The following is a 72089-nucleotide window of genomic DNA, read 5'->3' on the forward strand; positions in this document are numbered from 1 at the left end:
GTATTAAATTCCTTAGATGTGAATTCACGTCCTTGATTTGATCTCAAACATTTGATTTTCTTATCGGTTTCATTCTCTACCATCACTTTGAATAATTTGAATTTCCCAAAAGCTTATGATTTCTCCTTGAGAAAAGTAACCCAACACATTCTAGAATAATCATCAATGATTAACATAAAATATCTATCTCCTTGTAGACTTCTTGTTCTTGCTGGACCACATAAATTAGTATGAATTAAGTCAAGAACTGATTATTAGATTTCTCTGGAATACTCTTAAAAGTTGTTCTAACTTGCTTTCCAAATTGACATTCCTTACATATCGAATTGTGAGGTTTAACAATCTTAGGTAAATCCCTTACTGCCTTAGTTGTACTAATATTCACAATGCAATCAAAATTTACATGACAAAGTCTCTTATACCATAACCAACTTTATCAACATGTACAATCAAACATGCTTTCTCATTGTTATTCAAATGGAAGATATTACCTATAGTCTGATTACCGGTTGCAATTTCCAAACCAGTTTTGTTCATGATTTTGCATTTACCATTCTTGAATTTTAACTGAAATCCTTTTTCAACTAATTGACCAACACTCAAAAGATTATGCTTCAAACCTTCGACATAGTAAACATTATCAGTGTTGTGCTTACCATCAAAAGATATAGTGACTTTTCCTTTAATCAAACAAGCTTTATCATCCCCAAATCTTACTAGACCTCCATTGTACTCCTGAAAAGTTAAGAATTTACTTTTATCACCAGTCATATGATGTGAACATCTGGAATCAATGATCCATTCATCCTTTTCTTAAATTTTAGCTGCCAGGGCCTGCTCTACTGGTTGAATAGTAGGTGTCAGTTGATCTTCTGTTATAGCAACAAAAGCCCATCCATTGTCTGTCGATTCCTCATCAAAATCATCATTTACTCCTTCATCAACATAATAACATGATTTATCTCTATCCTTCTCAAATCCGTATCTCTAATATTCAGGGTTAGGCTTATATGTTCTTTTAGCTTCTTCTTTGAATCTTGCATGTCTATCAGGACACCTAGATGCCATATGACCAATTTTATTGCAGTTAAAACATTTAAATGGTGCTTTACCTTCATACTTACTTCCAACTGGACCTTTAGGCATTTTCCTTGCAAATAGTGCTTCAAGCTCTTCAAGTTCTTCATTCTCCCTTCTAATGTCTTCGAGTTCTCTAGCATAGAGTGCTTTCCAATCAGATTTCTCAGATGATGATGATGATTTTGCAGATGATGATGACGCCTTCAAATCTAAATCTGTCTTAATTGTAGCAACAAGACCAAATTCCTCAAGTTCAAAAGATGAAAGTTTTTCAACTAAAGTATCTCTAGATACTGATGCATTAGGCATTCTTCTCAATTCATTGATAGCAGTTACTTTCATTTTATATGTCAGTGGCAATGCTCTTAAAACTTTAGAAACAATTTCATCTTCACTTAAGGATCTTCCACAACATTGTATACCCAAAACAATTTCATTTACTCTTTCCATAAAAGTAGAAATCCTTTCATCTTCTTCCATTTTCAGGTTTTCATACCTGATCCGAAAGCATTCTAGTTTTGCAATTTTGACTATGGTATCACCTTCATTCAATGTCTCCAATTTGTCCCAAATAGCTTTAGTAGTAGATCAGTCTGATAATCCCATGATTTGCTGATCTGACAATGCGCTCAAAAGTGCTTCTCTTGCTTTGCAATCATTCTCATGATCTTTAGCCAAGGTTGGTGGATTAGGTTGACTTTGAGTAGGACCAACATAACCATTCTTTGTAACATCCCATATGTCTTTTCCAATGCAATTCAGATGTGTCTCTATTCTGATCTTCCATATACCTAAAATAGTTAGATGCCATAGAATCTCCTCAAGCTGTTAAACTTCTGCAAAAAGAGGACTAGGCTCTGATACCAATTGTTAGGACCCAGAGGCAACTGAGAGAAAGGGGGGGGGGTGAATCAGTTGTCTATTGATTTCAACCCAGATATAACTTAACCAAACTTAATGCATAATACCGGTAAACCAAACTTCATGACGGTTAACAATTTAATAGTTAATTGCAATACCGGTAAAGTTTAATGCATGAAACAGAAAGACAAAACCAAAGTTGGAAACCTTACCCACAATCAGATGATACTACTGTAGATAGTATGTGTGTACAATATGGGGTCTGCACATGCAGAAAGGCCAACTGCCTAGAGCTCACTACTCAATCACAAAATGGAAGTCACACTGACTACAATTGGATGATTAAATCCAATGATAATGTACTGCTCAAAATAACATCTTCAAATGCTGGATTCAGTACTGATTAAGCTTTGATTGCTTTCTCCAAACCTTCCTTGAATCTTCAAATGATGTCTGTGTGTATAGCTCTGTTTATATTCGCATATACCTTATTACAATCCTCTTCCACACCTTCATTAGATAATCTCACAAACGAGATCTTACATATATACCAAAGCCTAAGACCAAATGTGTAGGTCAACTTACAAAGAATATTACAATTAAATCAATTACAAATGAATCAATATGTGATGCATCATGTCGGCTCAATGCATTTATAATAATAACAAATCATCTCCATAACGTGTCGTGCTGATCTGGAATAGATAATGCTTTTCGGTCCATTACCTAGACCTATTTGCCAGTAACAACAAATATGCAAACTTGATTAGAGCAATAATCAAATCACCAAAATAAAGTGTCCAAACAATGTCTTCGACATAACCAAGTAATCTCCAGATGATAACATATCATCCTTAGTGCCGGTGAACAATATAACCTACCAGTGAACCAGATATCAGTGACTATGCATAAGTCGCTGAACATGTCGGTGAACATAACCAAAGATCTCAAAGTGCTAATAGGCGTTGACAAGTGTTGACATCAATGACACAACCAGTGCAACATATCCAAAATACCAACAGTATCTTACCTGTTTGCTAGGTCCTCCCCATTGGTACCCATAATTGCACAACCAGTCGGGTGGGTGATCCAACCACCCCAACAAAGTAGATTTGGTTTGAGAAATCCTAGCTATGGAAGCATCACCAAAGGCTATGAGTTTAGTGACCAATGAGTCCATATTATCTTTTGAAAGCTCTAGAAATAAAGCAATGTCATCAGTGAATTGGATATTTAGCATATTGGACTTGTCAGGAAGGGTAGTTCCTCTAACTTTGGGTAAGAGATTTCCCTCCCTCAACAAGTAAAAAATAATATTAGAGGCATTAACAAATAAGGCAGGAGCCAGAGGACAACCTTGTCTGATGGATCTCCCTAGCTTGAAGACTTGAGATGTGGATCCATTGATTTCAATTTGAGCAGAGGCATCTTTGAGTAGGACCTGAACAAACTGGAAAAAATCTTTAAGAAAGCCAAATGCTTCAAACATCATAATGATGAAACTCCATTCCACCTAGTCATATGCTTTTTTAAGTCCAACAAGAACATGACCACCTTTTGATTAGACATTTTAGCCCATTCCATGGCCTCCCAACTTGTAATAAGGTTCTCTAAAATAAATATGCCTTTAATGAAACCAGTTTGAGTGGAGCGAATAAATTTAGGTAAAATGTCCTCAAGTTTGAGGGCTAAATTTTTTGTAAGGATCTTGTAAGAAACATTCAACGGAGTAATAGATCGCCAATTTTTAATCAGGGACTTGTCCCCAACTTTGGGTAGTAGTTTGATGGTTCCTTTATTAATATCAGAGCCTAGTGATCCTTGCTCAAAGGCTTCTTCGTAAACTCACAGTAGATCATCACAAATCCAATTGTTGTTAGCCTTATAGAACTCAATGGGAAGCCCATTAGGTCTTGGGGCCTTCTCATTTTTAAGTGCCCCAATGGCCCTGTTGATTTATTCCATAGTGATAGACCTTTTAAGCACTTACCTATCCTCATTGGAAATAAGATTTGGAATAAGGTTTCTGCAAAAGTTTTTGGCCTCAGTGGAGGAGGGGGTGTCCTCACAAGTAAAAAGATTCTAATAGAATAGGAGGAATTCTTCCTTAATCTCATCCACATTCGTGATCTCCCTACCATCAATCCAGAGTATCAATTTTTTCCCTGCATTTCTTTTGCCTCAGCATGTTGAAAAAGAAATTCTATCCTTTGTCTCCATGTTGTAACCAGTGAAGCCTTGCTCTGGTCTTAGCCCCTGCAACCTTAATTTTTTGTAAATTCCTTAATCTATCTTTGGCTTGGGCCAGAGAGTGTGTCAATCTAACGTTATTGGGCTTCTTTTAGATCAGGGATTTAATATTATGTAATTTATCTATTAGGACTCTCTCTGAAATCTATAATCTTTCACTTTCTTCCTATCAATGGCTTTGAGCAGACATTGCCGACTATTTACATTCCTATCTGATGGGATGGGGTTTGGGATAGACTAGCCCAATCTATGCTCTTGGATCCTTGCCTTGGATCACCAGGTGTTCTAACCAAACCCTAGGGTCTCTAGGACTTCCCCTACTTGTGGAATCCCCTGACCTTGCCCAATCCACCCACCAACAAGTTGAAAAATTACTCCTAAGGTCTCACCTGCTCATGAGATTCAAGAACCCTTACTCAGGCTAATAAGGGTTTGGCTTGCTCCATACCTTCCTAGGTCTTAGCAAGGATAGGTCAGGTATAATACATTGTTTTTCCACCCATTCATGTACCCCCAAGAGGTTTCAAGCTTTCAACCCCTTACCGATTTCACTATTTTGTGTTTTGCCTACAAAATAGGGCTACAAGGATTGTGACCAATTAGGCCTCCTACCCGTTCCTTTAGGGATCCCTCTTGCAAACGATGCATTTGCTTGTGAAAAATCCCAAAAGACCTGCTATTCATTTGGCAAGGACTCAAGGATTTTTCAGGTTTTAGGCCTCCAAGTGTCCATACACTGCCCTAGGTGGATTTTAAGGTTTTTAAAGGTTTTTAGGAGGGTTTTTAGGCCTGCCAGGGTCACAGTGTAGGTTTGGTGATCTTGCCACCTTGTCTATATTGGTGGAAGCTCCTCCTTCACACCAATGGTTCTTCACTCACCCCTCTACAACTTCTCCAAAGGGTGCCTCCTCCTCTAACCTTCCTTGCTCTCCAAGACCTCTGCAACTTAACCCTTCCTAGTCGGGCATAGTCCAGTCTCGCCTAGGAATGGGTCTTCAAATAGCCTCCTTGCATTTTCAAGGGCCCTTCTTGCTGTGAAGTATAGTACAGGGTCTTTACTCTCATTCCCCATGGTTTCATGGTGATTCCACAACGGGGAATGGAGTTATGAACGCATTTATTCAAACCTGTCCAAAACTGGACAGTGAGAAGCAATTTACAAAAGATTTACAAACACACCACACTTGCCAAACAAAAACCTAATCTATATGCTCAAAACGAAATTATTTACACCATAGAAGACACTCCACACATTTTTTCTCACAAATCAATCCATTAATGATCTTTCTTTACTCCATTTGTGCCGACTGGCAACAAAATTGCAGTCACAGTCAAGTCACTTGCTTGGGCCGTACAACATCTGACATCCCACCCATTAACTTAGGGTTTGTAATTACTTATAGCACCTTTGCCTTAGTCTATGTGCCCATATTAGGGTTGTCCACGCTACATTAAAGATTTTGACCTCATGGTGGAAAAGTTGCTTGACAACTTTAAAAAGTTGTCATGCAACTTTTGCAACTTTTGAGCAACTTTCTCAATGTTGCTTTTCTTGACTCCTAGGCCCACATTGGGCTAAAATAAGGACACCACCATTCTATGAAGGACCCCTAAACACCTCAAATGCACACATACCCTCTATTTCCAAGAAATCCTCAAATTTGACTCATGACCCTAAGACCTCAACTAGGACCAATGAGCACATGGCTCTTTATTTTATATACAATGGCTTCATAAAGAAGCAAGAGCACAATAAAAAACAAATGGTGGGAGCCCATTTGTTTTTGATTGTGAAGAAACAAACTAAGGAATTAGGGGAGTGAGAGGAGCCAGATCAATGCCAAGCTTCTTGAACTTGCTCTCCTCCACCCAAGTAGCTTCAGACACACGTTGACCTACCCATTTCACCAAGTGCTCCATGTAGACTTGGTGTCTAGTAGACTTCTTCACCCTTGACTCCAAGATCTCCTTTGCTAGAGGCTGCTTCATTTGAGGTAAGGCATTCATATCCAAGTCTTGTAGCACCTTGGCTTGGTTCTCAATCTGCCCTTCTATCTTACCCTTGTACATGATTAGATCAACAACATTGAAGACTGGTGAAATGGCTAAGTCTGAAGGAAGATCAACCTTGTAGGCGTTCTCACCATATTTTACCAGAACTCTGCAAGGTCCTACCCTCTTCATTTGTAGTTTGGTAGGCTTACCACTTTTCATCCTAGCTTTTCTCAAATGGACCATCACATAGTCACCCACCTTGAACTGAACCTCTCTCCTTTTCTCATCCATTTTGGCCTTTGATTTTTTAGTGGATTCAAGGATGGCTTTCTTAACCCGCTCTTGGACTTCCTTGATGGTTTGAGTGAAGTCCTCTGCTTGTCTACTCTTCATCTCCATGGAACCAAGTTCCCTGAGTTCACACACTCCCCTTGGATGTCTACCATAGACAACCTCAAAAGGACTTCTACCGGTGGTCCTATTTACGCTATCATTATATGCATACTCTGCTTGAGGAATGATTAGGTCCCATGTCTGTCCATATTCCTTAGTTAGACACCTCAACAAGTTGCCTAACACCCTATTGATGACTTCAGTTTGACCATCAGTTTGTGGATGGTAAGCTGAGCTAAATGATAGGTTAGTTCCAAGTCTCCTCCATAATGTTTGCCAAAAATATCCCATGAACTTGTTGTCCCTATCTGAAATAATGCTTAAAGGGAGTCCATGAATCCTAACAATCTCCTTAAAGAAGAGATGTGCAACATAGCTAGCATCATGTGTAGTCTTACATGGAATGAAATGGCTCATCTTGGAAAATCTATCTACTACCACATAGATGTTGTCCATACTTGTATTTGCCCTGGGAAGTCCTACTACAAAGTCCATATTTACACATTCCCAAGGCCTATTTGGGACTGGCAATGGTTGATAGAGACCAGCATTGCTTGATCCTCCTTTTGCTCTTTGACACACACCACATTTCTCTACATAACTTTTCACATCTCTTGGCAACTTGGGCCAATAGTAGTACCTCTGTACTAAATCCAAGGTTTTGCTGACTCCAAAGTGTCCACTTAAACTACCATTGTGTTTCTCTTGGATGAGGTTTTCCCCCATGGATCCTCTTGGTACACACAATTGATTACCTTTGAACAAGAGACCATTTTGGAGAGTGTAATATGCATACTCACCATGGAAATGGTTCTCAAACTCCTTGCAAACCTCGTAGGCTGATGAGAGGTCTTCGTCTCCTTCATAGAGGTCCTTGAAACCTTCTATTCCTATGCTCTGCAACTGTAACTCTTGAACTGTCAACAACTTCCTGCTTAAAGCATTTGCCACCATGTTGAGTTGCCCCTTTTTATGCTTGATGGTGAAGGTGAAGGATTGGAGGTATTCCATCCATTTCAAATGCCTATTGCTAAGCTTCTCTTGAGTGTTAATATAACTCAAAGGCCGATTGTCTGCGAACACCACAAATTCCTTTGGGAGTAGGTAATGCCTCCATTTTTTTAGAGACTGCACTAATGCATACAACTCTAGGTCATAGGATGAGTACTTCTTCTTTGCTTCATTGAACAAGGGATCTAGTTCAGGTATAATGTCATCTATGTCTATAGTTTTCTTTCCTTTATCCTTGGTGTCCTCACCCCAAGGTCCTTGTGTCCTCTGATCCACCGCTTCCTGTAGCTTATCCCTTATCTCACTCATAACTTCTTCAAGGAGTCTATTCTTCTCCTTGTGCTCTTCTACCTCCCTAGCTAGCTCTGCATTAGTGACCATTGTGCTTTCACCTACTGATTCACTAGAATACAGAGACATACACGGTCTACCAAATCTTTACCTAGCTCTGATACCAATCTGATGGGATGGGGTTTGGGATAGACTAGCTCAGTCTATGCTCTTGGATCCTTGCCTTGGATCACCAGGTGTTCTAACCACACTCTAGGGTCTCTAGGACTTCCCTACTTGTGTAATCCCCTGACCTTGCCCAATCCACCCACCAACAAGTTGAAAAACTACTCCTAAGGTCTCACGTGGTCATGAGATTCAAGAACCCTTACTTAGGCTAATAAGGGTTTGGCTTGCTCCACACCTTCCCAGGTCTTAGCAAGGATAGGTTAGGTCTAATACATTATTTTTCCACCCATTCATGTGCCCCCAAGAGGTTTCAATCTTTCAACCCCTTACCGATTTCACTATTTTGTGTTTTGCCTACAAAATAGGGCTACAAGGATTGTGACCAATTAGGCCTCCTTCCCGTTCCTTTAGGGCTCCCTCTTGCAAATGATGCATTTGATTGTGAAACCTCCCAAAAGACCTGCTATTTATTTGGCAAGGACTCAAGGATTTTTCAGGTTTTAGGCCTCCAAGTGTCCGTACACTGCCCTAGGTGGATTTTAAGGTTTTTAAGGGTCTTTAAGAGGGTTTTTAGGTCTGTCAGGGTCACAGTGTAGGTTTGGTACTCTTGCCACCTTGTCTAGATCGGTGGAAGCTCTTCCTTCACACCAATGGTGCTTCACTCACCCCTCTACAACTCCTCCAAAGGGTGCCTCCTCCTCTGACCTTCCTTGCTCTCCAAGACCTCTGCAACTTAACCCTTCCTAGCCGGGCACAGTCCAGTCTCACCTAGGAATGGGTCTTCAAATGGCCTCCTTGCATTTTCAAGGGCCCTTCTTGCTATGAAGTATAGTATAGGGTCTGTACTCTCATTCCCCATGGTTTCATGGCGATTCCACAATGGGGAATGGAGTTATGAACCCATTTATTCAAACCCATCCAAAATTGGGCAATGAGAAGCAATTTACGAAAGATTTACAAACACACCACACTTTCCAAACAAAAACCTAATCTATATGCTCAAAATGAAAGTATTTACACCATAGAAGACACTCCACACAATTTTTATCGTAAATCAATCCATTAAAGATCTTTCTTTACTCCATTTGTGCCGACTGGCAACAAAATTGCAGTCACAGTCAAGTCACTTGCTTGGGACGTACAACATCTGACATCCCACCATTAACTTAGGGTTTGCAATTACTTATAGATCCTTTGCCTCGATCTATGTGCCCATATTAGGGTTGTCCACACTACATTAAAGATTTTGACCTCATGGTGGAAAAGTTGCTTGACAACTTTTAAAAGTTGTAATGCAACTTTTGCAACTTTTGAGCAACTTTCTCAATGTTGCTTTTCTTGACTCCTGGGGCCACATTGGGATAACCTAAGGACACCACCATGTTATGAAGGACCCCTAAACACCTCAAATGCACACATACTCTCTATTTCCAAGAAATCCTCAAATTTGACTCATGACCCTAAGACCTCAACTAGGACCAATGAGCACGTGGCTCTTTAATTTATATACAATGGCTTCATAAAGAAGCAAAGACACAATAAAAAACAAATGGTGGGAGCCCTTTGAAGGGTGCTTCTACACCACTATCCACCTCCGAATACTTTATTGGGGTCATTGTTCCACTTATTAATATGCTTGATCATGAATACAACAATGTGTACATCCTAATCCTCTAATAGTAGTATTTAAGATAAACTTGTCTTTACTGATAGCCCTACTAGGCACACTATCCCTCAAGCAAATGTGAGCTACAATTGGGTAGTGGTCTGAAAGTGAATATGGCCACACAACAACAATGATACCTTTGTCATCTAGATAAAAAAGAGAAAGATTCCTTATTGGCATAGAACCGATCAAGTATGCAATATATTCAATTGTGGCCTTTTTGAAAGTTGCACCATGTATACCAAATCCTCTTGTAAACATTTTTCAATCCTTCTAGGGGATCAAAGGGTCTTTTAAACTCTTCACCCTATCTCAATGTATTTTTTCACCCCCTTTCCAATCCATTCCCACACCTCCCAATTCGTCTATTTGATTTTCAAACATATTAAAATCCCCCCAATAATCTAGGGGATATCCGAGAGAGAACTCATCCACTTCCATAAATCTGATCTTTCCCTATTGTCATTAGGGGCATAAATCAAATAGACTCCAATTGTAGAGTTGCCTAATTTAAGGGTTACCCAGATCGATCTATTATAGGGAGAGGAGCCAAAACTCGAAATAAAGTCCCTCCACTTAGGATTGACTAGCAAGATAGTTCCTCCTTTCCCCTTATTATGGTTGGAAATGATTTTAAATTCATCCTTCCATATGAAATTGAGGTTCACCTCCAAGGTGAAATTGATTGCTTTGACTTCTTGGAACGTCACAATGTCAACATTCTTGTGAAGGTCAAAAAATCTCCTAATGATGTGTTTCCTATATGGGGATTCAAGTCCCCTAATATTATGAGATATGCACTTCATAACTAGGGGATTTAATTAGCATCCTTGGCAGTCCTGAAACTGCTAAAATATTTGGGGAAGTTTGCCTTCTCATCAATTCTTTTAGGAAGAGGAGATATTTTATTTTTGGAACCTATTGGCCTTCCTCTTTCCAATCCAGGGTGGGTGTTAGGATCATTGTCAGCCAGATCATTAACATCCCCCCTCCCCCCTTTAGATCACCTTCATGTAAAGAATCATCACCATGGTCAAACTCCCCACTTGTGACCGAGATGTTGGAGGCCATTTTTGTCTCCACCTCGGACTCATGAAAGTCATCTAAGTTATACTCCTTACAGGTATTGGCATCAACCACTCCAAGATTTGAGAGAGTGGGTAGGTTATTAGGATTATATTTACCAATAAATGGGTCAGCAGTAATGATCTCAAAGTAGGCGCTATCGGCATCAGGGCTAACTATCTACACAAAAGAGGTAAGTGTCGGTCCACCAATGAGTTGGGGGGGAGGATCTACCTCACCCCCTTGGGGATCTAGAGCCTCTCGGCTTTCAACCAAGACAACATTCATAGGTGGTGCCTTAGACAATATATCAAACTTATTAGAGACCTTAATGGTCTCTGAATCACTCAGGGGGAGGGGTGAGGTAAATTTCCCATCCCCTCCTAGCTCAATAGTGGCATGTTCTAACCCTTTAAAGTCATGCACAATAGATTTAACCAAATAATTTTATCCAATCTCAAGCAAAGTATCAAAAACATTGTCATCCATGGGCACTGAGGCAGAGCCATTATTGGGAGAGGTTGTTTAAGGATTTTTACCCCTATTACGCATAGATTCCTTAATCTTATCAAGGGCCAATTGTTGGGTGTTCTTCCTCCTAACCTTTCTAGATTCAAGGACCACAATTGAAAGCCATCTTTATGGGGCTCCTCGAGTTGTGAGATGGCTTCAAAGATCGTAGAATGAGGAGGGGGTTCAGTAGTGAATGCTCCAAACTCAACCACTTGATAGAGCATAGGAGGCTCATTGTGAGGCTCAGATAGGGCCTTTTTAACAACCTCCTTGAGGGAGTCAATTTTATCCATCAAAGGGGGGGGAATCCACATGATTGGAAACTAGCGGGGGGTTCCTTCATACCCGCATTATTCACATAAATTGTTTTACTATTTTACTGCCATTATCATTCTTATTGGCCACTCTCTTGGAGGAGAGAATCATGCAATTTCTTCTAATGTGGCCCTCGTGTCTACATAGGAATCATGCATTGACCCCACCAAGGGTCTCAATAAAGACATGAGATGGGTTCATCATCTAATTTAATATTGATGAATTTGGGGATATCCCTACTAGGGTTAACCGAGACCAGGACTCTGGCATCAAGGTGCGACATGAGATTAGGGGAACTATCAACCCTAATTACTTTGTTGATTGGCTCAATAACATGTAGAATAAATTTCCACATAATAGGTGGTAGAATTTTAATTTGAATCCATCCAGGACAAGAAAAAGTAAGAATTTCATCATTGTCCGCATCATGAACCAATTTAGGGCTCTAAAAGTGCATTTACCCACAACCCAAAATTGTTTTTTGATAACCTTCACCTAAGATTTGTTATCTTTGAAAAAAATTACAAATAATCCTTTCTATATCATTCAATAGAACGAAACATGGAAACCTAATTTTTTAACTCAATTTTTTTTTAAACTAATCATCCATAAATTTCCTGGCAGGGTATTTATCTATCTCCACGACCACAAATAAAGTAGAAATATCTTTTAATCTAATCTTTTCCCATCGGTGCTTCACTGGCTAAGCAATATTATATCAAGTGCATTCATATTGGGGGGTTTAATATCCCAAAAACGAGGGTGCAATATTTTGCCTATTAGTGAAAATAGGGGGTTTTTTAATTCCAACTATGAAAAAATACAATATTTGGTGAAAATAGGGGGGTTTTTAATTTGGGTTGTGTATTGGGAGGGGGTGACAAAAAAGGAGTTTAGGGCAATATTTTTTGAAAATAGAGGGATTCTTTAGTATGCCATGAACACACGTGCTATAACCCAGGATCACTAAGTGAGGCCCTCGTGTCTTTTCCATATCAATGGGTTTAGCCATGAATTTATTGGGCATGATAGATAGAGTGGACAAGGGAGGGCTAGGGCACTTACCTCTTCTTCAGCCTTTGCCATCACTCTCAGATCCAAAACAACTCAATAGAACAAACTTAGCCTCGTCCGGAATAGGAAAATCTGAGTCTAACATGACTTCTTTAAAAGATTTAACATTATTTCTGTCATCCTTGTCTAGCGAGGCCCTCAGACACTTGGCAATAAATTCCCGTCCTCCAAAATCGTCTCCCATGGGAGATCATAAACCTTCGCATGCACAATCTAGACAGAAACCACAAACCATATAAGACGTAATAAATGCAAAAAAAAAAACAAGAAACAAGGAGAGAGGGGGCTTACCAACACAGAGGAGGCCTTACTACCTCCTCCACAAACCCTACCAAGCACTGCCAAGTCACGAGATGTAGAGCTTTCTATTCGATCCAATCTCCAATTTCACTTGTTATATATTTTAATAGAAGTAATAATTTAATTATAAAAATTATCCCCCTCTAACAAAAATTTAGTGTAATGAGGTGACTCAGGGGAGAGGGACTAGTAGTCGTTAGGGCTAACTTCGTCAACATGTAGTTGTCACATGGAATATCGTAAGACCTTCATTCTTTTTTAGAAATGTAAAATAAACACTTAACTATCTACAACTAAGGTTTGAAGACGCGACTCATTATGCAACTCGTCAAAATAATGCGTCTACTGTGAAGTGTCCAAAAAATGACTTTTAAAAGATTCGACCAAAATTTAATAAAAAAATCCCTGGTAGTTGAATAAAAAAATATCCTTTGTAATTAGTACAATATCGTATTTTTATGTAGAATATAACTTATATGCAACTTAAATGGACCAAATGCCTATGAGTAATCATAAATGTGTGTTATCTTGAACTTTTATATCCAACACCAAAGAGCCAATAGTCGAACACAAAAAACTATTTGTTGTTATATAAACAACATATTATTATATAAAATACAACTTATATTGAACACAAAGGGATCAATTGTTGAACATTTTAACTTTTGGAAAATCCCTCCCATTTATTGGGAAAAAACAAGGTATTTATTGTGTTCACCTTTTATATATGTGATAAGACAAATTATTAATATGAAATACTCTAATGCATATACATTGCTACCCCAATAGTTGTACGCATAAGAATAACATTTTTTCACTATGATAACATTACTTGTTTTAGTGAGCATCTTATTTTATAAATGACACACTTATAGTGGATAGCTATGATATTTTATTTGAAATAAAAAATGCTTTATTTCACTTGTTAATGAATGTATTTATGTCTTTTTTATATAACATTTATAGGTTATCTTTGTTCAAGTATTGGTCCATTTTGACCAATTTTTGGTGTTTTTTAAATTTACGTAGATTATTTATTTACAATTAATAGTATAAATATATGACAAGATTGGATATTATATGCACAATTGCTATATCGACCGGTACATATATTACTCTCCACATTATTGCTTTTAAAAAAAATAAATTTAAATTTACCTTTTTATTTTATTTTTTATTTGTACCCTTCTTAACTCCTTACAACCCTGGAATTCCAGGCGGGCAAGTCTTTTCTTTAATCTGAGTGTTGGCCGTGTCATTGCGGCTTCTGAATTGGCGAGGTGGGTATTAGTTTATTATTTTAGACAACAAAAATAAAATTGAAAAATCGTTGCTTTAGTGTGATGAGTTAGACTATCTGATTTCATCAATGAATTCCGGTGCTTTCTGTTTTTTTCTGGACGAGTAACTTGTAATTTAACCAAGATATCAAGTGAATTTTGGTTCGGTGATTGATATATTTCTTATACGTCTGGAAGTGGGAAGCATTTGTTAGGGTTTGGGCTTCTTTTGGGGCTAGGGTTTAATATTTCTGTCGATTGAGAGAGACCTCCCACTGAATAAGGGTTCAGAGCAAAGAAAAACATTGGTAGGTTTTAGCGTCTCAGCAAAATCTGGGGTATGTCAATTTTTTCTCTATTGGGCTTGCTTTTCATTCTATCTTGCATTGTGTTTAACTGTTGAAGCAACAATCTATGTTTTATTTGGATTAGAGTAATTGGACGTTAGCGTAAACAACTAGGAGAAGTTACCATTTTGGAACTATAGCGCAGTAGCATAACGGTCACATCCATAAGATGCAGGATTTGGTTTAGTTGGAACTCGTTTCCAGGCCTTTCGAATCCAAAAAAGCCAACTAAGACTTCTTTCTTAATTGCTATTTAGCTGCTATGTGATAGACTTCGTCTGATCAAATACTATCGATAAAATTTTCAGTAGCATGGCACTTATGCAGAAATGTGGTGGACAGAGTTTTGTTCTTTTCAGTTCAATTAGTTTGAAGATAGGAAAAACTCGGGCAATTAAAAAAAGAGATGGGATTAGAAGAATAGCAAAAAACGAAAAAGGATTTTCTAATTTTTAAAACTTTATGTAAATGGGTCTTTCAGTTTTGGTACTCGGGTGCATTACGCTGGTCGAGTGAGAGCGAGGTCACCATTTCAAACCCATTAGGTACCACACACAGATTGTTATAAAAATGGAGGGATCATTTGATTATAGGGAGAACTGACCAGCGATGAAAATGGTAACCTTGTATGATTGTATCGTGTAACTTTAGGTTCTGGCTCCGTCCAGTAATAAAAGGATAAGTACTTTTTAATAGATAAACAGGTTTACAGGTCTATGAAAAAGTATTTGTCTTTAAAAAAGCGTTAACATTTTTTTTCTTTTATTCTCCCATGAAAATCCATTTGATTGGCATACCAAACGGCAGGAAACAAGTTTAAGTACAAGTATAACATGTTCACTGCTTCCATAATCAAAACAAAATTCAGTACCAGTCTCAATAAAGTCTAGGCTTTAGAGATCTTGCATATAACGTTTTAGTATTATGATATGGATATCAACTGTGCCTATACATGCTCAATTTTGTCTGTAGCATGTTTGGTTTTACTGTGTCAAAATGAAACACAAGTCATTCAATTAAGCTTCCTCCGAAACCTGTCTTGTAATTTTTCTGGTTACATTACATATGGCGCATGCTCAAGAGGTCAAACTTTGTTTGTTAGACTCTCCGTAACATGCTGAAAATCTGTCCAGAAATTTCTCAATACTTAAAAGATGCATAGGTTTTTCTTTGTTTAAATATCAGGTGCTCAGTGGCCATTCCCTTTGCCACTGTCTCTCTATAATGCCTGTCTAGAGAATGTAGTTGCCCTGTAGGTTGGTTTCATCATACCTAGCCAAAATGGTAATCTCCTATCTGGCATATGTCAAATAAACAATTCACTCCAGGACTAAAATCCTGAACCAAACAAAATTTTATATTTTGTCACTGAAAAAGTTACTGATTTTGTGTAATGATTTCAAATGTGATGTGGTGTTTGAGCAAATCCTGCTTTTGGGTTTGTTTAACCCAAAAAATTGTTTGAAGGTCGAATGGATGATTGGCATTGGCTGAAATTGTTCCCCATCTTGTGGTGCAGAAATGGATGGAAAGAAGCGAAGTCGTCAAGAGTCTGAGGATTCTGATGCCCCAGAGATTAGAGAAGAAGATGTTGTCAAACTGATGGAGCCTTTAACTCGGGAACAACTTTTTGAGATTGCAAAACATGCTGCTGTGAGGCATCCTGATGTTTTGGAAGAGACAAGGAAGATTGCAGATAGGGATGTATCTCGAAGAAAAATTTTTGTTAGAGGATTGGGTCTTGATACCACTGCAGAGGTAGTTAGATCTGTCTTTAGCGAGCATGGAGAGCTTGAGGATTTGAATGTTGTTGTTGACAGGGCCTCTGGTAAGAACAAGGGATATGGGTTTGTTACATATGCCCATGTTGATGGTGCTTTGGAGGCACTAAAGGAACCCAGCAAGAAAATAGATGGAAGAATGACTGTTAGTAACCTAGCTGCTATTGGAAACCCACAGCAACAACAGCTGCAACAACAGCAACAACAGATACAACAACTGCAACAACTTCAACAATTTCAACAATTTCAACCTGTGCTGCCCATTCAGCCTGTTGTACCTATTCAAACCATGCAGCAGCCCATTCAGTCTATGCAGCACCCTATTCAGTCCATGCAGCAGTCTATCCAGTCCTTGCAGCAGCCCATTCAGCCCTTGCAGCAGCCCATACAACCCATTCAGCAGTCTATACAGCCTATGCAGCAGCCCATTCAGCCCATACAGCAGCATATGCAGACCGTCCAATCCATTCCTTCAGATGTAGCACTTAGGAGGATCTATATAGGTAATGTTCCTACAGACATGGAACCTGCCAAATTGCTTAACTTTTTTTCCCAGTATGGAGATATTGAAGAAGGGCCACTTGGTTATGATAAGACAACTGGAAAGTGCAAAGGATATGCACTAATTGTATACAAGACAGTTGAAGCGAGCAGAAAAGCTGCAGAGGATCCTGTAAAATCAATAGATGGCAATCAGTTATTTTGTAAATTGTCCACTGATGGACAGAAGCAAAAAGGTGCAACAACAATTTCAGGACAAACTCTTTCCAATTCACATTCCACAGGCAATTTAAAGCTAGCATCTCTGGATTCTTCTGTGCCATATAATGGTTTTGGCCATGGGTTGGTAAATCCAGCTTCTGTGGCACATCAAGCTGCTGTTGCAGATTCATCTGCATTAGCAGCTGCGGCTGTAAGTAGTTATGGCTTGAATGATGCTGCGTTTCCAAGTTTGTCAAGAGATCTGGTTGCAGCAAGTCTCCCTTATCATTCATTGAACACTTCAATGCAGCCATCATTAGGCCGTGAACTTCTTCTACAAGGCCTTTCTGCTCGTGCACCATTGGGTACGGGTGGTTATGGTGCTAATACATACGGATCTTCTGGGTATAACAGTATTGGAGGTGCATCGTCACTCTATGGCATTCCTTCAAGTTCGTCTGTTGCCCAAAATGCTTCATATGAAGGAGCCAGTCAATATGCCCTAGCCCTTGCGTCCTATCAAAATCAACATCCAGGAGCATCGCCACCATTAAGAGTTCCTCCAGGAGGGACCCTCCCAGGAATGCGGTCTTACTACCCATCCTAGGTTTGTCTTTCTTTTCCTAATCCTCACCCCCACCTATATTTTTTTAGATTCAACAAACCAAGATTTACAAATATAAGACTTAATTGTTTTTTTTTGGATGTTTATACTTTGTTGTTTGGCAAGGATGAACCTTTGTTTCATTTTTTTTGGTTTCAGATTTGCTATCTCCGATTTTTTTTTTCAGAATTCGGTCTATAAATCCTCTAGTGTCTTTCACTTGTGAATTTGCCTGCATGATTCATTATGGCATGTTTTTATTATTTGGAGAGTTATTGTTTGTGTATACGAGTATGGAGCATGGTGCAAGGTAGCATATTTTCTGACATCAAATATAGTAAAAACTAGGTATGTTCAAGCAAGAAGCCACAGACTGAGGATGGCCTAGTTTGTGGCAAACATATCAGAAGTACCGTAATGATACATAACCACAGTGTCAGATGTGGCATGCATGCATTTGTTAAAGATACTAAGGAGCAGGTCAGTAATCAGTGACCACATGTTGCCATTATAATTTGTTCATTGTATTTCCAGGTCACAATTTATTTTTGTGGCCTTGTTCTTTTGTTGTTATGCAGTGTCCAAGATTTGGAGTTAATCGTGGGAGCTCAGGTGTTGTTCAGCTCTAATGCACAACTTCGATTTTTATGATTCATTCTGCCATAGAGGACTTTATTTTTTCATTTTTATTTGAACTAATTTTTTTCTGTAGTTCAGGTGCCTATTGAGCTTTAATTACTTTTTATCTTTTTTGCTTTCTTTGTTTTTTGTTGCATATTCTGGCTGGTTATGACAGGCACCATTATTGCAGTGTGGTGTAAGCTTTAATAACATCCTTTAATCCTATACCTTGTAAGTATGGTTAGGCTCAAATTTATCACATTATTACTACATAACCATGCCATATGTTTATTGGAGTCATGTGCTGCCTTATTTTGTGAGGAAATTTGCATGTGTCATGCTCTTACAACAATCCCCCATTATCATTGTCTCAAATGCTTGGACAAAGGTATGGCAATTGTATGGTATATACACTATTGCCCTCATGATACTTTTGTTGTGGGGACAAGAAAACTTCTTCACTTTAATGTACATACATGCTGTTAAAATTTTCTAACCAATCAGGTCTTGACCTCCTGACCAAGCTCAAGAATAAACTGTGGGCTTTGCCAATTCATCTACACCTTATGTGCTTCAATTTCTTTTTGTTGTTGATGTATCTTTTTTGTTGCTTTTTTATTCTGTTTTCCTGTATTTTTGTTGATTCTCTGTAATAGTTTAAGCAAAAATGTACCTCATTATTGCTGCATCACAACCTTGCAACAGATCTGGTGGATATATGGGTTATCTTATTGCAGTGAGGGAATTTCAATCTCTGTATCATGTTCTTACAAATGCCTCCTATAATCAATACACCTCAAGCCCTTGAACAGCATTATAAATATCTGCTTAATGGCAATGAGAACCCTGCTTCTGGAACAAGAGGACAGTATTAGTTATGGTTGTGGCACGATATATTATTAGCTCCATGAATTATTATTCTTGGAATACAAGGATTGGAGCTTTATTGCATGAGTATGATTACTGTTATGTGGTATTCAAAGACTTTTAGGTTTTTTTGACTAAATTATGACATTTTTCTGAAATAATTTGTGAGTTCAAATGTTTAAAAAAAAATTTGAATCTGTTATATTCGCATCTGGGGTTACAGTAGGTTAGTTTTGACAAGTTTTATGGGTAGATCTCTATGTAATGGACAGGGCTAGCTATCTATCAATCAGTTTCTCAATTTGCTTTTGTTGTCCATCTTTTGAAGATTGAGTATTCAGTTGTGTCTTCCCTTTACTAAGTATAAGTTCTGTAAGGGAGCTAGCTGCCAGGTGCCACACAGCTCTGTGATGACTTGGATCTCTTGTTATTGCAAGTTGTCAGATTATGAATATTTATGTAGGGGCAAATCTCTAAATGCGCATATGTGAAATGATCACCAAAACGCCATATGCATATGCACTTTATCTGGTACACCGTACCATTGGCTTTCAGGCTAGAATCGTTGTTTACAACTGTTCTTTTAATGTTTCTTTAAAGTTTGCAATATTAATTAGTGCTTAACTTCTACCCTTGTTGTCCGTAACTATTCAATCATGACAACAGTGCCTTTCCTTTTATGCCGATTTGTACAACTCAAGAGTTGATAGTGCAATTGCATTCATATGTTTATATTGAATAATTAAGTATTATTATTTTTGTGTTTTTGGTCTCCTATTTTTGCATCCATCTTTATTTCGGAGTGAATTCTGCTTTAGATAAGATGTTTACATATTTTTGTCAATATTTTTTTTCTTTAATCCATATCCAGTCCTTGTAAATATGTAGGCAGGCATCTCCTAAGGTGTTGTTGAACTACAGGTTTTATGCTTAAAATCTTCGGAGATTAGCCACAATGATCAAGATCACATGCTCTACAAGCCATAGTGTCAATTGATTTTTGGCTTGTTTCCCATTCCAGGTCACATGGCTCTAGCGCTTATTTTCTGAGCCTCTGTGAATATTGTGGCTACTTTATTGTTGCAAGAGTGGATGTCTCTCAAGAATACTGAGTACTGATTATAGATATTCCAATTATTGGGGTATCTAAAAACATCTAAAGTTTTTTGTTTTTGATTTTTCATAATTATTATTTTGTTTTTTAAATGATCCCTGTTTGCTTTGTGTAGCTTTTGCTTTCCGACATAATATTACCTTGTGGGAGCAGCAGCTTTGCTGTTACAATTTCTATTTTTTTTTGTAAACTGAAAATTTGAAACATTACTGTGATTTTATCCTTCATTCCTGTTCATGAATGAACTGTGCAAATGATTTTATTTGACATAGAATGTGATCGACATGGTTGGCAGATATGAATCATTTACAAATGAGACTGGAGAGCTGTTTTTGACGGTTGAAAAATGGCATTAGCATGACGTATACTAAGGAGTTCTCCAGCTTCTAGGTTTTGCAGGCTTTTTTAATGACTGCTTTTGGTTAAGATTAAGGCTTGATCTTAATCTAATCAAGAGTTGTCATGTGCAAATTTACCAATTTTTTTTGTGAGCTACTTGTTTATGGTGATTTCAGCACTAGATATGCAGACATTTTTCTTTTAAGAGCTGTATTGACTCCTTGGTGTTTCATGCCCAAGGAGCTAAGTTACAGTTCATAGACATTTATTTGGAATGTTTTCATTGAATATTTTGAATTACATAAAATCTCACAAATGATTTGTGGCTATGTGTATTCTACTTTAAAACTTGTCTTTTGGAGGACAGATTGCATCCTGGTATATGAATAGAACTAATAATTTTGGTTCTCTAGTTCTTTTTTCATGTCATTTTCGTCTCTCCTGAACTGATATCGAATTCAACACCACACAGAATAATCTAATCATTTTGATTTTTACATGCTACCAAATTCATGATTGGCCATTAAAAGCAACCATCTTTGTAGAAGAGAATTTCATATTAAGAATTCAAGCTTTCCATCATGAAACTATCAACAAATACGAATGAGAAATGACCTTTCTCGTTTAGATTTGTACGAGACTCATGGTCTTGCAGATTCCTTAATTTTCAATTTGCTATATATATATATATGTATATGTATGTATGTGTCAAAACCATCCCTAATTAACAACCCTGAAAAAGAAATGATCCTTGTGCTTTTATCACAATTTCTGGCAAATTACACTTATTTCTACAATCCATCACTGCACTTGGTGCCAAAAATTTGCTTTCGTAGCTCTTACAGTTCATACCCAATTTGCAGTCCCAAGTGTAGCCATACATCATTAAATAATCTAAATATTGTTGACCTTCAGAAGAGTTCGTTATTTTCGGTGATGCTAGTCACAGAACATAGTTTCCACTGTTCTTCATTCTGCCCAAAATTGCAATGGCAAGATTGATCTGGTTTGATACTGAACAATTCAAACAGATTTTGTATCACATTTACTTACTTTATCCTGGCATAAGGAGTTGTGTACTTGTTGTACCACCAAATTATATATTGTGTATGGCCTTCAGAATCAACTCTGCTGTATCCAATACAAGACCTAGATACAAATATACTTAGTTTGAACTCAAGGCTGACTTAGTTTCAAACCATTACTTGACTGTGTACAGTACCCGAGGACATTTGATTCAGCTTCTAACTTGTGATAGAACTCCAGCAAGACATAGTTGATAGTAGATACAATATGTCTTCTAGGCTTACTTCTTCAGGAAGCCAAGGATACAAAGAACCAATACATATGATTTGATCTATGCTATGGTGTTTAGGTATAATCATCTTTAATACTTGGTATTGGTGGAACATTTGTCCCTCAATAAATTTCTGGGTCCATTTGAACCAGGCAGTTGGTTTATTGGAGATATTTGTAGTTATTTTTGATGTTCATGTTTGTGGGGTTTTCAATTAAGCTTTTCTGTAAGAAGCAAAGTTTAAGTGGAAATTACCTATAAAATAGTTTAAGGTATTAGAGCAGGACATGTTTGTGTGAAGAAGTTTTATGAATAGGTCCAAAGAGATTATGCCTTGGAAAAGTGTAGTTTCCTTCCTATACCTGAAGTATTGCCCCATACCTTTGTAAGAAATCTCTACTTTCTAATGTTTAATTTGCTATTTCAAAAATATCACCTTTTTTACGATTCAATATATTTAGATATTTCATCCAAAATTTGCATTTGTATGTCAAAAAAAAGTCAGATAAACTATTTGAAAATTCAGAATTTTAGATTCTAGTTATACAATTCGGATTTAAACATTATATGTCTAGGAATTTGGATTAGGGTTTACAATAGTGGTTACTCATTTTTGTTTATAGGGTCTATAATAGCAGCATGAGATGCACGATCTTGGCCTTTTGGATGGACATAAAATATGGATTGATGTTGGATACTCATGGGGAATGTAATAGAAAATTAGAAGTTAATTATTGTTGGAAAAAGTCATAAAGGAATTGTAATTGGGGAAAGGAAAGTTATATGCCATGGTCTTAAATAAAACCTTTTTCTAAGAGACTCTAGTGGTGGAGGTTACAATCCTATTAATTAAAGGATATTGGATGAAGTAGCAGTACACGTTTATTAATTAAAGGCTAATAAAGAAGAATTATATTACTGATTTGTATGATTGTAGCAAAGTGATTAAGCGAATGACTTGGTTCGACAAGTTATACTTTTTTTTGATGACACTTATTGAGGGTTACCAAAACATCAATATCCCAATTGGCAATTAACGGCAACATTTCATTGGCCAAAAATGATTGGCCAATAAATGGAAGTAGACAAGGCAAGAAATAACCACTTTGGAATAAATTTGTGATTGCATTTTGTTGGAATAAACTCTTTTTGGTTAGATTGCAGTGAACCACAAGGTTTTCACTAAATACCTTGCATCAAGAAAAACCCATACAATGGGGGTTGAGCTTGACCTTTAGTCATTGGCCTATATTTTTATTAAAGCTTTGAGATATAAAGTTTACACCTAGGAGGACTACTTGTTTTGAGAATATGAAATGGAAAGGTATAGTGGCATATAATTAAAGTTAAATTATTTCTTCACGAAGAGACCAGTTGGTTCGCAGGAATTATTTCTTCATATTGATGGTTTGAAGTCCATTAAAGGGTTTCTCAAGGCTTTGAAAGAAGATACTCACGAAGCATATCAGAGGTTGTTGGTAGCTTAATAATAGGACAATTCTTTAGTACTAGCTTGAGGAGAAAAAGATAGCTAAAAGCACTCAGAAGTTTAACTGATCTATTTTCTCCATCTAGATAAAGGATGGTAAGCCTTGCTACAGGGGTCATTTACTCCAAGAGTTTTGTTTGCTTTAGTTGCAAATATGTTTGGTTGAAGGGACGCAAGTGTAATATTGAAGACAATGAGAACTGGCAATGCATCATGAAGATGCTATGATAATAGAAGGAAGCACTCATGTGGAGCACCATTAGTGACAATGAGAAATGATTAATGCAGGAACATCCTTGGTGAAATAAATTCATTTGGCATTTTTATGACTTATCTTAGAGTCTTTAGGGTATGACACCATGTTGAATTATATTTTGTCAAAATTTGACAAAATGCCATTGTTGGGATTTATCTTATCATGATCATCACTAAGATTATTTTCCAATCTTGTTCTCAACATAATTTTAGAGAACCCTAGTTAAATGTAGAGGTCAAATTATTTTTATTCTAACTTGGAAATGGAGTCATGTTTGAGATTTTTTAATTTTCTCTTCCAATATTTAATTCAATTATTTTTTTTATCTTTACTATGTCGAGAGGTGTAACACTACAATGGCACCCAAAGATCTTATCCGTGTCGTTTTTTGAAAGAGGCAAGTTTCTAATTCATTAATGATATAGTAGATTATTAAGTTGGTAAAATTCCATTTTTCAAATGATTTTTTTTATCTAGTATGATTACTCTTTAAATTCATGTCTAGAGGTGTAACACTCCAATGGCACCCAAGATCTTATCCGTGTCGTTTTTTGAAAGAGGCAAGTTTCTAATTCATTAGTGACAGTTGATTATTAAGTTGGTAATATTTTTTTTTAATATGTGTAACACTACAATGGCACTCAAAGATCTTATCCGTGTCGTGAGGCAAGTTTCTAATTCATTAATGACATAGTAGATTATTAAGTTGGTAAAATTCCATTTTTCAAATGATTTTTTTTATCTATAACTATAAGTATGATTACTCTTTAAAAGTAATGCATTCGATATGATTTGGTAGTGTTTGTAAGTTTCTAAATTTTGGACACTTTTCTCTCTTTGTTTTTGCTAATTTCTTGAATATTTCTGGAGTGCAACCATAATGGGCAACAAAAGCATTGCTTCGAAGGCAAGAAATCTGAGTAGGAATGTTTGAGGACACAATTTCCAGTTGTGCTTTAAAATTTCCAAATCTGTGCGGTTCTTAGATGCAACTTTCCCTGGGGTAATAAAAAAGATGTATCTTTCATCTTCTTCCCTATAAATTATCTTCCATTTACAGTGAAGAAAAAAGTATCAAATTGAAAAAATAAACGCCTTGATATATATTGGCATAATATATATATCTTAAAATTAAAGATATATATGCTAGTTTTTATAATTTTTTCTTCCAACATAGTAGTTATATGACATATGAGTTCTTGTATTAATGGTTGCATCTGTAAGCTATAGGTGGAAGTCTTTTGAGAAGGGCACATTCATTCACATCAATTCTGTTAACAAATAAATTATTTTCGTTTAAATCTGTAAGTCATTAGATTTGTACTTTTGTAGTTATAAAATTAATTACTTTTATGTGGGATAACATGCTCTAAAAAAATTTCGTGTAGTATACCAAGTTCTTTTGATAAGAACATACTTGTAAAATATTATCAAAATAGACACAAAACATGCAAAAATGAACACAATACTTGGAATAATAGGAGCAAATATGCTTATATTCATATATCAAAAACAAGTTCATTGGCCTCCTCATGAGAGAAACCTCCTTAAGAGCAATGCTCCAATGCAAATATGAATTCCTAGTCGATCTCCCTTTATTACAACTTCAATATTAAGGTCTTATTAGATACAACCAATGTGGATAATCCACACTCAATATGAAATTGTTACATTATTACAACTCCATCTGATACATTTTTGTTAAGTACACACAATGTAATACTATTAACCATATAATTAAAATATGATCATTACAATGCTCAAAATAGTAAAAGTTTAGGATGTAGCCCCCTACTCTTTGCCCTCAAGGCTTGAATTTTGGAAGCTATTGTTGAAACTCAAGTGGTGTCTTCTAGCTACAACCCCCTGTGATTGGATTAAAGCATTTGTGATGGTGTAGTTATGGAGATGGTGCAGTTGGCTAAGCATAGATTTTGGCTTGAGGATGATGGAACCTTCGTGCCTTAATTTAGGAAGTGTTAATTGAAAGTGAATGTGTTGTCTAAAGACATAAGAGAGGTGATAAAATAATGTAATTTGGAGGTTGGAGGACATCCAACTTGTAGACTACTATGCTGAATTTTTGTAGTATGTAAAAGGTTCATAGAGTTTTAGTGCTAACTTCTATTTGTTTGCAAGCTTGTCAGATGTTAACTTATTGTATGATGAGCAAATAAGAGGGTGCACTAGTTTAATTATATAAACAAGGAACTAAGCTTATTTCTAACCAAGATACACTAAAAGGGGAGAATAAGATCAATAGGTTTAACCTCAAATCTATGAATGAGAGGGCTGAACGCACATTGGATTTTACTCTCCCTTTTTGTTTGAGTTGAAAGTGAGCAATTGAATGTGAGAATTAGGGCTGATGATTTGAAATTGACAGTAATCAGCATATAGAGGTAGTTTCAAAACAGATATGCAGCCATGAAGCATAGATCTACAAATGGAAAGTAAAGAGGAAGCTATGGCCAGAATTTGGACCAGAGATCTCGGACAATGATGCTAGGTGTCCCTGTCCAAGTTTGTTAGATGTAGACAAATGAGATATTTTCGTATTTAGGAGGTCGCTTTGAGTGTCTCCCTAAGAATTCATTGGAAAAGTGTCAAACACTATTTGCCGATTGCTACTGCTCCAGTGTCTTTTGTTTCTTCAAAATCAGGTCTTGTGTGTCGTAGTCTCCTCTTCTTAGATCTATAATTGTTGCTTTTAGATCCCGTTACTTGCACACATAAGGGAAAAATGTTGTTGGGTTGATTTTGATTTGCCTAGGTCAAACCTTGGGTTGGAATTAACCCTTGAATTAAATTGATAAATTGAGATGGAAAGCTTTGGAGTAAAATGTTGAATCTTATACCTCAAACTTATGGTTGATAATGGTGATGATGCAAAGGCTCTTTGAATATGATCACAAGTGTTGATGTAATAACATGACATGACAAGACATAAAGGAATCAATCATGCAAACATGCTTGGATGAAGATTGTTGCAATTTGCTGCTCCATCTTATAATGCTTAGATCTTAAAGGATATGGTGGGATGAAATGATCTCAGTACTGCTCAGTGAGTGCTTGTGGTTGGAATGCTTAAGGATGGATGGATGTGAAAATGAGTTGCAAAGATGCTCTTATATAGGGTTCTCAAGGTATTTTGTAAATGAGGCCAACCTACAACAATCATATTAAAGTATTGGGATCAGGGATCAACTAGCGAGAATTGGGCACAAACATATTGAAAAATGGGCCCTTTTGGTGGGACAAGGGCGCCTAGTGCCCTTGACCTCTAGGACAAAGCACCCTTGTCCATCGAAGAAGGGGTGAATCAAGATGGCTTTGGTGCACCCATGCTAAGGGCAAAGACCTAGATCACCATGTGATCATATGATGACAATTTTGTAGTACAAAGGCCGGAAATATGCTTGGATAAGAGCTAGGAGGAAACGCAATAAGGCAAGGGCATAAAAATGAATGTAAAATTGTAAAGGGTTACAATTTATGACACTACACTTATATGGATGAAACGCAACAAGATTGTCCTCTTTGGTGAATGTGATTTGTTTATTTGTTTATATGGTCCTAAGCTAGGGTGAAGCTGCCCCCAAAATTTGGAGGAGATATGCTTAGTGGTTGAGAGTTGAATCAATTACTTGTATGTTGGAACTACATGGAGGTAGGATGTGAAGGATGGTGAAATTTGGTCATACATGGCCTCATATGGTCTCATCTTGGTGGTATAATGATATGAGATGTTGTACCACCTTTCCACAAGGGGTGACCATTTAGCCTTTTGAGTTTGTTGTTGAAGCGAAGTGACATAAATAAGTCTTGAAGCATCTATTTACTCTCTATTTGACTAGTAGTTTGTTAGTGATATTTTGAGCTTATTTTCAATTGTGTTCCTTGTAGCTTGAATAGTTCGTGCTAAAGGTTACTAATGAAGGTGGAATCAGTGTCACAAACAATGGATGTGTGCATACCATGAAGGTAGAAGATTTGGTTAAGGAAGACTTGGGCAACAATGGATGCTTTATTAGGATGGTCCAATTGGGTGAAGTGTACATACTTGGATAGACAATCATCCACCATAAAAATGATTGATGATTTTTTGCCTGACTTAGGCAACTTGTCAATAAAATTGAAGGAAATGTTTGTCCCTTATTGTGTTGGCACAAATCTCATTCGTTACCTAACTTTGTGATAGTATTTTTTATACTTGCCTAGGAAAAAGTTCATACATATATAAGAAGTTTGTGACCATTTAGAAGGGGATGCATGTAACTTCTGTTTGGCCTAAAGAGTAGAATTTATTGAAAGACCAATCATTCTTTCTAAGCAAATATTAGTTATCATAAGTGTATATTGGCTCAGTTGTGGGGTCAATTGATAGCTAATGAATAAGTTGTTGAATTTGCACATCTTGGTGTCATTCTTATCCTTTAACTAATTTGGAGTTGGTAAGGAAAAAGCGTATAGTGTCTCATGGTTTTCCAAATTTTGAGAAGGTGCATCTACCATCATATTCTTCTTTTGCACTTTGTAAATAATTTCATAAGCATAGACTAATAATTTGGTAACCAATTTTTGTTAATTTGGCAAAGAGACTCTTGTTCTAAGAGATACTTAAAGGCTATAATGATCTTTTTTGCCGTAGAAATGTTGTCCCAACAATAATGGTCTATGTTTTTTTTTCACATTATGAAGAATGGATAACATTTACCTCTCATAGGTAGATTGGACCACATCTATGAGGGCCTTGCTAGTGAATGCCAAAAGTCTTCTTTCTTGCATCAATGACTAATTGTTTTGAGAAAAATGGCATGGCAAGTATTGGTGTGTTACACATGGCACGCTTGAGAACTCCTAAGGCTTTGTTGCTTTGGAACACATGCAGGCATTTTTTCCTTTTTTTGAACATAATCAATAGAGGAGTTGTAGTGACTTGTGAATATATGTCAAGGAGTAATTGCAAGTCTAGAGAGTTGGCTGAATTATCCATTCTAGTCATTTGCACAACAAAATAGTGAGCCATGATTCTTTGGGATCCTTTTTTGAGTAACTTCTCTACGTCTGATGTGAGGCAATAATTTTGGTAGGTCTTGCTATCACACCCTTCAGAGTATATTGTTGCCCATTAGTAAAGAATTGGATCCATAGTTCAACGAAATCCCTTAGGTTGTTTCCTAAAGTAAAAAGCATTGGGTGCCCAAATTTATGTCACACTTGCCTAACTGAAGTGTGATCATATCAGATTGTAGAGTGTATCCCCCATTTAAATCCCAACATTTCAATGCTTGCCTTTACAAGTTAATTTTCTTGCACAGCGATCATCATCTCAAAATTGTTGCAAGGATATATAGTTAAATAGGCTGTCTGCTTGGCCATTCAAAGCTAAATGACATTATGAATGCTGCTAGAATTGATGGGTATGTTTAAGTGATGTATTTTGAATCAGCTTGATACTTTCATTGTTTGGGGTGTGGTAATCATAGCTAAGATATGCACATGAATTTTAAAATTTGAATCAACACTCTCATTTGTCTGTTAGATGTGTTCCTTGATTGGACTATCTTTTGAAGCATCCAAATTGTTAGATAAAGAAGGCACTTCCATATATTGGAGATAAAGTTTTTGTTAAGTGCATTCTTGTATATTTCTTATCATAATTGTAGCACAAATTCTATACTAAACGAGTGACCATTGCTTCATGTGGCAAACATTCAATGGATGGTGGTTGGGGACTTCTAATTGGCGTGGGGTAGTTGCCTTGATGTGGCAAGGGGCAAACTGATTGTTGAGTGTTGGGTTGGGGAGATTTATAGGATGATGTTGGGTGGCAAATTTATTCTCAGCTATTTTGGTCAACATTGATGTGGTAGGCTTAAACATTTTGCCTTCAGCATGGTGTCTTCCTTCAATCCATTCATAAAACAATGAAGAAACTATTTGTCATCTCACTTATTTGATTTGCTGATTTTTCAAGCTGTGATTGGAAGTCATAGATCGAATAAGTGCCATATGTTTTTTCCAGCCATGGATACCATTTGATAGCTTCATAATCTTGGTGCAAGGAAGTGATAGAGAGCTTCTGAGCCTTGGGAATTTGATGAGTGCAAAATATTGCTACCAACTTGCAGGATAATCACCATTAAATTTATGGAAGTCCTGTTTGGGTGTATGTCGAGTATTGCCAAGACTTTGCTGGCTTGGTGAAGTTGTCTGTCCAGATTGAGAGCTCTATCCCGTATATGGTTGTCTGTTTTATTGGAATTGTTGATTAATGACATGCTTTTTGGCATTAAGGCTAATCATGAATTCTATCTAATTTGTCCAACTTGGGCAAATGTTGAAACAATTCTCAGCCAAAATCGGTTAGTGCCCACTTTTTCTACTGCATTTTGATCATCAAGATCTTGTAAGGGAAAGGTGAGAGCATGTGGTGGGTAGTTTTAGTTAGTCACAAAACTGTTGCTACTCCTTCTGAATGCAGTCCAAAGAAGAGTTGTGGTACTGCTTGAGATGAACTTACCTACAAACTATTATCAAATGGGAAAAAAACTTGAAAAAATGAACATATAGCTACAAATATGCTCATATTTATTTATCAGAAACAAGTATTGCTGGCCTCTTTGAGGGGCAACCTCATTGAGAGCTTTGCTCCACTACAAATATGAATTCCTAGATCTTCTATTTATTACTACTTCAATGTAAAGGGCCCACAAAAAGTGATTTACAAGGTACAAACAACGTGGGAAAAATCCATTTAAAGTAATAAATTTTGCTAAATTACCTAGGGGGAGGGTCCCAAGCCAGCAAAAGTAGTATCAGAGTGCCTAGAATGCTAGAAAAAGCTCAGCAATTCTGCAAATAAAGCTGCATGTTATAGTGTAGAAATTAAAACTAACACGAGATTTGTATCCCCTGGATTTAATCATCATGCACAAACTGTGAGCATACTTGCTGAATAAAAATCTAACCAGATTTCCTCCCTCATTTGATCTGATCTACTCAGCAGTGCACTTGTTTTGAAGCCACATAATCTTATTATTTTCTGAAGTTCACAGGTGGTGGCTGACAAAATGTTTAGGTCAATGGTTGACAAAGTACACAGGATAGTGTCTGGCGAAGTCCATCATGGACCCAAAAATGCTACTGAACCACAACACACACCCATCCAAAGCCTTTTGTGTTCCCCAAAACACAGTTTCTATTTCATCTAATTTCTAGAGGAAGAAAGCATTCCTACTCCCAAATTGGTAGCCTCATTAGCCGTTTGACACACAATGTAATATTAATAAATAACTAAACTATGATTATATCAATGCTTAGAATAATAAATGTTAGGACACAAGGGTCCCACTCCTAACATCTTATACAAGGAGGACAATTACTCTCCTAGTCACTAGCGTAGATGGTAATTAAAATAGACAGGCCAAAGGATTTTAATCACAATTTTAAACTTTCATCATAATTGCATCTACAATACAACTAGTCAACATTTGAATAAAGGACCTATTAGTTCCATTATGAAAAAAATTAAGGTGGCTTGAAATTCCAAATTTTTTGAAACTCATGCCAAGAGGATGGGCAAGCACCGTACAAGGCTGTAATTGTGCCTTAATCAATGCTACAATTTGCAAAATGATTCACTATTGAATTTGCATATGTGCATCAATGGGAGAAGATGACCTCCTTAAATTGAGACTAAAGGGAGCTTCCAATTTGGACAAGGACCCTTGTGTAAAGCATTAATCACCACAAGAAAATCCCCTTCTTAAAGATTGTTTTATGTCTAATACTAAATTACAAAGAACTAACCCTATCGAATTTTTGATAAGCTTTCCAAAATTCTAAATTATGTCAAACTACTCCAAAAATTGTGGCCTATAAAGCAATTTTATGAAAAATCTATAAAATGTTAATAACTTCTGTAAAAATTACCTTCAGAGTCTGATTTTTTTGAGAGCTTATCTTAATACATAACCCAAAACCCAGAAAAGATCAGACCCAAATTGGCATGGTTTAAAAGTTCTAATCTTGACCCAAATTGAAGCTCTGATTCCACTTGTTATGATATTTCTTGGAAATAATTGCAAAAATCAGAAATTTAGCAGATCACTACTAGGGCCACCTTCAACAATCAGGTAATAACATACGAATTTAATAATAGATGATATACGATATGGGAGATAATTCTCATCCTTATTTATAGGGTTAACTATGGACACTCCCATTCATCCTAATTTAGGGGTATCAATTTATTAAGTAATATTTATGTTAGGGTTAAGCATGCCACAAGTGCTTATCCTTATTATATATCCAAATATATATTATAATATATTTTATAAAGTTAAGAATACATCATATTAGGATCACTAGATTCCCTTCTTGTTCAAAAAAGCATTCTCCTCAATGCTTAGCAACTTTTAAATATATTGTATGAATTATTCATTGTTCCATATTGCATTTTCAATTGGTAAATTCTTCTACTTGATAAGGAATTTTGAGGTGGCTCTATTTTGCAATTCAATTTTGGAAATTCCATGAAGTTTTTGTATATTTTGTATGAATACTCTTTTTGTAGTATTAGTAGGAAATAGATGAGAAAGTCCACAAAAATATGCATTCTTGATGAATCTATCCACAATAAGCAAGATTATATTAATATTACTTGACTTTGGGATCCACATAATTAGTTCCATTAATATTTCTACTCACTTTTGTAATGGAATGCCTAATATTTGTATGAGGTCGAGAGTATTTATCTTTTCCGTTTTATTTTGTTGGCATGTCAAGCATTCCACCACAAATTTTTTGACAATTAGTTTAATACCTTCCCAAAAGAAATGCTTCTTTATAGGATGATGGGTATGAATAGATTTTCCATAATATCTTGCTAGACCCCAAAATCCTCTCTTAGGGTATATGTTAACACCTTTAAGTGACACCAAAAGTCGAGAATTCTACTTCTTTCACCCTAAAGACACATTTGTGATGTTTAGCTATTATTTTCCAATTCATTAACAATAGGAATATGAAACTTGTCTTTATGAGAGATCATGTGTAGCTTCGTGTAATTTGAGAATATTCTCCATGGATCATCCCTTTTCTTAAGCATAAGCGTAGGGGATAAATAGGAACCTTTATTGGGATGACTAATGCTTCTTGGTATTAATTCAATATCATGATTGCAGTCTCTCATGTAATCTTGGATTCTTGAAATTCTTGTTGATAGTGTTGAATAATTTTTTGAATTTTTGGTTGATATTGAGTTATCATATTGTGAGCTTCAATAAAACGTGGTTGTGCCCCTATATTATAATAATCTTTATCGAGTAATCTCTCCATTCTATTGGCGCTAATGATTTCACTTGGTGGCGATGTTATTCCCAAAAGTTCATATTTTCTCCCATGTGTCTTAAAAGCCATTGATAAGTCTTGAAAATTGAAAAATATTGTTTCTAATTGTTTAAGCCATAGTACACCCAAAACTACATCCACACCCTTAATATGGATAGCAAACATTTCTGAATCTAATTGATAATTTCCCAATGAGAGTTTAATATGATGGCATTTACCCTCACAAGAGAGTTGTTTTCTATCGGTCATCATGAATTTGAAATTAGGGACTTTATAATAAAATGATTGAGCTCACAAGGTAGCCTTCTATCAATAAAGTTGTATGTGCTACCACTCATAGTTGTAAAAATTACCAGAAACTTGCACAACTCACGAGTAGTCACAAGCTAGCAAGCTCGGCGAGTCACTCGTGGATATACTCACAAATGAGTTTTTCAAGAGCTTGCCACAACTTCAACCCAAAAAACCCCCACGTAGCCTGCAAAACTGACAATTTTTATGTAAAACTTGTTGCAATCGTTTAAAACCACTACTTGCAGTGACGTTTCAACCTTTGTTTGGTACACGGTGGTGAGTTAGTGCACACGATGTCGACTAAGAGATGCGACTTTGAAAAAAAGGTTTAATTTTGTCTCATGCTCGTGCTGGCTGCTATAGAGTCATAGACTACTCTTTCTTATTTTTATGCTTTCAGTTTTAAATAATGAATGAAAACTTGTAAGGCCTAAATAAAATAGTTTAAAATATATTTCAAAAACTGCAGACTCAATTAAAACTTTATTTTAGGCCTAAATATATTTCAATTTTTTTTTTTGGATAGTCAAATAGCAGCTATAGAGCTGCACTTATTTGTATTAATATAAAGTAAGATATTACATCTGTTTGTAATCGAAAGAGCCCATCATTGGATAGAGCAAAACCAACATCCTCAACATCTAAATTGATCTCCCAAAACAACATCCATGACAGAGGGAACTGGACCCAATCAAACTCCATAAAACCAAAAGGGAGCATAACACCAAACTACCATTCCAAAACAAAAACATGCTACTATAAGCTCACGAGATCAAAATGGAAGGTGGCCGCCATAAACTATAGGCCGAATACAAAGCATGGATCGTAAAGGTAAAACGAAAACAAAACATAACTCTTACCCAAACTAGACCAAACACCTAGCATCACAAATTGTGATGCCAATGCTTCCCAGACATCAACTGAGCTTTGTAAACGCTTTTTGGGCCACAATTGATATGGTCTTTCAGAGCCATCTCGTTGTCCATGTCCTCCATTGCTATGTTAGATTCCACATTCTCTTCCACAACAGTCACACCAAATTCAGAGTCTTCTTTTGCAAACCCAATCAGACCTTCCTTCAGATACTTTTGCAACCATCCATTTGTTTTTTTGGGACCATTCCCAACATCAACTTCAAGAAAGACACTCCTTTCAACCGCGAGCTTCATTTGCGGGAGCACAGAGGGGTCAGGAGAGTGGATTAATGGATATTTAGCCACTTCTCTCCGAGAGCGTTGAAGGAGGTAATAATCTTTCGGCAAAGGGAGACCCTGCTTAGGGTCTATATTCTCTAAGACAATGTCCAATTCACCCAGGCAATTACTGCTAATTAGCCTTTTGCAGATAGCATTCACCATAGCCTTTGACTCACTCCCATATAGCAATACATTGCAAGAAACATTGCCGGGACATCACTGTTCACTGTACGACAATGGTTGGCCATCAAGAAATCCTTAGCAAGCACCACCTTGGTGGCATGAATGATTAAACCATGGTCTGTTTTAAGCCTTTTGTTAGAGACCTCCTCTAGAAATGACATCTGTCTCTTTTTGCTCATGGAATGCAATAGATTGTCCATAGATGTCGTTCTTTGTAGATCTACCAAATTACTTGACAAGTGACTTATTCGTCCTGGGGGCTCTTAACCATTGGGGTCACCACTATGCCACCAATAGCTTAGGGAAGAATATAACAAAGTTTAAACATGCTTTAATCTCGATATTTTGTCTTGTGCAATCAATAAACCTCCACCCCCAACGTAAGACATTTGTCCTTTGTTATTAATTCAGTCTCTTTCAATCGTGGGTTGATAAAAAATCAATGTACCATATATTGTACATGCCGAAAACGAGGTATTGAGTTGGCTAGAGGATTGGCTAACTCTGCCCAAACCAATGCCACACGATTGTCCAACACCCTTGGTGCGTTCGATGAACCCATCATGAAGTTCTCAAAAGTGCTTGGATAACCGTATCACTAGTCTTGGTGGCAAAAGCAATAATAACCCAAAAGTGTCTTGTTGCATCACACAGTTTCTTGTGAGATTTGGAGATCAATGCCAAATGCCCGACCACCTCCAATCTGAGTATGTTACTCATAATGACGTAACAACACACCTCTAATGTGTTGCCTTTTTAGCCATTTCATCAGTCACATCATTGCCTTAATCAAATTTGCCAACGAAATCCCCTAATGGATATAAGCCATTTTTGCAATTTCCAGTTAGGGTTGGTCCTTTGTTGGATTGAATTCATTGATAGGATTGAATTCATTGTTATCAGAGATGTAGAAGTTGATGATCAACCATAGGAGCCAAGATTCATATGCAAGCAAAACACCTATCACACAAAAGAGATCAAGTAAAGATAATATGCTCTATAACAACCAAAGAATTCTGCAATATTGCACAAATAATATTGGAGATACAATTACAATGAATGAATGAATCCTTATAAAAGGATGAATGAAACCCTAGGTGCAAAACCTAATGGTAAAATTAGGAGAACTAAAGCAATGTAAAGTAGGAGCTAAATTAAGCCTAACTACATTGAGAAAAGCAAACTATAGATAACAAAAAGCACCTAAGTTTAGCTTAAGTGAAAAAGTATTTAAAGGACCTAATTAATAAATAATTAGATAAATGTCCTAATTACTCCAACAGTCCCCCTTAAAATTAACTCTAAGGATAAGCTAAAAAGTTAATATGAATGCATGTATGAATGAGTGCCAACAACAAAGGCCTGATTAGATACTCATGTACAAACCAATGCAAAGGAATGCAACTCAACACCAATGCAACTCTCACAATTGGAGAAAAGGAGAAAACCCAATGGGAGAAAACTCCCCTCCAAAAGAGAGAAAAAGAAATGAAAAAGAAAGTACATGTGACAAGCATGAAGGACTCAAGATGCCCCCCCAAGTACTGAATTGGTCACATAAGTACAATCAAGATTTCCCCATTAGAGAGTAAAGAAGAGACAATATATCCCTCCTATAATGAAGAAGCTCCAATGCCGAAGATCGAGGGCAAATGCTGATGAAGATCCAAGAGTGGCAAACCATGTTCCTCTCCTTAGGAAGAAACAAATCAAGTGGATAAGGCTGAAACAACTCCATGAAAGGAGATGAAGGAAGAGTCTCATGATGTGTGCCATGGAAGACTGCTCAATTGTCCAACTGCTTGAATCAAAGGATGCCAAATCTACTGAAGCAAATCCAAACTGCTGTGAAGATACTTGTTGAACAACCTTTGAATGCACTAAAGATGGCATGACAACAATGCTCAAACTGCAATCAAGGAGGAATGGAATTTACTCAATCATGTCTGGAGAGTGTGAAGTATCAAACAATGCTGCAATATCTAGCAAGTACTCATCCCACTCTGTTGGAACTGGAAGGGAACAATCAACTTGCTGAACTGAATTGATCTTTGAAGAAGCATGAGGTGGAGGAGGATCAACACAAGTCTCAAGAACCCCTATGGATGACTAAAGCACACATCGGTTCAAGTGACCATACCTTTCTTCAGATTTCTATGCATGAGATAAGACTAGATGCATGCTCAGTGGGAGCAAAATGAGAGAACTCGTACAACCGTGATGCATGATCAACACTACCAATTGTAACAAGCTCTTTACTATGCATGTCTTTGATGAGCACTGAATCAGGGGTGAACTCAGCTGTCTTGCCTATCCCATTGTGAGTAATCTGGTAGATGGAAAGAAGGTTGGAAGATAATGCAAGGACACAAAGAACATTTTTGAATTTGCCACCATCAACCTCAATAGAATCACTCCCATAAATACTTGTGTAAGTGTTGTTACCCACCAAAATCTGTGGAAAATAATGATTCTCAAAAGAAGAGAACATATCCGCTGATGATTCCATATGATGTAAATCAAGAAGCCATTTGGAGGATTGAGAATGTGTCGATGCAAAGAGAGCATGACCTTTTGTCTTGTCTTCACCACGTGGCGATGAAGAAGATCCAGAATGTCCAAGTTTTGAAGTGGTAGAAGAGGATGCACTAGATGAAGGTGGCTGAATATTATTCTTTCAAAAAAGTTCTTTCAGCTAGAATGTTTTGGTTTTGAAGTGATGGAAGAGGATGCACTAGATAAAGGTTGCTGGATATTATTCTTTCAAAGTTCTTTCAGTGCATTAATCTGCTTTGCATAATAGCGATGCACATTATGTCTTGGTTTGGTGCAGTAATCACACTTAAGCTTGTCCTTCCTAAATGAAGAGCTCTTCGAAGAGGTGGAAGAATCTGAATCATGTCCATGTGACTTTGATGTTGGAGGCGACTGAGCAGACTATGTACCTTTGTTCTTTTGCTTCTTATTTTGTTTCCCTATAGATGTAGGAGTCTGACCAACCAAGACCTAAGATTTGGAACCAGAAACTGAATCAAGTTGTGATAGCTTCTCTTGCTCTTGTGTCAAGTGCTCATTAAACACCTCAAATGAAGGCATAGCGAATGTGGTACCCAAAGCATCCATGGTGGAATAGAACGATGAAGCAAAGAACTGAAATTGGCCTCGAAGCTTGGACAGAATTAGGAAGATGCACTCCTTTTTAGCCTTATGCTTTCCATAACCCTGTAACTATGATATGATGGATGAACTTCTCTACAATTCCTTAATGGAAGGAAATGAATCAGCTGTCAGTGATGTCAAATCTGTTTCAAGCTGAAGTGCATGAAACTCATTAATACCCCCAAAAATTTGCTCAAATTTGAGCCACATAGCCCTAGGAGTGGTGCAGGAATCAGTATGGAACTGGAGACTGTTTGAAACATGTAGGCCAGTCAAACCCATAGTCTGATCTATCTTATCTCTATGCTGAATGATCTCAAATTCATGAGTCAAAGTGGGCCGAGTGTCATCTAAACAAGACCGTAAACCCCTAGACCAAAGCAATCTGATCACTGTGATCTTCCAGCTATGGTAGTTATGAGGGGTAAGTTTCTCAATAGAAGGATCGACCATTAGGCTAGGGTTAGAGCAATATAGAAATTTGAAAGATGACGATTTCACCCCCTTATGACAAGAAAACCAAACCTTTTTGCACTTGAATAAGTTGAGAAATCAGAAAATTGAGAAATGACAAAAATTGAGATCACTAAGTACTTGGTGGGTATTTTGGAAAAATTGACTGCAAATTTGAATAGAGGACTTAGAACTTTTTGACAATGTGCAAAAGTTGAAAATGGGAGTCCGGATGTGCAAGATATGGCCCCAAAAGCGCAAATTGAAGGATAACTTTGGAGGCTTGGTACGGAAAATTGGTGCAAGATCTAACAAAAAACACCACCAGATTCAGATTGGCTCTAGAATCATTTTTCCGAAAATGTCTCATTTGCCTAATTTTGACACCGTATGACGAAGTTATGAGCAAAAAACTGAGACTTGGTGTTTTAGGCTTTGGAGCGCTAAAAGTAGAGAACTCAGCTAAATTTAGAGGAATGCCAAATTTAGTGGGACCACCAAAAATTGGTGGGGCAGCACTGATGTCAGCTGCTGTAGGGCTTGGTATGCTGGTACAAAGGTTGTATTTGACTTTTTAAATACAAAATTTGATGCCCCTTAAAAAGTTTGACTTGCCCTTTTTTAAAAAACTCATTAATTTTTTGTAAGTTTTAAGGCAGCGATGGAAATTTTTAGCTTGCATGTTATTTTTCAGCCCTTGCTCTTGCAGTATGACTACTGATTTCTATATGGCTGTGTAGATTTTTGTGGTACCCTAATTTTTTTTTTGCCTTGGATTCACTTTGTCAGATTTTGATGATTTGATAGGCGATCTTAGGGTTTTGGGCCTTCTAAGTACAATGGTGACCTCCGTTACGCTCTAAAGTGCCCAGATGTTTTGGCTTCCCCCGGATGTCACCTAGATTTTTGTGCCCTCAACCAATTTGATCTGATTTTTCAACTGCTCAGTTTTTGATGAAATTATAGTTGATCTTAGGGTTTTTTGATGCTACGGACACGATGGTAATCTCCGTTTGAGCCCAATGTGCACAAAAAATTCACCCCAGGTTAGATGCCTTAGGCATGTAGACAAGAACTTGACAAACTTGACAAAAAAACTTCGATACCATGTTGAAGTTGATGAACAACCACAAGAGCCAAGATTCATTTGCAAGCAAAACACCTATTACATAAAAGAGATCAAACAAAGATAATATGCTCTATAACAACCAAAGAATTCTATAATATTGCACAAACAATATTGGAGATACAATTACAATGAATGAATGAATCCTTGTAAAAGGATGAATGGAACCCTAGGTGCGAAACTTAATGTGAAAATTAGGAGAACTAGAGCAATGCAAAGTAGAAGCTAAATTAAGATCAACTACATCTAGAAAAGAAAACTCTAAATAACAAAAAGCATCTAAGTTTAGCTTAAGTGAAAAAGTAACTGAAGGATCTAATTAATAAATAATTGGATAAATGTCCTAATTACTCCAACAAGAGATTCTCCTTACAAATGAAGTTTGTTCACTAGCAATTCGAGTCCACATTTAACCCCCAAAAATGCCTCTCAAAATTCTACATCATTGATAGTAGTAACCCCCAAAACTCAGACTTCTCGCTAAGCACTTTGTCTATATGATCTCGAGTAACACATCTTGCTCCACTTGGGCTTGGTTTCCCTCTAGAGGAGTCATTCGAGTTGACTCTAACCCATCTTTGTTCGGGGTTTTCCCATTTCACTCCTTCCCTAGGATTTTTTTGAAAGATTAGCCTTTCAAACCCCATTAACGGCAAATTATTTTAGTTTCTACTTTTTTTTTAATTTAAAAAAATAAAATAATTTGAATATCTTTAAAATATTATACCTTTTGTTAAATATCAAATAGATATTTTATAAGTTTGGAAAAATGAAAATAATAAATATTTTATATTTATATGTTTTAAAGATTATACTTAGTGGCTATCATCACTAATATATATGTAAATGGTGTCTAATTTTGACTTATATATGATGGAAAACGGACATATGTTTTACAAATTAAATAATATGTATCTTTTTGAAGAATATTTTTAAAATTTTATATATCTTCAAATGTTTCATAAATGTGCCGAGTTGTTGCTAGTTTTTTCCCAAGTTTTTTGGTGAGTCTTGAGTTTTTTAAATTTTTGGGCTAGCCAAGTCATTTCGGAGTCTGTGTTTTTCAATTATGGTACCACTATCCACCAGTACTTCCACATTTTGATTTTTAATATTACCAATTACTTTGAGTGTTTGTGGTGTATTTATTCGATTCAATGCATGTATGGAGATGGTAGTTCTTTTTTTTTTGGAATCCTCATTCTTAACTTTATATTTGTTTTTTTTCCAGGTACTTTTCTTTTCCAAATTCATTCTTTTTCGTACTACTAGAATAATTATGACTCTTTGAACATTCACTATCACAATTCCAATTTTCTTTTTGTCTTTTCTCTATCCCTTGTTGAGGAGAGAGTTTACCAGTTTCTCTTGGGTTCAAGGACTTGTCTATGTTTTTGCTAGTAGGATTAGTCACATTTTTATCAGTTGCTCTCATGATTTGACTTTTGATGGTGTTTTGTTTCTCAATATGTGATGCTTTTTGCATAGCTTTCCTAATTGTACAAGGTTCCAATACATGAACATCATGTCGAATTTGTTTAAGATTTCACACCCTATTGGAAGGCACAAATACCAGCATTACAACTACACCTTCCCACTCATCATCATTGTTGGTCTTGTATCCTTGAAATAATGAGTTGCAATGGAGGAAATTGCCATCCTTGTTACAAAAAAGAACCTTACCCCTGTAACACTAGAATTACCGTGGCTTAATGAAGCTTGGGGTAGGGGGACTTACAAACCGTGTTTTTTTTTTGTTCCTTATTAACTTCAAAATTGTCCGATCTTTTTGTGAATTATTACTTCTTAATGGCGGTGCTTTGAGTAGTTTGTCTATATTTTATGCAAATTTAATACTAATGAATATTATTTGAGTGTGAATTTTGCTTTCATAGTATGTTTGCTTTCTGAGACAGGTGACAAGTTGATGATCATTCATTTAACTCTTGATCATACTGTCACAAATCCTCTCTCTTGTTGGCATGTTGAATATCAACTATTATCAAATCATTAGTGGAGAGAGTATAGTGTATGGATAATTAATATTGTTCCTAATTTATTGGTAATGCTCATACCAAGATACAATTAATGTTGTTGACATCTATTGAACTAGGGTTACTTAGTTACAAAATTGTCAAGTGTTAATGGTGAATGATATGATGACATACTGTAAGGAGATGATATAATGATGGATATTACTGTAAGGAGATGATATAATGATGGATATTGCAGCTGGCTAAATTCAAGGCTTTTTGTTAAAGGTCTACCAACAACAGCTGTTGTTATGGTATATAGTGAACAAATGTATTGGCTGAATTCTAGTTATTAAAAAATTGTTTAGTGTTAATGGTGAATGATACAATGACATAGTGTAAGGAGATGATATAATGATGGATATTGCAGCTGGCTAAATTCAAGGTTTTATGTTAAAGGTCTACCAACAACAGCCGTTGTTATGGTATATAGTGAACAAATGTATCGGGTGAATTCTAGTTATTACATAAAATCTAAGAAAGAACAATAAGCTGGTATAAATAAATGGATTTAGCGTACAATATAGGTTAACTGATATAGAAAAGGCAAGCTGTTATATGTTTTAATCTATGGTGGCTTGCATGCCAAGGTGAAATCACAGAAGCCAACAAGAGAAAATAAGGTACAACAATTGACTAATGAGTATACAATTGTTTTCAAGGATCTATTCTTGAATGCAATATTCCATATTTGGAATAGAATCAAAATCTTTGTTGAAAGGACAAGTATTTGTCCTTGGGACACAATTTGTAATGAGGGGGGCAAAGTTTATTTAGCTAAGTGATTTGTAATCTCATCCACAACTAGCAATAGAATTAAGAGCCAATACAAATTTGGACTGTGCTACCTATAATCTGAATAAATGAGTCAGGTAGGAAATAATACTGTGATAAGAGAAGCATACATGCAAGATTTTATCATAGAAGCCCTTTGATAGAGTAACAGTCAAAACCGTCTTTCAAATTATTATCAGAAACTAGACAAATAAAATGAGGCAATGTATTGTGGAGTACAATCTGCCCCTGCTTCACTTGGTTACACAATTAAGCCTATGTCATGAATTACAATGCAATTCTACTTCTTGATGTTATACAACACTATAATATATTTCCCTATTATACAATCCAACTCTTTAAAGTTCTCATGTAGATGTTGGATCTCCTCCTTGTGCACTGGAAGGCCTTAGCAGAGAATTGAAGGAAAAATGTTAAGAGTGTTCGCTTCAAATTTTTTTATTTCTGATATTGGGATGAAGCCACCCTTAAATGTTGATGGACAGGTTCAAAACTGCTTGGTGATTTCAGAATCATCTCTTGTATGGACCAAGAGTTTCCTTTGGCATCATAACTTGGTAGTATTTGAGAGAGTTGTTGTTTTTGGAAGTGATTCTCTTAATGAAATTCGATTCTTGATCCTTAATAAATCACACACCTCTTCTTAGAGAGGCTTTTAGACCCATAGAATCTTAGTGAGTCCTCGAGTGAGGAAAGAGGTTTCATATCTCTTCTGAATACCATTTGGCTTGTTTTGGTGTCTTCACTACGAGTCCAACTTGTGAAGACTCCTAGTTCCTTTTAAAATTATTCTGCAGCAATGTTCCCTAGAAGCATTTCTTGGTCTCTCACTAACAAGTCCTTGTTGAGTGTAGTAGCTGTTCTTCTCCCTCTACACAATAGGAACACAAGATTTGTCTTTGTGCAATGGATTGATGGTGATTACCCTTGATCTATTATGGGTATGAAAACCTCTCAGATAGCATGCTAAACTCTGCAATGTAATTGTCCATTGTCTTGCTTAATATACAACCTCTTTATTTTTTGATTATACTTGTTAGGATAGAAATTTTTATGTGGCAATTCCTCAAATTTTCTCCAACTAGACATAGCTGCTTTTCTTTTCTTTTCTTTTCAGCTACATTTTAGGGTTCATTAGAACCCCTCATACCTGTATGAATCTTGTTTGGGGCTTGGTTTGCGTCTAGGACACCCTGGGTTTTGTCCTAGGATCTGCCTTGAGCACCTTGAGTTCTTGGGTGGACCTTGAGTGAACTGAGGACGGATTTGGGCAAACTAACGGGGCCCCAAAGGCCGGCCAAATACCTAATTTTGTCTTTAAGTGATAAGTTTTTCAAAATGTTATTCTCCATGAAGGTTTGTTTTCAAAAGGCCTTATTACGCCCACTATTTTGGGATCTCTTTTCACATAAGAAACTTGATTACAATGATTGGGGTGAGGAATTGTATCCAACTGTTGAGTGTGCTGACTTAGACGTTGCTGCACAACTTGTTAAAATCTCTTTAGACGAGGCAACTTCTATGTATGACATGGCTTTTGGAAGTGGCATTGTAATTCATTGTGGTTTAAATGAAATTGAACCAAATGTTGACTTTGATGCTCTTGGTGAAGAGCAATATGAAGATTATTGAATATTGATTGTAATTTTCATTACAAATCACTGAATTTATGATTTTGTTTTATGCGCAGATCATGAGGTACTTAAATATTTTGTTTATTAGCAATAATATGTATTACTGCTTTTATATTTTATATACCAACATTCAAGAGAATGTCCCGACATTTTGATATTTGCAAAAGACATCTTCTCATTCTGTGCCTCACTAACATTGTGCATGCTGAAATAAACTCCCATTTGTTTGATCCAAGTATCTGGAAATTCAGCATTCAGTTGCCCTTTGAATTATTTCATCTTTACTTCTGTTTCAACCTTAAAATGTGGTGTTTTTAGTTTTTACCCGAATCTCCTTTACTTGCTTTTTCTCCAAGAAGGCTTCTTGGTCTTGTAGGTCCTTAAGCATCTCGAATACCACATTTCTTTGTGAGAGCTTGTACTTTTTAACCCTTAGCAGTTTGATCTGACCCTACGTGCTTTTGTTTTTGGCTGCTACATTCTTATTGTTGACTCATCCAATTTAGATTTTTCATTACTATTTCCATGTTGCTTTCAAGGGCAATCACAAGGTTCATATCTTTGGATTCTTCAGTCTCGCCTCTTTAATTGTCTTTCACATAGAGATGTCTGAGTTGCAAATGTAGAAATCAATTCTTTGATTTCTGTAGGCTACTTTTTTCATATCCCAGGGATTAGTAAGCTGCTCTTATGCCAAATGATTCATAATCTCATCCACAAGTAGCAGCGTAAATTAAGAATCAATAAAGTCAGGAAGACAAGAATACCAAGATAAGAGAAGTAAGCACATAATATTTCATTTGGGATCCACTTGAAAGGGTAAAACCAACTTTGGTGTTGGCATATGCACTGCTACTGAATTGTTGTTAGAAGCTAGACAAATACAATAAGGTGTGATATACCGTAGAATACAATCTGCCCTTCGCTCCACTTGGTTACGCACAAACAGTGTTAAGCCTACGACATGAATTACAACGGAGTTCCACTTCCCCACGTTCTACAACATTTGAATCAACCTCCATATGATATGACCAACTCTCTCAAGTCCTTATGTAGATGCTTGGATGTTCTTGTGCACTAGGTCACAGACGTGAATTAGAAGGAGAAATGTTGGAGTGTTCACGTCAAATTTTCTTTTAAATTTGTAGCCAAGATTATGATAAGTTGGTTTACTTGAATTGCTTGACAAAATTGTTGGGATGGTTCAATTTGAATTTTTTTTGCCTTTGGTGGACTTTAGATGATGGATTGAAGGACAACATTTTGACTACATACCCCATTTGGCAACCTTATGTAATTTTGACAACATTTGCTTTGCGTTAAGCAATTTAAGAAGGGGAGGCAGTTATGATACCTGAGATTAATCAGCTTGTTTGACGGTCAAGAAATTGTGTCTGCTGGACAAGTTTATAGGTCCATTATAATTCTTTATTGTCATCTGTATTTTAATGTCCAAGCAATTGAGATGCATGTGCAGTTAGCTCAAAATAGGTTGTTAGGTGTTGAATTTGGACATGTTTCCAGGTGGTAATTTCCTGCGTGGTGCTACCGTTAGCATATTTTGTCGTAGTGTAGTGACTAGATAACACTAGGAGAATTTCTTGGCCTGTGCAGGCACTATATTTACCAAATTTGGACTGAGGCTTGGCACAAAAGCTTGGTAAAAGCTCAGCACAGACTAGACACTTTCAGAAAAGTAAATTATAAAAATATTTTACAAAAATTGTCATTTTTGAAAAGCTTGGACTGACTTGGCTGGACTCAGCCAGACCTGGATGGTCTCAGGCTCTCAGCCATTCTCACCGAGTCTGTAAAACAAGCCAGAAGGCATTGCCTTCCCAGCTGAGTACTTGGGACTTTCAGGGTAATTGGTTAGTCTGGTAGTACTGGTTGGCATAAATATCTCTTTGGGAGAATTCTCCTGTAATATCCAGACAAATTGTTTAGTAGTATTTCAGTGCTGATTTCTTTCATTTCATTTTTATGCAATTATCTATTAAAAAATCTACATTTTTCAATCTTGCAAAACAAAGAAGATTTTCTTTTTCACTAACATTCAGAATTCTTGGGTTTCATTACTTCAGTTCAGATCCAGCAATTATTGGTATTTTTCAGCTTGATATACTAACATTATACTTTCTCTAGATTTTCTTTTTCACACATATCTCTGCATGAGAATTATCCTTTATTGTCAGTTGTATTTCATTTCTGATTTGTTTCTATTTTATGCATTTAGTAGATTAAAAATCTGCATTGTTTCAGTCTTAGAAAAAAATGACTTTTATTTTGCACTCTTTTAGAATTTCAGGTTCCATTTCTTCAGTTCAGATCTTATATTGATTAGATTTTTACCGCTAGAGTTTCTGGCAGTTATTGCTTTTTTGCAGCTGGATTGACAACATAATAATTGGCTTGAGTTGGCATATATATCTCCTTAGGAAAAGTCTCTACTGTAATTCCAGTGGTATTGCAGTTCCAATTTCTTTCCATTTTATGCAGTCTCATGTTTAAAAATCTGCATATTTCAATCTTGGAAAAGAAAGAAGATTTTTCTTTTTGCAAATATTTAGAACTTACCGTTCCATTTCTTCAATTTCAATCTTACATTTTCTGATCTAGATTTTTTCCCCTAGGGATTCCGGCAATTATTGCTTATTTTCAGCTGGACTCACAACATCAAAACTTGCATCAATGGTGTAGAATGAAAATACAAATTCTCACTCTATATTGTGAGCATCAGTACAACCATCAGGAAACACTCACCACCTTTTACCAGATGACCACTTACCACAAGACATCACAATAAAAGTACCATGTGTAAACCTCATTTCTGAAGATGGACTTTGAAAATGTAAAGGAAAACGTAGGATCAGCATTCCACTATACATTCAAATGAATTTTTACGGAAACTCTTTTAAACTTAGCATAACCTTTTTGCTACCATCTGCAATGACTCCCATCCATCCTACCAAATTAGTGACCCCTAGGAGTTTATTGGTCCAAAATGTATACATTGAATTTCTTTTACTTAGTTGGATATGCATCCTCACTCATCACATTTGATGCAAATTTTAACTTCTCGGTATTAAATCATTGTTATCATCTTGACTCCTGTCACTGACTTTACATCCTCTGAATCTTTGCCTGAAAATTGTAAAGACTCCCAGCTTGCTTCTTTCTTCCATTTTTTTTATTCTACTCTATCCAGTATTCAAGTAATGTATGGAATCTCAAAAACTCGTATTGGCCCAACAGGACATTACTTCCGTCTGCACTGTTTCTTCATTGCCTATCCTCTACCATCAAATCAACCTCCCTAGGAATAGCTTTTGAGATGAACGTATCTACTAAAAAATGGGCATAGTTAGTGTGACCAATGTTTGAAGTAGCTAAATCAAACTTTTGAAAATCGCTTACTAGAATTACCACTGGCTTCATAACAAGAGTCTTCCCAAAGATGGAGAGGGATATCTGGTAATTTTACTCAAATTGGTATGATATGAGGAGGCACTATAAGGTGATTAAATAAGGAAACCATGACAAGCAATAGGATTTACTCACCCCAAGGCCACAATTTGTCATCACAGATAAGCTCTTTGTCTACATGGGCACCAAATATAGCAATGAAAAGTAACATTGTTAATAATATCTAGAACATAACACAAGCAGCATAGAAGTGCAAGGAGTAGCAAATTTTTAGCTGGATGTTGTAAAATGTGGATTGAAGAATAATGACAACGATTTTGGAAGACTGATTGTCGTAAGTAATTGATCGTCTCTACCATTGAATCCTTTTTTTTTTTGTTTTTTTGTTTATATACAAAAGGAAAGCTTGCCTACGTAGGGACATGTCCATACGTGGCAGTTACCACGTGAGGCAACCGTTCATAACAATGTTTGTTAATGTTTAATTTGCTGAACTACATGCTCCGTTAGTTTAGTATAATGAGATCGACTATCGTGCCCACTGTGATTACATTATAGTGCATACTGCAATGTAATCACAGTGGCACGATAGATATCGTGCTCACTGTGATAATCATCGCAGTGTATACGATGTTACTGTCCATCTACATATCATCGCAGTGTATACGATGTTACTATCCATCTGCATATCGGGATTGTGTGTTAATATATCACTCTCCAGAATGACTTTCAGGCATCGAATTAATAACCACACACACACACACACACACACACACACACACACACATATAAAAAAAATAGTCGATTTGCCATTAGTTAGATTCACGAGGGCTATATCTTAACACTGGAGGATAATTAACAACAAAATAGACAACCCTAGCAAAGGACACATCCTTCTCACCAACAACCCCACAAGCTAAAGCAAAACCATTGTGAATATCATGACCAAGAGACATCAAAGTTGTCAATTTATCTACCTTGACTCTCATGCAACCAACAAGAACACCATCACAACCACCACCATAATTACGAAAATTGCCATTTATTAGAAATCAGGATATTAATCTTTATATATTAAATAAAAAATACATAGGATGAGAATTATACAAGCATACATTTAACACATTACACAATATATAAATGGCGAAAACTCTTCTAGGTAAAAAAACCTATAAAACATTGTTTTCTTTATTAACACGCTTATGAAACGCTCTATTAGATCATATATCAAATTTGGAGCACTTCTTCAACATGGCCAATAATATCTTATGTGCATGTTGATATGATTCAATATAAAGCTTCAAATTCTCTCACACGTCACAATGAGAGATCCAAGATATAAAATTTCTATAGGTCATGATGTATTGCTTGAAGTTTTTGGATTCAACTGTGTATATTTTGCTAGCATCAACGTTTCAGATCACACTCCATGATAGATCATCAAAATGAGAGAAAATGGATAAATTATAGACTATATAGCTTTAAAAGGAGAGGGTAGATGAGATGTACAACTATCTAGGACAAGAAAGGACACAAAATAAAAATAATAATAACATAAATAAATAAATATATAAAACAAGAGACACTAAAAAGATGAAACCAAAATAACAATCCATACAAAAAGGAATGGAAAAAGAAAAGAGAGCATGCATGCATAAAAGAGTATATGTGTGTGTGTGTGTGTATATATATATATATACATATATACGTACAACTGTATACATATTGATGATATGATGAAACTATAAAGATCCGATCAACCACTGGGGGGGGGGTGAATCAGTAGTTCGAAAGTAAACTAAATTTTCACCAAACTTATTTTCAACTTAGAATCAACTCACAAAGTATATTGGTTTAGACACTTTAACAAATCTGCAACTGTTGTGTTAAACCTTACCGGTTGACCTAAAACATCAGTGATATAATGCAACAGATTTGAAACTTAAATATCCTTTGACCAAAACCTTAAACCACTTCACTAATACCAATAATAACATATTTTAGATGATTTCCAATCATTTAGATATATCCATGCAGATTTACAAATCAGTCATATCAACCATACCAAAAAGCACGGTGGGGATGAATACCCACAAGTATTTTTGAACTCTTTTGAAATTTGCCCTGTTAGGAGCTAAGCTTGGTTAGAAGGTTATACAATAATGCTCTGTTAGGAACATATTTGGTTAAGGACCACTCGGTTGAGGGATTGATTACAAATACCCCGTTAAAGGTAACCTTAGTGGAGGATTTCAAATCCAAGCTAATGGATCACCTGGTTAGAGGATTTCAACAACTAGCTTGTTAGAGCTTACCGAGTTAAGGGATTTTACTGCTGTAATGGTTAGAGAACAAGTAGTTCTTTGACCAATCTAGAAATAACACTTCCTTGCTGAATCAGATCCTTTACCGTTCCTATTTGCCTTCACATCATTCTACAGACACACCTCTTGGTTTGGCAACAATCACTTTCACACTTTATCAAATTTGCCAACCACTCTATCAATCAATCCATTGACCTTAAAAACAAATACATTAGGCCGGTAACACAACAAAAACCCCAAAATTCTCATAGAGATTACAAACACATGGACTCAATCTTGACCGTTAGATTACATGCAATCAACTTTACATTCTTCTAGGCATCTACAACCTCTTGGATCATAGCAGTTTGAATCTTGTAACACCACGCATTTGTCACTTCATACTATGAATTTGATCATTCCCAAGATAAACGGTTATCTTTGCGTGCCAAAACCTTTTCAAAACTCACGTGCAACATGCTTACGTGACATCTTCATCACCGATCATCATTCGGTCATAGGTCATCACAATCGATCTCCAAGCTTCATCGGTTAGGGTTTTGCATCTCAATTGGTTAGGGTTACCGATTGATCTTCACTGCTTCATTACTGGTTGGTTTACTGCTTCGTTACTGGTTGTTTTACTGCATCATTACCGGTTGCTATTGACATCAATGACAACACTTCCTAATATACTTCTTCGATGCAATCTTCATGCAATGCCAACATGTTTGAAAAAATAGATTTTTCTTTTTCACCCATACATATATAGATGTACCTTAATATATAAAAACACAAGCATAGGAAAGCAAACAAAAGAATATATATAAGAACAAATAAATAAACAAATAAGTATACTTGCACATATATGTGTATGAGTGTACACATATATAAGACGATATACACGTGTACATGCATATACGTGCAAAAATATACGCAAATATATGTACAAGTAAAAAAGAAAATATGAACAAATAGGAAAACACAAAAAAGCAAAGAGAAATGCAGAAGTTAATAAAACAAAAACCGATAAGAAAAGGAACAAACCACAAAAAACAAAGCAACCTAACCTAGGAACCAAAAGGGGGAACCAAGGAGGGATAAGGAGTGGGGAGGGATGGGGTCTTGAGGCTACTCAAAAGAGGATGCCATGATAAACTTAATGTCCATCCCTCATCGCGATCTAGGTTTGAAGGGTGGTTATTAATTTCTATCGCCTCCTTGAGTTTTCTTATGAAGAAATTATCTTCTTTAGAAAGGATTTGGGCATACTTTAAACAAATATGGTGCTTGGTGGCATGCTCATGTTTGATGTCTGCACCGTGTTCCTTGATCCGAGTTTTGAAAAAAATGACCAGTTTCACCAATGTACGTGATACCACAAGAACATATGACTTTATAGACTCCAGAATCTAGGAAGCTATCTTTGGGGTCCTTAAGAGAAGGAATGCAGTTCCTCAAGGTGGAATAAGGCTTGAAAGCACATTGAATGCCCTTATTGAGAAGGATTTTGGAGATCTTATGGGATAGACCAGCCACATAAGGAAAGGTGGGAGAGGGAAGAATGAAGGGAGTGGATGACTTAGGTTTGGATAAGTAGGAGGGCTTGAGTTGGTTTAAGGTTCTGGAGATTTGTTTATTGTTGTAACCATTTAGGAGGAAGACATGGTGAAGGTAATCAAACTCCTGGTTTAAGTTAGCAGCATCACAAATACGAATAGCTCGATAGGTCAAGGTTTTGTGGATGCTAACTTTTTGGGTAGGGTGGTGGTGGGAAGAAGAATGAAGGTAAAGATCAGTGTGGGTGGATTAATGGTAGACAGTACGAGATAGGGTACCATCATGATTGCTAGAGAGCAAAATATCAAGGAAGGGGAGATGGTTGCCAGACTCACTCTCTTTGGTGAAAGAGATACAAGGGGCCAAACTATTAACGTGGGAGTGGAACTCTTCAAGTTTGGCCAAACCATGTGGCCAACAAACGTTTGTATCATCCACATAACGTTTCCACCACATAGGTTTGAGGGGGAAGGAGGAGAGGGCAACCTCTTCAAAGTGCTCCATGCAGAGGTTAGCTATAACAGGAGAGAGAGGAGAACCCATGGCAACACCATCTACTTGCTCATATATAACGCCTTAGAAAGAGAAGAAGTGGACCTAAGACAAAGTCCAACCAAGGAGGCCATCTCATAATTAGTTTTTTGCTTGACAATCTCAATGGAATCGAGTAGAGGAACTTTGGTAAAAAGGGAAACAACATCAAAGCTCACTAAGAGGTCGTTGTTGTCAAGTTTTTTGTCTTGAATTAAATCAACGAAGTGAGTTGAGTCTTTGACGAAAGAGGTAGATTTGCCAATGAGAGGGGAGATTAACTTGGCTAAGAATGCAACCAACTTGTAAGTGGGAGAGCCCATGTTATTGACAATGGGACGAAGGGGGGTGCCAACTTTGTAGAAATTAGGAACATTGTAGATGCGAGGAGTAATTTCTTTTAAAGGGATCAAAGATTGTTTGGTAGTCATCAAAAGATGAGCGACAAATGACAGATTTGATATTTTAAAGAATTTTGTAGCAAGGGTTGGCAGGGAGATTTTTTGTAGCTGGGGGAGTCAGAGAGTAAAGTGAGCATTTTAGACATGAATGAAGAGAGGACGAGCTGGCTTGCGTGATGGAGAAGTATCACATTGAATGAATTGTGGAGACAAAGAACATTGAGAGCAATCACACGTACGTGACGGCGGAGGAGACAAGGTCACTGGAAGCAGGAGGACTGGAGGTTGCATGAATCGATGGGCGCTTGATCGAGGGCCCCTGAACAGAATGACGAGGAGAGCCAACCGCAACGGGAGTAGGTGGAGAGGAACCACCAAATATCATATTATTAATTATTAAAAATCGGGTGCTTTATAAAGCATACATAAGCATAAGATTTTATAACATGATATTAGACTTAAGGTTATGACACCTAATAACAATATGTTTTGGCACTCCCTCTTAATGTTAGTACGGTGTGCTACTTGTTAATTTCTATAAAATAAGATGGAGTACTATAGTGAAGTAGATTTTATTTGACAATGATAAACGAGGACACAAATATATGTCAAAATGAAGAACGTGTATTTTGGACTACACGAAAGTCATTATACAATGCTAATAGGTATTAAATAATATAATCTTTTTACACGTGGAATATTTACAAAAAGAAAAAGTTACAATATCTCCAATTAACATATATATAATGCCTTGAGGTCTTATGTTTGCTAGGTTTTACATTTAGTATTTCGTTGTTAGGTGGTGTAATTAACATACATACTCAGCCATATGTTGATGAATTTGAAGCATATAATGCCTAGAGGTCTTATGTTATGCTTATTAGGTCTTACAACTAATTTTTATCCACTAAGGGTTGTCGTTGACATGCACTACCCCTTTGAGTGACATCATTGTAAGACCAATCACAACTTAGATGTTTCATATATGATTGTTAAAATTCCAATCTATTTCCTGTTGATCATAGTATACCATTCGATAATTAGATGAATAGAATGGGAGATGTTTTTATGATGGAATAGTTTCTCTTTAGTGAAGTGTCCAAGATCCTTAATGTAGTCTACTCATGTTTTGTTTGGAAATGAGAGTCTTTGGTATGAGTAAAATATCTCCAGCTGTCACACAGTAAGGTGACGCTTCTACTAGTCTATAGTTGAAACTCTTCCATAAATTTTCAAAGGGACATTGATTCTTCTAGAGCTACTTTCATTTTTTTAGCATTTTGATTAAGAAGCCATAGAAGATCTTTTTTGTAAGTGTTACTCCATTCATAAAAAAATACTTGCACCATTTATTTTGAACGTATAGTCTTTGAACATATAGTCTATGGTAGATTTTCTGTAAATGGAATCAACCGTACAACTTGTTACATAACAATAAATTAAAGTTGATTCTTGGTGCATGAATAAAAACAATAGTCTGAATAAGTAGCTTTGAATTTTCTAATGAAAAAATAGTATTACTCATAAATCTAGAATATAGTCAATTTGATTGTGGATAATTTGATTAACATTTGCAAGGAGATCTTATGAAATTTTCATGAACATAAGCTATATGAGTATTTTGTCATGATTTAAGGGAAAACTAGTCATGCTACTAAACACACATTAATAATTCATAAATTATAAGCAATGAATACATTATTCTTTCTAGGTTTGCTCTCTAAATAGTTTATCAAGGAAAGCACACATTTGGTATGATGCAATGCAATTGAAATAATTGTCACTAACACCTACTAATGTTCCATAAGCTATGGATGAGGGTAATAATCAATTGTTTGATGGAGGAATATAAGTTTCTTTAACAAATTATTAAACTATATGGTCAATTGTGACATGAAATTAATATAGGTGATAGCCATTTCCTCAATCAAGTTATACTTAATTGTTATAAATCTATTTACACACAAATATATTTTATTGTAAAAGAGTATGAATCTTCACAAAGGCGCAAGACATAATATAGATTGATTTTTAGATGTATAAGAAATGAGATAGTTGTAGGGCTTTCAATGTAACTCTGTCAAATAATTTAAGTTCAAATTTGCTTATCACTTGTAATGCATCAACCTATTATAAATTGGCAAAAGTATTAGTAATAGTGTGTGTGCTTCTAAAAGGCCAACAAAGACCTATATTTAGAGAGCATTTTATTATTTTATTAATGCTATCAAATTTTTAAAACAATTCATGTTTTGACTAGGTAAGCATGGGAAGGGCTCAAACCCATTACAAAACAACCATCAAGGCAAATAAGCTAATCTCACTAGAGAGGAAATTGGGAAAACGACAAAATAGAGACTTAAAAGCTTTTGACTAGATCAAAGAACCAATATGAAACACGTGTACTAATAGTAATTTGTAGACTTGTCTTTTGTAACACACAAAAAGGAGAGAAGAAGAAGAACCTTTCCTCCGTCTATAGACCATCATAGAAGCAATACAATCATCCTAGATCCCATTATCATGGGAATTAAGCGGTCTCTCCCACATGGGAATGAAGGGACCACAAGAGAACAAAGTTTGAAACTAGTGTCATGGATTGAAGGATAAGACCATGTCAATGTGGAAGCATAACCAACCGACACCACAAGAATTGAGCATGAAGAAGAAGTTGGATGTGTAACAGTGTATTCGAACTTGGAAGAGCCATATCAAGAGTAGTAGGGCACTCCAGGGCCATTTCAACATTGAGGCACACACTAGGATTGTCCTCTAAAGAGGTAGGAACCTTGACAGCTAAATGATCTTCATTAGCATTCTTCCTCCAAGAGGACGAGCCTTTCTAACAAAAAAGAGAGTAAGTAAAGTCTAAACAACCAATAGCAAAGCAACAACAACATATGAAGGGGTGACCCTCATAATCCAATGTTTGTACCCAAGGCCTATCCCCCACCATCAGAACCACATACCATGAAGAGGCTTGGAGATGTTAATATCAACCAAGATGCGTGCAAAGGTGGTGTGCCCTATATGTAAAGTAGAGTCATCAACCTTTAGAAATCAGAACTGAGTTGCCTATGGTCTCAAAACATGAATCCTCTTAAAACTGGAGAGCTGGAGTCTGATCCAAATCGGGTGCACAGATATTGTTTGAGAGAGAAGATTAAGTGAGGGAGCTCAAGGTTGCACTGAGAGAGATATTATGATAAGCTTATGGATAAAATTGGGTGTATTTTGTTTGCATCAACGTTTCAGATCAAACTCCATGATCCATCATCAGGATGATGAGAAGCTGTTGAGAGAAAGTAGATAAATTGCTAACACGATAGCTTAAAAAGGAGAGGAGAGGGTAGAGGAGTTGCACAACTTGCTAGGAGAGAGAAGGACAAATAAAAAAAGAAAAGGGAAGAATAAAATATAACCCCAAAGAGAGAACAACAATAAAAAACAAAATGAAAATGAAAATAAAATTAAAAAGAAGAACGAAAGAAAAAAGGAGACAAGTGAGAGAACGAAAATGAAAGGAAAGGGAGGAGATCAAAAAAGGAGAGAGACAAATACACTCGAGGGAAGGAGAAGAATGGCCTAAGGCAAGAAAAAATAAAATAAAAATAAGAAAAAAATATAAAAAACGAAACAAAAATGATAAGAAACAATTTAACAAGCACATAAACATAAATAAATTAAATAGAATAAAAGAGAGCTTATATGTACACATATGTATAAATATACATGCATATATACAACATGTATATATCTATATATATACATACATATATATGCAAAATTTGTATATATGTATGTATGTGTATATATATATGTATGTATATGTATACATATGTGTGTGTAGACACAAATCAACGAAATGGGTCGAGTCTTTGATGAAAGAGGAAGATTTGCCAATGAGAGGGGAGTAACTTAGGTAAGGCAACCAACTTGTAAGTGGAAGAACCCGTGGTGTCAACAATGGGACGAAGGAGGATGCCCACCTTGTGGATTTTAGGAACACTGTAAATGCGAGGGTGATTTATTTAGAGGGAATCAATGACTTTTTGGTCGAGTCATAGAAAGACGAGCGGGAAATGGCGGATTTGATGCATTTAAGAATTTTGCAGCGAGGGTTGGAGGGGTTAATTTTGTAGCTAGAGGAGTCTGAGAGTGAGCATTTTGGCAATCTAGACTTGTTCGTCCATGAGGACGGTAGCATTACCCTTATCTGCTTAGATAATGACTAAGTCATTGTTGCTAAGCAATTTGTTCAAGGCAATACACCGACTTTTAGGAAGACTACAACTAGGAAGTTTAGCGTGTCTAAGAATAAAAGTGCAGTCTTGTCAGACTTCCTCATGAGGGAGGGAGCAAATAGAGCTTTTAATTTCGATAAGAAATTAGTGGTGGGTAATAGATCGAGGAGGCACAAATGAGAGACCCCTTTTAAGCACGTTAAAGGTGTCGTGGTTTAAACACACATTGGATAGATTAACTACAAGTTTGCTTTCCCAATCATGAATTGATTGGTGGGCGAGAGATTTGGAGGGGTGAGAGGAAAGCGAATGGGTTATAGGGCAGGGCGAGAAATTGCAAGGATGAAGGGACGGGTGAGAGTGAAAGGGAGAATTAGAAGAGGTCAACGGGTTGGAGTTTAGGTGCGTGCTAGATGAGGTGATGACATGATTGATGGAGGGGACATGTTGAGAAAAAATGAGGGTGGTTGACACCTTGGAGGAAGCCACGTTGGGAGGAAGGGGGTAGGATGAAGGGATAAAATTGATAGCAAGGGGGGTGGTGGTGGTGGTGGTTGGATCGTGGAAAGGAGAGGGTGGGGCTCAAGGGTGACCTAGCTTGCATGGGGAGAAAGCATAGCAATAAATGTTCTGAGAGAGAGACAGAGAATGTTGAAGGCAATCACACATACCTAGTAGTGGCATAGAAGAATTGTTGTGGCTTCGGTAGTGCTTGGAAGCCAACCTGGATTCAAGGTCGCTAGAAGATAGTTGACCAGAGGTATCTTCAACTGAGGGGTGCTTGACCGAAGGTCCCAAAACCGGTTGTAGAGGAGAGCTATCCATAGCAGAAGCTAGAGGAGAGGAGTTGACGAATGGGGGAGAGGAGATACGCATAGCAGAGACAGGCATAGAGGATAGGGAGGGAGTGGACCCATAGGAGGAAGAGGGAGGGTGGGAATAGCACAAATTAGACTCCAAGAGAAGGTTCAGATTTGTTGAGAAAACGAGGGAGAGGGAGAGGGAGAGATGTGGCGGTTGGCATAAGAAGAGAGAGAAGAGGCGTGGGGGATAAAAGGGTGTAGAGAGGAGTAAGGTGGTGGGGGAGGGAAAAGAAGCTTTGCGAAGTCAGATGAGTTGGATCGAGAAGGAGGGCAAAATGTGAGGGGTACCGATCCACACAACGTGCAACAACAAATTTTTGATTGAGAGAAGATATTTTTCCCAAGCCCAATGTTGATTGGGCACCAAATTTTTATCCTCTGAAAGAGGAAAAATAGGCAATGAAAAAACCTTTAGCAGGGGTAGAATTTGATCAAACTAGCCATAATGAGCTTCCATGTAGCCAAGACCCAACTATGCAGATCGGGAAGACAAGGTCAGAGGTTTAAAACTGATATAGCAAACCTTTGCATTGGTATAATTCCTCATTTTTAATAGCCCCCACACGATAAACAACAACATCAGATGGCTTGACATGAGAGAAGTCGAGTTGCATGTTGGGAGGAAATTGGGCTAGATCTGGTAGCTTTGACAAATCTACAAGCACCAACAAAAGAGCGATAGGCAACATCCTCAATATGAGCCTAGGATGTCAATAGAAATACCCCCACCAGGGCCCTCAAAGGCATCCCTAGAGGGAGACCGAGGGCGATCATAAGAAACACCTTAGATAATTCATGTTTAAATATGTTGGCTAACAAAATATTTTTGTATTGGTTTGTTTCAAATAGACAATTATCCCTCAAAAAATTGACATGTAAGTTACGCTATTAAATTTAGGCTTGTATAGTTGGACTATTGTTTGTCTTATTAGGTTGGAAGCATAGTGTGACTTAATAATTGTCTCTCACTGTTAGTGTTTGCCAAAGTTCATGACTTCCATCTCTCTCATGAGCCTTATATGCTTGAGGTTTTTAAAAGTAACAGTTGGCAACTTCCATGTTACTATGACAAGCCATTCATACTTGATGTTTGCACATTAGAATTTTGTTAGTAATATCTGACTTAACGAGTAGATTCAAAATCTTTTTATTTACTCAAGACTTCACTAATATGAGTCCATGGTAAGCATTGCACAATGCATATATACCTTTCATTGATATAAGAGATATGAAATATCTTACGTACTTGAGATTTGAGCAATAATAAACTTGTGATTTCTATCTATCTTATAGAGGCTTGCATTCTTGAGATTTGCAAAGAACACATGGAGTTTATCCACAAGGTTCTATAATGAAGATGTGAGTTTATTTTTTGTGCTTAGATAAAGTGAGTTATAGATGCTTGAGATGTTAAATATAAGAATCACGACTTTATTCTAATTTATAAAATCTACATACTTAAACTCTACATATTATCAATTAAATATTATAACATTTATAATAAGTGTAGCAACGTAAATTGTAACCAGTCAAATTTACATCTCCTGTTTGTGCTCCTACATTAGTGTCTTATCTCTATCGACTATGTAGGTCCGTTTTGACTCTTTTTCCAACCCTTGATCTCATGAACACCATTGATTGGGCCCCATCTTGGACGACCCTTCCCTATTTGTTGATTAGTAGGTATTGTTTGCTAGATGACTAGGGCATGGAGTGCCTTGGTCTGGACTAGAGCACCATGAAGCATCCTGGTCCCTCTTATGCAAGCCCTAATTTGAAATGGGGCAGTTTTTTTTATCTCCTTGATGGCATTTGGTTATTGTGGCTACACTTGAGTGTTGGAGGCCGACCTAATTAGTAATTTACCGAGGGAACCCTGTATAAAGACATCCTATCATTTCATTTTAGATCTAAGACTCCATTTGTATTATTCGTGCATCTGTGAAGCATTCATCATCAATTATTTTTAGAGATTCATGGTTGCATCCTTCAAACATTGTAGAGCAAAGTTACATCAATCTTCATGCAAGCATGTGTGTGATTAGCATTCTTAGGTTTGTGTCATGCAATGTCTAATTGGTAGAAAATCATGAGCATTGGAATTGACCTTGTGATCATGAACTGTCTTAAATTTCGATACCTTGTTGTAAGTTCAATTGAATTTATCTTTAACAACATTAAGTTTATGAATTTTATTTTTCTCATAAAAAAAGTACAATGTTGAATTGTAAAAATGGTGGAACTACAAATATTTAAATGATTTCTTGTATGGTTAATGTATTGATTATGTACATGTAGTTATGTGAGGATAGGCTTATGAAATAAATGGCTATTCATGACAATATGTGGGTTGCACATATTTATATATATAAGATTTTATTCTTAAATATTGCAATCACATTTTGTGCACCTCAAGACATACCCTTTCATATCAATACTTGTATTATTTCATATTTAGAAGAAACTTATAAATATATTATATTGATTTCCATATTGAGATGTTTCTATCTATCATCCTTATGTTATTTATTAAGAAAAAAGCTATTTCAATAAAGAAAATTTGAATTTGAATTTATAAATTGTAGTGATATCATATTATATTTGTATATAAGTTGAAAAAATGTTATAGTTACATAAATATAAAAAAATTGTGTTGAAATTCTCAACTGATTGTCTTCTCCTTCCAGCTGATATGTTTCTCCGATTATCCTACCGGTGATGGTGCTAACTGGTAGTATTGTTTCCATTGGTTGATATGGACTCCCGACTATCTCACTAGTGGTGGTGCTCACCGGTTGAGTTACTTGCTGGTTGCGTTCTCCATTTCTCCTTTCGGTTGAGATGTTTCTCCGATTGAACTACCAGTTGTGGCGCAAATCGGTTGCATTGCCTCCCCGGTTGCCTCTATATTTTTTACTTAACCTAATGGTCATGGCTCTTGGTGGATTGATCGACCGATTGATTTGTTCACCAGTTAAGGTTTCTTCTTGCCACCGAGACGCAGCTCTCTGCCGTCATTATTGGTCTGTGCCGAGTTGCGCCCCGTGGCAATTGTACATGTGTGTACTTTTAATTAATATCTAGTTACGACTAGATCCTATCAGGATATGCATATAATCACTTGATGGATAAAGATGATCGACATTATGTTCACGAACTTTGGCTCAGAAGTTGATTGGATACTGTCACTTCGCGCATGTGTGTATTCAATAGGCATGAACTACTTGCCTGATGCCTGTATCCCCTAGTTTGATGACTTGCTAATTAACAATGGAATGCCCTCATTTTCCCATCAAACATTTTCATTCTTCAGTCGGTGACTTGCATGGAATCCCCAATTCTCCTTGAAGCTACTTGTCGACAGATGACCCCCTTGGGCGAAATGACTGACAAACATTTGTAGGAGGTCCTCTACTCTCAACACCCTCGTATTCTTCACAGCGTTAAAAAGATACCGGGGAAGGAATTCCTTATGGCTTATCACAGGTACAGAGGCAATGTCGATATCTCGACCTTTTTCCTTGCAATGGTGATATACATGGGGACTAGCAAGCAGCAAGCGAAGCTTTTAACTCAAATGGTGTTTAAACACCGCCTGCTTGGGGAAATTGATGCCGCGTTGGACAATATTTAGGACAACCTGAGAATTCCGCTTCCCCAAAATTACTATGTCCTTGGGCAATGGGGCGGAGGTGAGAAAGTTTGTGATTGTGAACTCTCTGGACTTTGATGCTCTTCAAGAAACCTGGCCTACCATTACTAGGAATATTGAATTTCTGCTTAAGGCGACAGGCATTTAAAATGGCTTCAAGTCGGAATGGAGGGAAACATATCTTTGAGATGTAGGGTTAGCGGGTGCAAAAGGATTTGGTATTATGGAGAATGGAGATTTGGTTGATGGCAATGTCTAGGGGTTTGGGCTTGGCGAGGAGTGGTTCCCAAATGACTATCGGCTCCCTAGGGAGAAGGCTGAATCGACGACTCACTCAACCTGTGGCACTGAATGCCCTATAATCCTGGATGCGGTTCGTGCTCCTGTGGATGATGACTCTGAAGACTCCCATTGATTCCGGTTGTGTCACCTTTCTTCTGTTTCTCTATTTCTGGTTATTGTTTTTTGTTTAAAGGCCTCTTACTGGTTCTGTTACCTATTTCCAACGGTTGTCGATTGGTATTTTGTACTTGTCCAGCCTCCATTGCTGGTTTCTTTTTGTATAAGGAATAGAGATAGGGTAGGTGGTTTTCTTCCTGGTTCTTTCCCCCTACCGCTCTCACTGAACCAGGCCTTGTATTCTCCTATTTTGATTAATACAAGGGTGCTGCCCCTCTGCAGCTATTTACTTAGTAAAAAAAAAAATTGTGTTGAAATTTTTAATTACACTTGGAAGAATTTTATTTGGATATTAATTGACATTTAAAAACCTTAGCTTGTTCAGAATTAATTATTTGGATCAAATAATAGTTTATTGACCACTCTCTTTAATATAATGTTCTTGTAATAGGTGAAAATTAGGATTTCACCAATTAAGGTAACAAAACCACTAGGTTTGCTTAAAAGACCATTACATTGAAAGAGGGATGGACCTAATAGACCTAGGCTTCATTTGTCTAAGGGAGAAAACTTTGAAATACTAATTAGGTTCCACCTGGTTTAGGGTTTTATTCCCTCTTTCTAAGTTGAATTGTGAAAATACTGAAATTATGATAATTGGGTGAATATTCAAGAAATCATGCAAAAACAGTGAGCTACAGTCATTGTATGGGGCCACCAACCTGGATCTGAGCAGAAGAGGATGATTCAGATCTATTCCTAGAAGTTCAACCTGATTTTTCGGGATTGTGTTGCTAGCCGCCTTGGTCCTTCGAATTTCTCACCATCAAAAGATGAACTTGTTCATCTCTACAGATCCTGTTGATTCTCTCAAACACAACTCTATACCTATTTCCTACATACAAAAATGAGGAAATTGCTGGGAATAGGGGTTTGACTAAGTCAAACCCCAATTTAGGAATTAACCTTGAATGAAATAATGCAAATACTAAAATAAATACTGGAAAGATATACCTCAAATCTGCAATTGCTAATGATGATGCTTTGTTCTTTAAATATAATCACATATGTTGTATGAAATGGCATGAACATGACAAAAGCCTAATCACACACATGCTTGCACATGAATGATGTAATTTTGCCCCATAATGGTTGAATGATGATTTTTTGCCCCATAATGGTTGAATGATGAGTATGAAACTTTGAAGATCTTTGAAAATGCTTTATAATGAATGCTTCACAGATACAAGAATACTTTAGGTCGAAGGTAGATGGAGACTTGAAATGGATAGAATCTTTAACGGTCATATGGAGCCATAGGAATCAAATCTTAAAGGGGAGATAAAGCACCTACCCCATTTCAAATTGGGGCCAGATTAGGAGGGATCATGGCACTAGGCATCATTCTTCAGACTAGGGCACTCGACGCCCTAGTTCCTCTCCATTTAGAGTCCATACAATAGTAAAATAAGGTGGCTGTCCCACGGTAGGACCCACAAAAAGTTGTTCATGGTCTCAAAGTTGGAGAACAGGTACAAAACAAACCTAGAAAGGTGATGAGGATAAAAGACACTAAAGTAGGGGCACAAACATGAGGTTTAAATTGGTCCAGTGAAAATTTACGATCTTGTAGTTAGCCCTTACTTTAACGGGAGTATGAGCCTATGCAAATACTCATGGTAAAGTAGATGAAAAATAAAAGAGAGGAGCAATTATGAGGACAATCACAAGGAGTACAATACGTCACTAATTTTGAAGAATCAGGCCCTCTATCTTAGTATCTTAACTCACTCAATCATATGGAAGGGCACACAAAACAAGATAAAAACAAAAAAAGAAATAAAAGACAAAAGGCAAAAGACACACAACACAAAAGCTAAAAACCAAAAACAAGACCTCAAGTCAACTAGTCGAGGAGACCTTGATATCTAAATGTCTCAACCACTAATATCACTATTGAAAATGCTATCTCAAGAACACAGGTGATCTGATAAAAAGAGAAAGAGCACACATCAACCATGATAGCAAAGTTACGAGCTCATGAGAAGGAAAGGGGAAGCATGGATACACATTCTAGATGTGTTATTAAAGGTGATCCATGCGAAGAATAATGAGAGAAGACACAAATACACATTCTAGTTGTGTTTTTCTAGGTGATCCATGTTGGGGAGGAGAGTAGGAATAGTTTAGTTGTGTTTTGCTAGTTCCACTCATCTTGCTGTGTGTACAAGTGGCATATTGTTTTAGGTGTTAAGCATCCGTATAATAGTTTGTTTTATTTGGTTTCGAGCATGCAACAACTTGTGTAAGACATGGAATGAAAATGCAAATGTGTGTCTAGTATCGATAATTTCTTATGTAAGAGTTTGTTTGCTTTGTATTCGAGAATGTGTCACCCCATGTCAGACAAATATATGCTTTATTTTGAGGACATCTCATATAAGAGTTTGTTTGCTCTAGTTTCAAGAAAGTAAACCCTGTTTAAGAAATATATAAATGATGCACATAGTTTCGGGCATGAAGCATCTCATGTAAGAGTTTGTTTTCTTTGCTTTCGAGAATGAACACCCCGTTTAAGACATGCAAAAAATATATATAGTACAATATGCTACAAAGAGGGCGATATGTATGTCGTCCCCTTAAGATGTCAACATAGCCCTATGTTGATGTCTTAAGGAAGCTTAGAAACAAGGATACCCACCTTTAACACCAAGGAGATATCTGTTTAGGCAACAATGTTCATTAATCCAAGTTAAAGAGGCAATACTCTTACAAGAAATGATAAGATAGTTGAAAAAGTGATATCTTGCAATAAGTGTGAAGAGTATCCTTGGAGGAGAAGACATCTTCGCTCAAAAGACATCCTATCTCCAAGAGGAGTTTTTTGAACAAACACAACATCTTCTACCAAAAGAAGGGAAGCAAAACAATTTCACAGAAGGAATGGCGTTAAATGATACAAAAACACCACTCAACAAAGGAAAAGTGGATCCTTAGAAAGGTTAGGAAAGATCAATGACCCTAAGCGTAGGGACAATGAGAAGAATTACACAACATCTGAGGAGAGATTACATATAAGAAAATGCACAATGCACTCACATGAAGGAATATTCCATGCAAGAAAATACATAAAGATATGTAAAATGCCACTCTAAAGAAGAGGTAATCTTCAAAAAAGGAAAGATTAAGATGAAGGATCACAAATTCCTGTAAGGAGGAATTAATCATAAGAGACATAACATTCCATGTAAGAAAGGATATCAATGTATGAATTATGCAACCCCTAAAGGGAATACTAAAGCTTTAGATATAAAGAGATAGGATAATATTCTTGTCCCCCAAATCATAGAGAGAAGAATGAATTATGTTGCTACCCCAAGATTCTTATATTTGAAATAACATCACCTCTTATGGCAAAGAGCCCCCAATTAAGTTAAATACTATTTTCATAGGGCGAGGAGCAACATGGAGGGTGAATGGAGTGCTAAGGCTCTACCTCTTCACCAAGGAAGAGTGTAAGATCGTTTGTAAGAGCAATGTGAGCGCTATCATATTGGTCTTGAACAAATGTTTTAAATGCTTTACAATTCCAAAAAAATGAGAATACCTACTATGAAAAAGACAATGTGCATCACCTTCCTTATGCTTATAATTGTAATCAAGTATAATGAAAGGAAAAACTGTTGGCAATTGATACTCATCTGGTGATTTTAGGTGACTTTCGGTGGTTGATTATTTGTTTAGGGTTGTCATTGATGGCAAATCTTCATGGTGGTTCGATCTGACAATTGTGACTCAACTTATCTGGAAGATGAAGGTAACCGGTAGACAGTTAATCAACAAAATAGGGTTTTGATCTGAAATAATCTTCAGTGATCACAGTGTTTTTGGTGATTATTTTTGTGATCTCTGTGATTGGAAAGACCTTTAGGAACCGTGTGGTTATAATCTTTTTGTCTGGTGCTATGTTTTGTTTGAGATTGAAGCTGACTTGATCTACACATTACACTTATTGAAGCCAACTTGAAGGAGTTTGTTTTTGTGGTAAGATCGGATATATAAGATCGATTTGGTGATTGATTTTCAGTGTGTTATATGTATGGTGATCCATTTTTGTGTGACTAAGCGTAGTTTCACATGCACTTTTTTCTTTCAGATCAACCGGTAGCTTACTAAGACAAAAACATAGTATTCAACAGAGCAGAGATAGTCAGAGATTCAGAGCCTAACCGAAACTCATTTTTGTATTGTCAGATGCTTTCTAAGAGTTCATTTCATTATAATTTCTCATTGTAATCAAATTGTAAGTCGGTGAGACTTCCTTGAGGGTTGTAGCCTTCCGATTAATTATAATTGAACAGTGAACTCTAGGCAGTGAGTTTGAATGCGAGTGCATTCCCCATCTATGTAATATTTATGTACTCCTGGCCATAATATATGAATATTGTGGGTTCTAGCCCCACCGTGGTTTTTCCCTTTCCGGGTTTCCATGTAAAAATTCTGGTGTTGTGGATTTGTGTATTTGTTGTTGCATGTTTATGCTCTTATCTATTATGCTTTGTTAACCGGTGGATAAAGAATAAGTTTGTGGATTTTGGTAGATCACTAATTCAACCCCCCCCTCTCACTGATCCCTGATTCTAACAATTGGTGTCAAAGACTCGTTCCTCCGAGGAAGCTTAACTGCTTGAGGAAGATCTGGGAGATTGATTCAATGGATTCCACTTTCCAGAGACAACTCAATGTGGAAATTGAGGATCTTAATGCAACTAGAAGTGAGGTCTGTACGTTGAAGAAGAATCTAAATGCAGCTGATGAATTCATTAGTGAGCTGAAGGATCAAGCAAGTATTTGCAGAGAAAAGAGGAAGGAATTAATGGAGAAGTTGAAGGAGGAAGAAGATGAGATCATGGAATACCATGACAAAGATGACAAGGTTAACAAAATTGAGAGAGAGAATGCTTCTTTGAAGAATGAGATGTAATCCATTGTGATGAGGTTGACTAAGGAAATTGAGGACTAAAAGAAGAATGAAGAGAATCTGGCACAATCATTGAAGGAAAGAGCTGATGAATGGTTTAGGCTTACCTATGAGAATGATCAGTTGAAGCTTGAGTTGACATAGTCAAGGAATAATGGTCAAGATCTTGAAAGACAGGTTGTTACCCTGAGGGATAAACTTGCTACTGTTAATGAATACAAAGACAAATTCAAAGCTAGTTCAACAAGTCTTGATGAGATGTTGGAAAGTCAGAGACATAGAAAGGATATGCGAGGTCTAGGATTTGAGAAAGGTGAATTTGTGAGATTCTGCAAGAAGCGAGAACCGAGCCAAGATCTGATGTCGGTCGTAGATCACATGCAACTCCTCACGCAATAGATGATCAAAGATCAAAATAGCTGAATGAATATAATTTCGATATGAGAGAAAAATAGAGACAAAGAAGAGAATTTGGAGAAGACTCTCACCGAGCTATCACTTCACCTGCTTAACTAGTGAAGGCGAGAGTATAGTGCTTATTATATAGAAAAAATATAAGCATATACATCCAAGGGGTGCATTAACTCCTATTCCCCATAAAAAGTGGGAGGTTTTACCTTCTTGGTAAATGCCAAAACATGTGGCATAACCTCCTTACATGAAGACAAAAAAAGGAGTTGAGAAAGTTCGCACATATAACCCACTTAGGAAATGACAAAATAGTGGTTATGAGAGGTGGCACAACAAGCCAAAAGAGGGTGTGTAACTCAACTACCAATGTGAGGTGGAGAGTTACACATGTAGCTGAAGTATTTCGCCACGTGTCCTCATATAAATCACTCCTATTAACCCAAGCAAGCTTAAATAATATATGTGTAGGAAAAAATAAATATCCCCTAACATAAGGAAAATAAAAAACCTACACTAACAACCCCCCTTAAGTGTAGCTTAGGTGGGTGAAAATATGGGTCCCGACAAATGCAACCATGTTAGGTACCCATGTACATAGATAGCCCCCCTATAAAAGGAGAGAAAGAAAGGAGGACTAAGAAGTCCCTCTTGCAGTAGACACTTGTCGTATCCCAAGCAGAGATCGCAAATGAAGGAACTTGCTTTCGGTGAAGGGTTTGGTGAAGATGTCCGCAGTTTGCTCCGTTGTAGAACAATACTTAAGATCAATGATGCCTTCCTGAATGAGCTCCTGATTATAGTGCATATGTATCTCAATGTGTTTCGTCCTTTGGTGATGAACTGGATTTCTTGAAATCTGTATAGCACTTTGATTATCACAAAAAATGATAGTAGGCTTCCTAACTGGAATACCAAACTCAGTGAGAATATTCTGAAGCCAAATAGCCTTAGTGGTGGCATTAACTACCCCTCGATACTCAGCCTCTGTTGATGAAAGAGTAATTGCAAACTGCTTCTTACTCGACCAACAAACTGGATCAGAACCAAGTGAGAAGCAATACCTTGAAGTGGATTTGTGATCCTGAGAATCACCCGCCAAATTGAATCCGTATATCCCACCAAGTCAATATCCATGCCTACTGCATACTGAATTCCATAATTGTGAGTACCCTGAATGTAGTGGAGAATCCGCTTAGCTACTTTCCAATGCAACTCATGTGGCTCCTGCATGAATCTAGAGACCATGCCCACCACATATGAAATGTTAGGTCTCGTATGAGTCAAGTAGATGAGGCTCCCAATAATTTGTTGATATAAAGTGCTATCAACCAAGGGTGAAGAGCACTTAGCCTCAAGTTTGACCCCAGAGAAAAAAGGAGTAGGTGCAGGCTTACAGTTGGCCATGCAAAATCTAGAGAGCATATCGAGTACATACTTGGGTTGTCCAAGAAAGATGCCTGAAGAAGATTGAGTAATCTCAATTCCCAAGAAGTAATGTAGAAGACGCAAGTCTGACATCAGAAATCTATCATGTAGAGCAGTTTTCACTACCTTGATGGTGGATGAGTGACTCCCTATGATCAACAAGTCATCAACATAGAGAACTAGAAATGTGAGAGTATCATCTTGGTGCAGAATATAGACGTTTGGATCAGAATGGCATCGAGTAAAACCAACTGTCAGAAAGAAGGAGTCCATCTTGACATACCAAGCTCGAGGAGCTTGTTTGAGGCCATAGAGAGACTTTCAAATTCGACACACAAGTGAAGGATCTTGAACAAACCCTTGTGGCTACTCCATGTAGATTTCCTCCTGAAGGTCACCATGAAGAAAAGCACTCTTGACATCCATTTGATGAACTTGCCAATGATGGGTTGCAGCAATAACAAGGACAAGCTGGATGGAATTCATCTTAGCAAATGGAGCAAAAGTCTCAGAGCAATCAACCCCTAGAACTTGGGAAAAGCCTTTTGCTACCAAGCAAGCCTTATACTTATCAACCGACCCATCTGCTGCAAATTTTGTTTGATAGATCCACTTTCATCGAACAAGTTTCCTTCCCTTAGGAAGAGGAACTAAATCCCATGTGTGATTCCTTTCTAAGGAATTAAACTCTTCTTGCATTGCAGCATCCCATTCGGGTACACCTGTAGCTTCTTGAAAAGATTGGGGATCAGAAGCTGAAGCAATGAAGAGATGTAGAGCTTGCTGAAATTGTGACCTAGTTCTTCTAGAATCTGATGGATCACCAAGCCAATCTCCTGCTGACTCAAAAGTTTGTCGAGCCCAAAGAGGCACTGAAGCTGGAGAGTCTAGGGGAGAATCATCAACCTCTGAAGGATGACTATGAGAAGAATGTGAATCCTCACCATCACTGTCACCATCTGAAGTAGAGGAAGAAGACTCTTGAACAGGATTAGGAGGATTAAGATCCTCAGAAGAACTGTCAATATCATGCAATGTCTCCAATGTGATAGTGGATGGAGAAGTGGTATGAGAAGAAATAGAAGAACTCTCCTCAAAACGAACACTCCTCTCAATGAACAACTCATGTGTAGAGGGATGGAGAAGTCTATACCCTTTGACATCATCTAGATACCCAACAAATATGCAAGGCTTGCTCTGCGGATCCATAGCCTTGCGTTTCTCTGCTGGAATGTGGGCCCATGCAAGAGAACCAAACACTCTGAAATGCTTAACTGTAGGTTTCCGACTGATCCAAGCTTGAAAAAGAGTTACCCCCTTCACAAATTTATGAGGAACTCGATTCTGGATGTAACATGCACAATTGATGGCCTCTGCCCAATACTGAGGTGCCAAAGACTTGGAGTGAATCATACAATTTGCCATCTCCTTCAAGGGCCTATTCTTCTGTTCTGCAACACCATTCTGCTAAGGACTGTATGGAACTATGTGCTGCATGTTGATACCTTCTGAAGCAAAAAATTGTTCAAACTGATTATTAACATATTCACCCCCATTATCTATATGCAGAATCTTGGTGAACTTCCCAGATTGTTTCTCTGCAAAAGCTTTGAAATCTAGAAAATTCTCAAATACGTCAGACTTTTGTTTGAGAAAGTAAACCCATGTAAAGCTGGAAAAGTCATCAATAAATGTTAAGACATATCTAGCCCTACTGAAAGATGGTTGTCGAAATGGTCCTGCCAAGTCACTATGTACCAACTCCAATAGCTGTGGAGCTCTCCATGCTTTGCCTTTATCATACTTCTCTTCATGATGCTTACCAAGAATACATCACTGGCAAACTCCATCAGAAAATCGAATAGAAGGCAACCCTGAAACCATGTCTTGTTTACTGAGTTGTTGCAAGTAACGATAGTTCAAGTGGTCAAATCGTTGATGCCACAAACAACTAATCTCATTTGCATGAGTGAGTAAAACTGTCGAAGGAGAGTCAGGAACAAAGTGAGAAAACTGATATAATCTGGATTGATGATCTTCTTTTCCCACAACAATAGTAGACCCATTATGCATTTCACTGATTACCACTGTATCTGACGTGAACTCAACTTGCTTGCTAGAACCAGTGTGAGTGATCTGATAAACAGATAGGAGATTAGTTGATAAAGATGGAACACAAAGGACATCCTTAAATGTTCCTTCGCCCACATCAACAGACCCTCTCCCATGCACTTCAACAAGAGTGTCATCACCCATTAGTATGGAAGACGTAGAACATGGCTCTAAAGAGGTGAAATCATCTTTTGAAGAAGCCATGTGGTGCGAAGCACCTGAGTCAATTATCCAAGAATTGGGTTGTGAAGCAACATCAACTAGGGCCTTACCCTTTCATTTCCCTTTACTCTTATCTGTATCCTTTGAAGATCCTTCTAATGAACTCTGTTTGACTGAATCAGGCACCTTGATATTATTCTTTTCAAGAAGATTTGAAAGGTGATCAATTTGTTTCTTTAAACACTTATGTTCATCATGACCAGGCCTCTTACAATAAGAACACTTGACCTTCTCCTTCTTAGGTTGTTCACCTCTTGATGAAGAGGTCTAATTATCTGCTTTTGAAGTAGCAGATTTCTGATCTTTTTTCTTCTCTCCTTGGTTCTTTTGTTTCTTATCTTGCTTACTAGACCCTTTTTGTTCTTTCGTGCCTTGATTTACAACTAAGGCATGTGACTTAGAGGGTTTTATTGTACCCATTTGAACCAATTTGTCTTGCTCCCTAGTGAGTTCTACAACAAATTCATCCAGAGAAGGCATTTTGAATGTGGTACCTAGGGTACATTTTGTAGCATAGAATGTAGAAACAAATACTAAATAGTTAGGACCAAGCTTAGAAAGAATACTCAAGATCAGTTGCTTATCATCTTTCTTAGTTCCACAACGTTCCAACTGCAATCTTACAGACTTAAGTTTAGTGAAGAAGTCTTGCATAGTATCAAAATTGGTTGGATTCAACCCTATGAGTTCATTCTCTAACTGATGACCTTTTAGCTCATCCTGCTTACCAAAGAGGTTTTCCAAAGTGGTCCACACTACATTTGGTGTAGTGGCAGATTCAATGTGAAAAAGAAGGTCTGGAGAGACTGACATACATAGAGTACCAAAAGCTTCATCACATTTATTAAACCATTTAATCTTTTCTACAACATCTTGAGGTTCAGTTTCGAGTCCCATAGTAACATGATGATATCCATGTCTTTTCAGATATATTATCATCTTAGATTTCCATTCAAAGTAATTATATGGTGTTAAAAGTGGAACTATAGATGCATCCATGATAGTAGAAAAGAAGATTGCAAAGAATCAGGAAAAGTGCAAGAAAGAAGACACAAGAGACACCCCCCCTTTTCACTAGTCTCAGAAATCACCCCCCCCCCCAAATATTACAAGGTTGGCACTTTATAATTAGTGCATTTACAAGGCTTTTTATCAGATTACAATTCTTGAAGAAACCAATAGAGATTTCAAATACAAATAATTTGAGACAAGATCTAAAACAAATCAGCCTTATAACTGCTTAATTTATCTCAATACCTTTCCAACAACTATTAGTTTTTGAAAAACAGAGTTGTGAGGAGAAAGATATGACCAGTTGAAGAGAAAAAGAAGCAGCTGATAAAACCTTTAATATCTGATAGAAAATGGCAAAAAAAATTCAATTAGACTTGCAATAATGGAGAGTGCTCATTTTTAGCTTTCCGTCAAGTATTTGTTTGCAAAAATCTGACACCCGAGGCAAAAGTTGTGCAACTTTTAAGAAATGTTACTGAATTTCCCTGATAGAAAAACGGCTTAGGCCCTATTCAAGATCGATTTCTGCAAAATTTATTCATTTTTTGAAAATACCATCCGAAACCCAGAAGTTTTTCGATGCTGGGAAGAAAACCTAGAAATCGTTTTTTGTGAAAGTGATCAAAAGTTGAAACA

At 36.8% G+C, this 72089-nt stretch overlaps 1 protein-coding gene across 4 annotated transcripts; it reads left to right on the plus strand.

The window, feature by feature from the left end:
- Positions 1-14111: 14111 nt before the first annotated feature.
- LOC131051162 (UBP1-associated protein 2C) lies at positions 14112-45964 on the plus strand. 4 transcript variants are annotated; one of them, XM_057985550.2, is made up of 3 exons: positions 14112-14262; positions 16129-17699; positions 45524-45964. In XM_057985550.2, exon 2 carries the CDS (start codon positions 16131-16133, stop codon positions 17697-17699), a length of 1569 nt encoding a protein of 522 aa, XP_057841533.2. In that variant the 5' UTR covers positions 14112-14262; positions 16129-16130; the 3' UTR covers positions 45524-45964. The 4 variants fall into 4 exon arrangements, with proteins under 4 accessions (XP_057841533.2, XP_057841529.2, XP_057841530.2 ...); XM_057985546.2 differs by lacking the exon at positions 45524-45964 and adding an exon at positions 20594-20966; XM_057985547.2 differs by lacking the exon at positions 45524-45964 and adding an exon at positions 20594-20966 and having other exon boundaries at positions 14229-14600.
- The last annotated feature ends 26125 nt before the right edge of the window (positions 45965-72089 follow it).

The sequence above is a fragment of the Cryptomeria japonica genome, chromosome 9, assembly GCF_030272615.1.
Source record: "Cryptomeria japonica chromosome 9, Sugi_1.0, whole genome shotgun sequence".
Lineage (NCBI taxonomy): Eukaryota > Viridiplantae > Streptophyta > Pinopsida > Cupressales > Cupressaceae > Cryptomeria > Cryptomeria japonica.

Coding starts and splice junctions, on each gene's coding strand:
- LOC131051162 (XM_057985550.2), top strand. CDS start 16,131: ATGGATGGAAAGAAGCGAAGTCGTCAAGAGTCTGAGGATTCTGATGCC.